The 72089-nt window shown below is 46.8% G+C and overlaps 2 protein-coding genes and 2 pseudogenes across 2 annotated transcripts in view; 1 reads left to right on the top strand and 3 right to left on the bottom strand.

Moving 5' to 3' along the window:
* Positions 1–7182: 7182 nt before the first annotated feature.
* On the bottom strand, positions 7183–8260 carry LOC115327676 (annotated as a pseudogene).
* A 17054-nt stretch (positions 8261–25314) lies between these two features.
* On the bottom strand, positions 25315–26475 carry LOC121835711 (the record flags this gene model as incomplete). Its single annotated transcript, XM_042290160.1, has 1 exon — positions 25315–26475. A coding segment is annotated over exon 1 (1161 nt), but the record flags the coding sequence as incomplete, so codon positions are not given.
* An 8715-nt stretch (positions 26476–35190) lies between these two features.
* Positions 35191–37086, bottom strand: LOC121837618 (annotated as a pseudogene).
* Positions 37087–61117: 24031 nt separating this feature from the next.
* LOC121835705 (putative ferric-chelate reductase 1) overlaps positions 61118–72089 on the top strand; it is a 14572-nt gene continuing 3600 nt past the window's right edge. The window contains exons 1-3 of the mRNA XM_042290155.1: positions 61118–61202; positions 63193–63407; positions 65919–66132. Of these exons, the coding sequence (XP_042146089.1) occupies positions 61186–61202; positions 63193–63407; positions 65919–66132 (446 nt within the window). The 5' untranslated portion in view covers positions 61118–61185. The remainder of the gene's footprint in view (positions 61203–63192; positions 63408–65918; positions 66133–72089) is intronic.

The following is a 72089-nucleotide window of genomic DNA, read 5'->3' as shown; positions in this document are numbered from 1 at the left end:
TTGCTGCTGCGCCTATAAACTCCTAATCATCATCAACCCCTGGATGTCTTGCATCCAGACCTCCGGTCCATGGCGCTCCTGAAGCAGCTGAAGCAGAAGCTGGCTGCTGACCGAGGGTGCCGTCCTGGGCCTTTGCCGGAACCGGGAGCGTCGGTCTACGCCAGGAACTTCCGTCCTGGCCCACCCTGGTCTGCCGGACATGTGGTTTCACCAGCGAGTGCCTCGTCGCTGCTCGTCCGCATGCCCGACGGGACCACCTGGCACCGGCACCCCGAATATGTCAGGCCTCGCTCCGGAATCTGGCTTGCACCCTCGGCCGTTGCTTCAGAGGACCAGCCCGCAGGGGGACCAACGACAGCACCAGTCGCGGCCAGTGGAGCGCCACCCACCACGGAGGCGACAAGCGTCTCCAGTCCTGCGGCACCAGGTGGACCGGTGCCACACCCAAATCCGGTCCCTGCAGCTCTACCGGGTGGAGCGCGGCCGGTTCAGGCAGCGCCCGGCGTTGCCACACCTGGCCCGTCGACACCAGCGACCAGGCGGAGTGCACGGCAGCGAAGGCCACCTGACCGCTACTCGCCGGGCTAACCTTCGCCGTCGACCGTCCAGGACTTGACACGACCAGACGCCTAGTTGGTGTCGGCCGTGTGTGTTTATTCATTTATTTTCTTTTCAGGAAAAACAAACGGGGGGGGGGGGGGGGGGGGAGTGTAACAAGTATGTAGCGCCCCCTCCAGCCCGCCCATCTGCGGCCGCCTGGCTCGACGGGCAACATTGATCACCGCGCCGAATAAACGCCGTTGAGCGCACGCCGCTCCGGTCAGTCATTGTTCACCCTCACAACCAGGCTAGCCGCGTGTCGTCTCTTCTCGGCGTGTGCTTCAGCCCCCTTCGTCCACCTTCTAGAGGGATCGTGACAGAAAGTGCTAGAAAGTGCGGTCGGAAAGAACTTCAAGGCCAAAAAGATGGCCTCAGGTGACCTACTCGTAGAAATTGAATCCAGACAGCAGAGTACTGCACTCCTTGCTTTGAATTCTGTGTCTGCTCACAAAGTGACTGTTTCACCCCATCGTACACTCGATACTATTCAGGGCGTTATCTCCGAAGATGACCTGATTGAGGCCTCTGACACTGAAATACTTGAAGGGCTCTCTGACCAAGGAGTTGTAGCTGCGAGGCGCATCTCCTTGCGTCGGGACAGTCAAGAGCGGAAAACTAAACACATAGTTTTAACCTTTGAATCTACCACACTTCCCGAGGCTGTTAGGGCTGGCTATCTCCACTGCAGGGTTAGGCCCTATGTGCTTAATCCTCCAAGATGTTTTAAATGCCAGAGGTTTGGCCACGGCTCTCAGAACTGCCGTGGTAAGGCCACTTGTGCCAAGTGTGGGAAAAATGACCATTCTGCAGACTCCTGCTCCAACGAAGCCCAATGTGTCAACTGTAGTGATCCATACCCAGCGTATTCTCGCTCATGCAAGACATGGAAAGAAGAGAAAGAAGTGCTTACCTTGAAGGTCAAAGAAAACCTCTCTTACCCGGAAGCGCGCCGTCGCTTTGCGTTCTTGCGCAAGAGTGGCTATGCGCAGGTGGTGCAGCGGGGACCTGCACCACTGAAGGTCGCAGTGGCAACCCAGACGTCCTTTCTTGACTATGGGAAGCCACGGCAGTCCCCCACACCCCAGCTGAAAATTCAGCTTCCGGGGCATGCAATCTCGGCTGGGCGGTCTACGGACCCTCCCAGCAAGAGCGCGAACCCTCGCACTCCAACAGGGCAACAGCCTGTATCTTCTCAGGCTGTTTCCCAAACCCAGGATGGGCCGGTGGCTGCCGCAACCGTCCCTCCTCTGCGATCTCCTTCCAGGGAGAAGGGTCGACACTCTCGCCCACACTCCCTGGAGAGAGCACCATCGAGGGAGCGGCATGGCTCTCGTGCCGCACCTGCAGCGCCTAAGGTAGGGTGACCACCCGTCCCGCGACTCGCGGGACTGTCCCTCATTGAGGGCCCGTGTCCCGCGTCCTGCAAGAAATTCCCAAATCTTCAAAATGTCCCGCATTTCATACTGTCGTAAACTTCACTCTGCAACTCATGGTGCTGCTGAACAACGGGGCACGGGGAAGCGCGGGGGTCGTTGGTATCGTCTGAATCGCAATGGTACGCTCTATCGAAACATTGCGGTAAGCGACCGTCCTTCTTGCAGTAAAACCGACGCGCATGCTCTGTTGGGCCTCTCCCCATGGTGGCTAACTATGGTAAGAAAACTTTCTCACCAAAAGTTTCGATATAAGATACTGCAATTATTTTCAAATCGCTCTGTCAATGCGAAAAGGTTGCCGCTGATTTTTTTTTAGTGAAGACAGCTACACAAGGCAAAAAGCCTGCAACTCACAACAATCGAAAAAGAACATAATGTTAAAAATTTGTGCAGGACCATGCTGATTAAAGATTAAGCGTTGACAGGAAACAATAAGCCTATAAAGATTTATTGTTTCTTATTTCCATTTGATGCATTGAGTTCTTCTACAGTCGATTTTTATGTTTTCGAATTTGACACATCTAATAACACATGTGGCATTAAAAAATATATCACTGGGAGTGCAAAATATTTAAGCTTAAATGCTGAAATGCAATTAGCAGGTGTATAAACAGCACAGGACATTAAATTTGTTACCGAAGTCTTGGTTCGTCCTGTGTGTGTTAAAAAATACCCTCCCCCTCCCCCCCCCCCTTCCTGTCCCGCATTTCGCTAGCAGAAAGGTGGTCACCCTAGCCTAAGGGTCAGGAACGGGTAGACTTGGGCGACGCTTCGCCCAGCACCTCCTCTGCCCCTTTGGCTGGGTCCGGTCGCGGGCGGAGCATGGCGCCCCGAACCTGAAGAAACCTGCAGGAAAATCCTCGACTCAGAAAACTGAGGCCATGGATGAGTGTGAAGTCTCCACTTCTGCGTCTGACCAAGACGACATGGAGTGGCAGACTACTAAGAGTAAACACAAAAGCAAAAAACCGGTGATCCTGCCAACGTGATGTACAATCTTTATTGCCCTGCGCGACTCGACAGAGTTGACGTTTTTACTTTTACTTGTACCTTACTACTTTTACTGATTTACTAATTTTTAACTTAGTTTTAGAATAATGGCTACGTTTACTTTTATGCAGTGGAATTGCCGCGGCCTTTTACGGAATATTGACGATGCTAACTTTTTTATGGACGACCTCCGTCCCATAGCTCTCTTTTTACAAGAGACGCACCTTAATGATCATCATGTGTCTATTTTACGTCGTCATCAAGTTTTTAGAAAAGATCGTTCCACATCAAACTCATCTGGTGGAGAAGCGGTAATCGTCCAAAGTGGTGTTGCTTGTTCTCAGATTCCTCTTTCTACACCCCTTGAGGCTGTAGCTGTACGTCTCCTCTTGGAGCGCTTCATCACCATTGTTTCCATCTATATTCCACCAAATGTTCCACTGCATATTCATGATCTCCATGATTTAGTTACTCAGCTCCCTCACCCCTTTTTACTTTTAGGAGGTTTTAAGGCCCACCATCCCTTGTGGGGTGGCACACGCCAGCACTCGCGTGGTGGGGTCATTGAACGGTTCTTACTGTCATCTAGTCTCAGTCTTTTGAACAGCAGAGAGCCTACCTTTTTAGCGCAGCTCACAGCTCATTTACATCCATTGATCTTTCCATTTCATCTCCATCCTTTGTGTCTTCTTTCACATGGAGCGTTTTAAATAATCCTTTTGGAAGCGACCACTTTTTGGTTGCTCTGGAGAGCGTGAAATCTATTCCCAGTCTCATGAAACGGACTCCACGTTGGAAGCTCGAAAAAGCAGACTGGGCTCTTTTTAGCCAAAAATCCGAGCTTGTTCCCTCTATGTTCTCTTCATTAACTCATGACGATGCCACAGCCTATATCACAAAGCATATAATTGGTGCTACTCTTTGCTCCATCCCTCAAACTTCTTCGATCATCCCCAAGAAATGTAAGCCATGGTGGTATGAGGAATGTTCCACCACAAAGAATAACCAAGATAAGGCTTGGGGTGTCTTTCGTAGATACCCGACATCTGTGAACTTGATTGAATTCAAGAGGCGCAGAGCTTGTGCCCGCTGGACTCGGAAGCAGGCTAAAGGAAAGTCTCCATCAGCAGCTATGTTCCAGCAAAGAAAGTGTGGAACCGACTTCACAAGGTGGAGGGGAAATACCGTTGTTTTACAATCCCCCTTTTACCTTCTTCTGGAGCCTCATTGTTAGACCAGGCTAATGTGTTGGGCACTCACTCTGCTGCTGTTTCAAACTCCGCACATTACTCTCCAGCATTCCTGAAGCGCAAGGCAAGCATGGAAAAGACAAGGCTCTGCTTCACAGGGGGAGCGTCTGCACCTTACAATCAGCCATTTACAATGGTTGAGCTCGAAGTGGCTCACAACTCCCGCAAGAATTCTGCCCCCGGTCCCGATGGAATTCACTACGACATGATCCGACTCTTATCTAGAGAGTCACTCAGTGCTCTTATCACGTACACATCGCGACACTGTTAGCGCGAACACGACATCGGCGCATTTTCGCATTTTACTTCTAAATATTATTAGGGACCACGAAATTTTATCACTTACATTATAGAACTAAATAAGCTCGTTCCGTAGCAATAATAACTTGGATGACATCCCTTGGTTTAAAAGAGAAAAACTTGAAAAACCGGCGATGGCTTGTTCGCACTAACAGTGTCGCGCTCTGTACTTCAGTGGCCTGTGGTGTGATGCCTACTTCCCTGTTGAATGGAAGCGGGCTGAAGTTATACCGCTGTTGAAACCTGGCAAGGACCCTTCCCTTCCTGCAAGTTACTGACCAATAGCGTTGTCAAGTTGTCTGAGGAAAACGTTTGAAAGATTAATTAACAGGCGTCTTGTTTATTTTATCAAGCAGCATAATATCTTGTGCGGCTTGAGACCGTTGTGCGCGAGGCATTCGTCGACAGGCAGCATTGTGTATGTTTTCTTCGATTGCCAAGATGCCATACACCACTTGGAAGTATGGCATCTTGCAGAACCTTTTTATGCACGGAATACGCGGTAGAATGCTTCAGTGTATAAAGAGCTTTTTATGTAAATGCACTTTTCGAGTTCGGTTGGGAACAACTTTATCAGACTGGTTTGTTCAGGAGAATGGTGTTCCTCAGGGTGGAGTCCTAAGCGTCACACCCTTTGTAATAAAAATTAACTCTCTTAGTAAAGTCATTCCTCCTTTAGTATCTTACTCGCTATATGTCGATGACATTCAGATATCTGTAGTGTCATGTAATATGTCTAGTTGTGAGCGGCCGCTACAACTGGCCATAAATAAAATGACTACATGGGCTGATGAGAATGGTTTTAGGTTCTCCCCAGAGAAAACTGTTTGTGTCCCTTTTTCTTTAAGGCGTGACCTCTGTTTAGATCCTACACTTCTTTTAAATGGAAACAACATTGCTGTCAAAACGGAGTACAAGTTTCTAGGAGTTACTTTCGACCGTAAACTTACCTTTGTTTCGCATCTCAAACAGCTTAAGCAAAAAACTCTGCAGGCATCGAACATACTCAAAGTTCTTTCGCACAAGTCGTGGGGCTCGGATAAGAAATGTTTCCTTCGTCTATATTCTTCTCTCATTCGATCCCGCCTTGACTATGGCTCAATTGTCTACGCCTCTGCGAGACCGTCTGCTTTAAAAATGCTCGATCCAGTACATCACCTTGCGCTGCGTTTGGCGTCTGGTGCTTTTCGCACCTCCCCCGTGCTTAGCTTGTATGTTGACTGTCATGAAATGTCGCTTGAAAAAAGGCGACAGCTGCTTAGCCTCACCTATGTTTACAAAATTTGTCGGACCCCAGCTCCCCCACTTATAGTTGTATTCAAAACTCTAGGTTTTCTCGCCTCTTTAACCATAAGCTAACTGTTGTGCGGCCTTTGAGCCTTCGTGTCGAGAGTCTTCGCTCCCCCCTCTATCTGACTCGTGATTTTAACCTCTTGAATAGTTTATACCATGCTGCCCCATGGAATGTCAAACCCATTTTTTGTGAATGGTGCTTCACAAAATTCAGGAAGCAAAGAGTCTCGCCTTTAATTTTACAACAGGAATTCTTTGCATTGGAGGAAAAATACAAAGATTATAATCATTTTTACACTGATGGTGCAAAGTCAATGTATGTTGGTGCGGCTCTATACCCTTCTCGTTTTTCCAAAGTCGCTCGTCTAAACACTCTTGCCAGTATTTTTACTGCCGAGCTATTTGGCGTCATGATGGCACTTGACCATATAGTTCAGAGTAAAATAAAGAAAGCCATCATTTTTGTAGATTCCCAGAGTGTTGTTCGGGCTCTATGTTCTGTTTTATCAACAAAGAATCGGCTGACCCTGACTGTGCATGTTAAGGTGCAGCAGGGCCTACAGGATGGGCACGACATTAGATTTTGCTGGATTCCTAGCCATGTGGGCATTGCAGGCAACGAGGCTGCAGATAAACTGGCCGTCTCTTCGCAAAATCTTCCCGTGTCACATGTCCGCATCCCCCACCAAGACTTCAAAATGCCTACAAGACTTGCATTGCAGTCTTGCAATCGTGGCAGTCCGAGTGGGATGTAGAGGTTAACAATAAGCTTCACACCATCAAGCCAGACCTTGGTACCTGGGAAACATCTTACTATAAAAATAGATTCCACGAGGTCCTCATATGCCGCCTGAGAATCGGCCACACCTACGTCACTCATAGCTACCTGCTTACCGGTGAAGAGCCCCCATCCTGTGAGCGCTGCGGTGAACCTTTGACTGTTCTTCATATTTTATTTCTTTGTCCTGGTCTTTGGCAGCAGCTCAAATTCTTTTTTCCTGATCTTTTCAAGTATCGCATTCCATTTCACCCAGCCTTGCTACTTGGTGAGCGGCCACTGATCTCATTCAAACGTCTTTTTGATTTCCTTGAAAATACCGGATTTTTAAACAAACTATAGAACTGTTTTACTCCCCATAGTTTAATTCTACTCACCCTTTGTTATTGACCTACCTTGTTTGGCGCAGTATGGCCATTGATGCTCTTGCGCCATTAAAACCCTAAACAACAACAACTAACCCAATATGGCGCCATGCTTTGCCACGTTGCGACTCATCGGGCAGTGTAGTAGAGGCTTCGAGCAGCCAGCATCACTACAGAATTCTCTCTGGTGCAAAAATGGGTGCTGTCAGATTCGTCAACCCAGCTGCTATCATCATAATGTCATCAAGGAGTGGCACCATGTTCCACGTGACTTGGGTGCTCAATATCTTAAATATCTTAATCATTTGTATTGCGCATTCTACATGCACTCTTGCAGATAATTTTTTTTATGTTTCAGAGCATCTGCCAGGCTCATTTGTTTCCGATTGTTTTTGAATGGCTGACGGATCACCTTAATAATCAGTCTATCTTCGCAGGCCGAGTCGACTAGGAATCTTCTGTCAATTATCGCAGTATCAATGACCGGAAGGAGCAAATCTATGACTCCACTCTCTTCTAAAATTGCTTATCTGAAGCTCTTCCGCCATAGCCTTCACTGATGTGAGGAATTAGCCCACCAGGCATCACACTTACTATTTACCTGCACGTAAACCCTTTCTTATAATATGAGCATGTGTGCAATGCACATTTCAGGCACTTCGGCTTTGCAACAGCAACCTCCGTGCAGTCCAGCACAAGGCGACTGGTAGCCCGCAAAGTGTTTTGGCATGGTGTTCATTGTCTCACATTTTGATGGTAGCACAACCACTGACAACATAATATTGCCGAGGATTGGAGTCATCGCCACAAGTATGTCAGGGCACATGCTGACAGAGCAGCCAAACAGTTTTCTCAGAAAAGTTGTCGATGTGTTGTGTCTGCAATCTTCATCATTGTTAATATGATGCGCTCCCTCAATGAGAGTTGATGTCTTGCGGAGTCAAAGTGTTCCGCAGTTCTTCTGAAATGAGATTTTAGAGAGCATTGATGATCTGTGCTGACAGAATGTCGACGAACCCGGTGCTAAAATCTCCAGAGCGAACCTCCACCGTTTTGTTCACAAAATCTGCATAGGACAATGTTTGCAACCACATCTGTTTATCTTGATCTGGACGGCTGCGTGCTGCACGGCTGTCCAGCCGAACGAGACCAGTAGACATGCCGCCTCCACCTTACTTGTTGTAGACAGGCAGCAATATAATGTAAGCACTTCTTTTTGTTGACCCCCAGAGTGTTGAAAGTAAACATTTCGGTGGACATCCACCTAGTTAGGAATGGCATTTAGTGTAAAAGCAAAAATGACAATTAATGTAAATTCAAAAAATGTAAAAGACATACATAGTTGCACAATTTTCCTTTCCTCCTACTTCTCTAAATATTCGAGTCTACCAGTAATATATATATATTTTTGCTTTGCCCATCTCGGCACACGTGTTGCGTAATTCTTATAAAAAATGGTACTTTGGCAGACATTCGGTCACAGAGCTTTGTGGTGCAAATGGCACAACTCTTCCATCGATGTATCTACTATATTTATCATTACCACTAATGGAATATAATTTTCAGTTTGGTATTCCTCTAACAGAATGATGCATCCTGCCAATACAGCAGAGTCTCAATGATACAAATCTTGCGGGATTGCAGAAAATATTCATATAATCCGAAATGCATATGAACGAAAAACAAGTCACATAAGTACATGAGAGCAAAGCGGGGGCTACTTGCCATTTATTGGTCAGACTCCCGGCCAAAGAAGTCAGCAATGTTCTGAGTCTTCTTTTTTTCAATAACACCCAGGAGACAGTTTTAGAATGTGTAAAAACGTTCCAAAATTCCTTCGCCAAATCCATGCATTTTCTTTTGGGATCCTCGTCCACTTTCCTCAGAACTTTCGGCTTCTATTTCAAGGACAGCGATTTTCTCTTGCGAGACATGGTAAATCAAGTCTCAACTCACGCTGGACAGACGAGGCAGGATGAGGGATATTCAACCGGCGGACTCTTCCAATTAGGGAGGCTCAAGTGAGGGTGGGTGCAACTCGTAGATCGGGGATCACGGGACATGGACGCCATTTAATTGCTAAATTTTGCTGGGAGTCTATGGGGCAAAGGGTCGTTTTCTTTCATAACTCAGGTCATAGAGGCCCATTAACGTGCTTGAATAATTTACAAAAGGTATAAATGATTACTTTTCCATAGCCACCAGTTTTGTTGCGATAGGTTAAGTATTTTTTTAACGCGAAAAGTGGTAAATTCCGGCATCTTGGACGTTGCTGCTTGTCTGGCAACCCTGCTTTCTCCTCTCGACGTTTGCAATTCTCGGAGCGAGACGGAAGCGAGAGAGGCTGCGCCAAGGCGTTCGTTGCTTGCAATGGGAGGCGAGAGGAGGAAAGGCGCATGGAGCGACAGAGTTGCAACAGAGCGGGCGCCTGCTCTCGTGCAGGCAACATTGGCGCATATCCTTCCTCAAATCCTCTCCCTCAGGCGCCGTTAAATTGCAAACGCTCTCCAGGTTTCGAGTTGCGCCCACGCCACTGATCTCTATTGTAGTAGGCTGGATCGCGGACCGCGGCCTCGGCAGCTGGGGCCGTGTGTCGCCACCAGCGTCCATTGATTGACACCAGCCAATGCATGGGACTCTATGGGAAGAACGCGAAAAAGTGACGTTTTCCCCTGTTTCTAAGCTGTTGTCGGCACTGAAACTTTTTGGATGCTTTTTGATAAGCCCGTCAATTAGCTTGCGTACAAACATTAAAACTGACAGCCCTCGCAGTTCTTACAAATAAATATTTTGTAGTCGAGAGACACTCCGCTGTAGTGCAGCTCAATGAGGCGAGAGTTACCCAGAGTTACCGCGGAGTCGGTGGCGGTTTCGTTGAGCTGGGTTTAGCAGACGACGAGCTCGAAGGCTTTGCTACGCGAAATTCGCTCACTCCCGGAAAGCCGCTGTCGATATGGAACTTCTTTGTCATTCATCAACTTCTGGGCTTCCCCGAGGACGGTCTTAATGACGGCAAGTTCCTTTATTTACTCCACTGCGAGAGCAAGCTTTCCATCTCAGCAGTAGGTGCTCCGGTACGTTTGATTCTTTTATTCGGCGACCGGACGTTTGACAAATACCGATTTGATCTTCAAACACCCGACATAAGGATCGCAGCGCACCATAAAATACTCGCCTCCGAGCACAGCGTACATGCTTCAATATGCTTACTTTTGTGCGTTTCTCCCATAGACTTGCGTGTATTGCCTGGTGTCAAGCAATGGCCGCCGGTGCCGACACCACTGATCTCTATGTCTATTTGCTGGATCGCGTTTGACCAGCTCCGCCTATGGACCGAAATGCGGTCACTGGCGGCCATCTTTAGGTAGAGTTATATCATCTCTAGCCGTCATAGTAATATGGCGGACAGCGCAATGGCGGCCGGGTGCCATAAAATAGCCGTGGATCTAGTACACTGTATCGTGGGAGATAATTCGTGCTTGATTCAAGTTGTTCGACGACGCAGATTCTTGAAACTTGGCGTGAACAGTAGCCTCATCTTTGAGGGCCCCGAGAAAGTTCTACGAAAGCGCAGCACCGGGGGAAAGCAGCGCAGCTCGCATCGAAAGCAGACTCCGTAACGGCGTCTGAGATCAGTGGCGTCTGCTTTCGATGCTTCCTTCGATGCGACTTTCGATGCGAGCTGTGCTGCTTTTCCCCCGGTGCTGCGATTTCGTGAAACTTTCACCGGGTCCTCAGAGATCGCGTTACCGTTCACGCTGGGTTTCAAAAACATGTTTCGTCAAACAATTTCAATCAAGCACGAAATATCATCCACCCTATTTTGACGGCAGCCTGCCACCACACCTGCCAAAACGCTGTCTGCCATGGATGGATTACAGTGGCTGCAGGAGCTGTACCTTGGCTAGAGGTAATATAACTCTACCTAAAGATGGCCGCCAGTGACCGCATTTGCAGAGCGGGCAAACGCGATCCAGCAATTGTCGTTGAGATCAGTGGCCGACACCGACGGGCTCCCGATCCGCGATCCAGCCTACTAAAATAGAGATCAGTGGCCCACGCTCACTAGAGCCTTCCTACTTCCAATTGCAGACGGCAGCGCCAAATCTCCCCTACCGGGCGTTGGGTTTCTCCAAAAGCAATTAGAAATAGACAAAACAATACCCACGCCGTCGTCACGGCAACCGCTTAGTTATGGGAGAGGGTGTGAGAAGTGTGGTCCCTCCTCTCCCTCTCTCTCACGCTCGGCGACAAAATGATGCGAGTTCGTTCGGAGTTCGGAGCAGCCTCCGAACTCCGAACGAATTTGCGTCCTATTGTCGCTGATGTTGAGAAAAAAGGGAACTGCTCCCATTGCCGCCGTCTCGTTCTTCTACAATACAATGTAATCTTTTTTAGAAAAAAAAAGTGTGTTTACCTTTTTTGCGAATGTCCGATTGCACTTGACTTTGCGTCGCTCGATTGAGATCAGCTTGGCAACAGTGCATGTTCAGTGACAGCCAGTCCTCATAAAATTGTCAATCAATGAATGCAAAGTACGCCCAGCCGCTGCTGTTCAGCGGCTTAAGATGGGCGCACATCGCCCGTCCGAGCACAAGTCCAAACTGCTTTTGCAACTTCTCTTTTTATTAGGCACGCTCTTTATACAGAGAAAAAAAAAGTTCACTGCACGGCACAACAAAGTAACAAAATCTACACGAAACTACTATTCAAGTATTCACAGACCTGCAATCACACATTTAACTTTGCGGTAGTTAGCGACAGTGATTCGATCGCCACGTTCTCTCGCGGGTTCCTTCTGCAGCGAGCTACTCCACGCACGAGCTACCGAGCTCCGGTGCTCTCACCGATACCGCCCACACCGCTCATTTTAAGATACATGCGCTGTCCCTTGTGACCTTCTACAATAACTCTACCATAAAGAAGCATGCACCAGCAAGTTTTCGGCAATCCGAAACTGTATAACCAAAAGTATAGCAGCCTGTCTTTACCTTTCGTCACTCGATCGGGAACCCAAAGAACTTGGCAGAGCTGTTGCCACTGGAATTAGAGCACCACTGAGTCAAGCAATAGACAAGGTTTCGTTTGCTCCGTGTACTGGTAGAAAAAATAGACCGATAACCAATAGGTCAACGCCACTGCCCGCTGCCGCAAACGAAAACCACCACCGCACCGCTGGCACAGGCGCCGTCGAGCAGCCGACGCATCCGCGAGCGCGGCAGCCGACGCGCAACTGTTCTCAACGGTCAAAATACAAAAAAAAACGACCGGCCAATGAGAGCAAAGTATGAGAGCGAAGCTTTAGCTAACCAAAATATTTGTTTCATCTTTCCAGGATAATTTTCGAAATCTGTAAGCAGCAACAATAATATGTATCTCATCCTATTAAATAAACTTTCCGGCGTAAACCGGAAGAATTAATAGAATACCATCGGATAAGAGATGGCGCTCAAATAGCTAACCGGAAGTCGCTCGAAGTGTCCGCCGGTTGCTATTACTGTCAGGGTTGCCAGGTTGGGCTATAAATAGTCAAATTGGGCTAGTTTTATTTGCAGTTAGCGGGGAAAAATGGTAGTTGGCTATTTGGCTAGTATTGGGCTTTTTCTAACCTCTGCATTGGGCTATTTCTGACCTGTGCATTGGGCAATTTCTGACCTGTGCTGGAACCAAAATGCCTGGAAGCACTTGGGTTTATAGGTTCGAATGTATTTTTAGAGCAAGTTGCGTGAACATTTGGCGCTTCAGTCCCTTAACCCTGATAAGTTTGCGACAGCAAACAAATTCGTCTTCTTTTTGCGCGCCTTGTGCAATTGTTTACCCCCGAATGGAAGCATGTGCTGTTATTCCCCCATCTCAACAAATGACAGCACCTGTTCACCGCATTCTTTAGGTTGTCTTTCTGACGTCGTCCGTGACGTCGTCCCAATACAGTGGAAGGTATGTTGTCATGCGCTTATACAAGCGTTTCAGGAAGTTCACCGAACGTGCAAGGGACGCCATTTGTGGGGCATTTGATGGAGAAAAATGTATTATGTGTCTTTTCTGCTCAAAATAAACGTTTTAAATGATAAGTTTTTTTTGGCTATTTTTGGGCTATTTTTCTGGATCGACATTTGGCTATTTTTGGGCTATTTTTCTGGATCGACATTTGGCTATTTTTGGGCTATATCTCGTAGACGTTTGGCGGGTTGGAGTCCAAACACCTGGCAACCCTGATTACTGTGCAACGATACTATTTATTACTATACGGCAGGATTTCCTTTAATGTGTCAGGACAAAAAATTATATATTATGGCTTTAAAACAGCGGCGACTAGTTTGGCTCTTTGCCGAGTTTTCCTTTGACGAGTTGCCCTATGACGAATTGGCCTGTTCGACGAATGGGCCACCGACAAGTTGGCCGTCGACGAGTCGGCTTTCGACGAGTTGGCCTAGACCCCCTGTGCACATACCTTCTGCAGCCTACATTTCGCACCGTCGAATTTGTTCTTCTTAGCAAGGCCTGCCGAGAAGAACAAATTTGATTGTGCATAGTGTATGCTGCAGAAGGTAGGGGCGCATGTGCAGGGCATGGAGCAATGGCGGCTGGCACGGTGCCGTATGACGTCACGTGCAAGGCACGTATTGGTAGAAGCCCCGTCACATGGCACTTGAAAGCCATGTAAGAGCACGGTCGGACGGCACTCTGCACACTGGTTTCCTCGCTAACCCGTTTTTCGCTCATGTGTACAGGATAATGCGGACCTACATTTTTGTGCGGTAGCTGATTTACTTTTCTTACCCTGTTACCTTAGAGGCCAATGGAGTATAGAAAGACAAAGTATAGTTGTGTAGTAGGCCTTCGATAAGAAACTGACCCAAACTGTATGGGTGCAGTTGGGTTGCATGTGCATCTACTACCGCAGACTGTGTATTGGGTTGACAAACATGATGCTGCACGCAATAGGGCTTATTAAAAAATGGTGATGTTATCTTCGTTGACAGGTTTTTTCATGAAGGGCCCTTGGATGCTTCGTCTACTGCAGAAGTTCGTCAGATCGTCTTCTGACCCCGTTTGTCAGATCGTCCTTTGATTTTGTCCGTTCCTAGGCCTGAAGGGACACGGTAATTATTCACATAGCAACGTCTCGCAAACGCTAGTTGATTGTCTCTGCTCGATCAGTTGAGCGTATGTGGCAGGCAGAAGCAGACCGCATACTAATTTCGACAGAGGCTAGGAATCCCAACCTCTCTCTCCCGCTCCTCCTCCCCCTCCTTTTAAGCTGGTTGGGATAACGCTCTCGCCCCTATAGCTTCACGTGTTCTGCGGGGTATCAGTTAGAGTATAGGTACAGGCAGATATCTTTGCCAAGGTGGGAAGGGGTTTTTGAAGATTTCACATCGTCTTATTTTGAAAGTCTGCTGGCCAAAGAAAGTATAGAAGGCTACAATTCATTTGAGCGACTATTAGAAGTTGCATGGCAGTATCACGGTCTAAAACAGATTACTGCTAAAAAAACTGCTTAATCATCATCTTGACAAAACATACTTGAACTCAACCAAGAGGGCCATGAAGGCATTGAGCATTGCAAGGCACGGGATCTAGGTGCGGTGTGGTAGTGTACCTTGAACAGTAAGCTCCAGGATCGACACTTTGACACAGTTTGCTCTGTGCAAGTTTATATAGCCGTTCTGATATAGGTCATATGGTATGGCTATCTCCCTGCTGTAGTGTTGTTTGTTACCCAGCAGGTACCTCTCTTAACAATACTAACATGATTCTAACACACTGTCATAAAGGGCACCGCCTCACTGTTACCCCTATTGAAAATTCCATCAAGATACGTAATTTGGGACACTGACTGCCAGTCAGCAGCCTTGGTGGAACGTGCCCTGATGGTTCATCAGATGATGTCTGACTGCCACTGCCAAGGGAATTTCATCAACAAGGGCAGCATTTTTATGAGTAAAGCTATACGCACTCATAAATATCGCCAAATGCCTCGACAAAACAAAATGTTCGTGAAAAAAACGAAAAAAAAACGCAGGTACACCGCGGATCGAACCCGCGTCCACTTGCGTACAAAGCGGACACCTTAACCCCCATGCCATACGATCTTTTTTTTTTCTTTATTGCCTGGTACATGAAATACACAAGAAATAGCCGTGAACGCGGACAAAACGAGTGATAAAAACTGCGTCAGAGTTTGGCTAGCATCTGAGGTTTAAAGTCTCTTCATAGTCACAAGCCCTTCAATGAGTGGTAGCCAGTCAGGAATACATTGCTGGACCTTGTGGGCCTCAACGAAACAAAGGACACTCTCACGAAAGTAGTCTTGTGCTTCGCGCACATCAATGTCAGCGTTACGCACGGCCATTCGTGCCCTCCAGATGCTGTGCAAACACAAGAGCATAACACAATCAAAAGGAACACCCCTTTCATTGTCGACCGATAAGAACCTAATCCCATAAGGGTCGAGGGGGAAGTCTTTTTTCAGGGTCCGCTGGAGGACGTCCCACAGAAATACTCCATCCCAACATTCTATGAAGACATGCTCCACTGTCTCCGGCCTCTTACAAAGAAAACAATGCGTACCCCACAGAACAAACAGGCCATTTTCTTCCATCCAAGTCTTTACCGTTAGTGTCCCGGTGTGAAGTTTAAAGAAAAAAGTCTTCACACCTGGAGGTACCACCATCCTTTTTACCCGCTTTAGTATATCCTGTCCTGGCCCGCTACAGTACAATGCTCTGTACATAGGCACAGGAAAAACGATATCCACGACATCTTTTTACAATTTTTTCCCGGGTCACCACGGTTAAATATTCGAATGAAAAACGCGCCGCTAAAAATTGGCTTCACGCCACTAACTCCTTAAAGTACCCATGAATTTCACCTGGCAAGCATGACGAAGACACAATAAATTCGGGCAATGCCCGCCCAAGTCTAACTTGACACACAGTTCGCAAAAAAGGATCACTAGTGTCTCGAAAAAAAATAAACCGATTTACAATTTGCCGCAGATACAGGTGCACCAAGCCTAGTCCTCCCTCACGTACGCGTCGAAACAGATTCATCCTGCTTGTGCGCTCCCATGAAGAGCCCCATATAAACACCGCAAACACCCGATGCAGTTTCTGCACATTCACTCTGGAGCAATGTAGTACTTGCAACACGTACCAGAGCTTACTAACAAAGAACTAATTACAAACCGTGGTCCGCGCAAAAATAGTAAACCGATTGCCCTTCCATTTTTCAGCTTTGTCCCGGAGCTCCACAACCTGATTACGCCAGTATGGTTCATTATCACGATAGTACTCGAGCGGCACACCCAAGTACTTCACAGAAGTGGTTACCCACTGTACATTCAAATAAACGCTTGGTGTTGCCGCCCACTCTCCATGCCAGAACCCTAGATATTTACCCCAATTTACAGCGCTTCACTTGGTGATACAAAAACTCTTGATTTGTTTTACCGCTGCAACAATGCTTTCTTGATTTGTACAAAACAAAGCGATATCATCCGCGTATGCAAGGACACGCACTTCGGATGCCTCTAGCTTAAAACCGCTTATTTTACTGTTTTGTAAGAATGCTCAAACGAAAGGATTCTATGTATATACAAAAAAAGTAGGGGGGAAAGGGGACAACCTTGGCGGACAGAGCGGTGTACCATGATAAGTTTCCCTACAGATTTATTGACTATTAGGCTAGTTGTACAGCCACTGTACGCCATGCGCACCCCCTCGCGTATAACTTTTACTACGTTAACATGATCGAGAATAGCTAATAGGACGTCGTGTGGTACCCGGTCAAAGGCTTTCTCGAGGTCCACTTGTAGCATGGCCACGCGGCTATGCGTGGCGTCGCAGCATTCCAGGACACTCCGCGCTGTGTGAATGTTAGTAAAAATTGTTCTACCTTTTATCCCACATGTCTGGTGAGGTACAATTATCCAGTGTTGTACGGAACGGCGTTCCTGGAACGCGTTCCTTTTAGGAGGAACGAAGGAACGCCGCCGTTCCATTTTGTATCGCTGGAACTGGAACGGGAACGCGTTACATTTTTACTGGAACGGAGAGAGTAACGGCGTTCCTTTTTTTCGTCCTGTGGGGTAATTTTTATTTTGTTTCGAACAGTTAAATTTTGAAAATACAAAAACAATATCTTTACGAAGTGCAGGATCTTGTTACCTTTTTGGCTACTAATCTTGTGAATTATTTTGTGTGGTCCTCGCTCGCTAACAGTTTCGTGTGCAGGAGAGCTGGTGGACATTGATTCTTTTTTGAGTGCCCGAAACTGCGGTTCAAAAAGCAAGGCTTTTACTCGTAGGAAAAGACAAAGAAAGAGGCTTGTTTCAAGCTCAGCTACTTTCTTTGGTTCCACGAATCCTCATACACCCAGAAATCTAAGGCCGACTACAGCCACTTGTGTACTTCCATAACGAGACCTACAGTTCCAACAAGATCACAGACTGCCAGAGATCGAACGCACCCTTGTATCCCGAACATTGGTCACTTAAGAGATACACAAAAGAAAATAGCCATTATTTCTTCTCTTGTCGCCCCCACCTTCAAAATGAACAACAAAGCCAACCTTACAAAGAAGTATTTGTACTTTTTAAGACTGACCTTCCAAAAACCCTACCCTCTCCTCGACTTGCTCGTCTTGCGGACGGCAACATCGAGAAGCAACTGTTGTGAAGTTCGAACAAGGGACTTTGCTCTATTGAAACGTGTGAGGTTGCTGTAAAACGCTCGTACAATGTTGGGTAAAAGTACATTCGGCTCGTCTGAATCGTCCACTACAAACATGAATATGGTTACATGCTGAGATTTTAACTTGAATATATCAACAAATGAAACCGTGCTTCCGCTTGTTTTCTTCTCCTCTTGCCCTTCCATAACGACATACAAACTCGTATGTTGACTACTAAAGGGATAGATAAAAAAAATCTGCTTGATTAAACTAAATATAGTAATTAGCAATATACGAATGTAACGCATATGTAACGATATGTTCCATTTTTTAAACTGTAACGGGAACGAGTTCCTTTTTCAAAGATGTAACTTGTAACGGGAACGCGTTCCAAAAGTCAGAAGGAACGAGGAACGAGCTTTCGTTCCTTTTTTTGAGGAACGTGTACAACACTGCAATTATCTTGGTTATAACGTTTTGCAATCTTCTGGCCAAGACCTTCACCAAAACTTTGTAGTCGACGTTGGTCAAACTTATGGGACGATACGATGTCACGAGCCTGAGTTTAGCTACATCTTCCGTCTTAGGGATGAGGATGGTGTGAGCCGTTATAAAGACGGCGGAAGAAAGCTAAGATCGAAGGCTTCGTTAAAAACGTCCGCTGAAAACGAAGACAGTGTATGATTGAACGCTTTATGAAAACCCGCACTTAGTCCGTCTAGGCCAGGGGATTTCCCCGGGTTCAAAGTGTCAATTGCCATTTTGACTTCCTCGTATGTAACAGGACCTTCTAGAACTGATTTTGTTTCATCATCTAGTCTAGGCATTAAGGACAAAAATTCACTTTTAAACCTTTCAACATTTACGGGGTTAGATGAAAACCAAGCGTTATAATACTCAAAAAATGCTCGCTCGATTTCCGCGTTGTCGCTTGTGACTGTACTGTCTTTTTCAATTTCTGCGATATCATTCCGTCGCGCGTACTTTTTTTCCATGCTTAAAGCTCGCTTAGTAGGCGTCTCCCCCGCTATCAATCTGTCGGCCCTTGCCCGCACAAGTGCCCCATGATAAAGTTCTTTATCTAGCTGCTCGAGTTTTTCTTTAAGAAATAAAATATCCTCCCTAAAGACCCCCGGCCTTTTGCACTCTTCTTTAACTAGCGTCTGCAAGTTTGAGCGCAGTCACTTTTCCATTTTTCGTTCTTCGTTTTTAATCGCACTAGCTCTTTCTATGGCCATTCTCTTGACATTCTGTTTAAAAATTTCCCATTGAATACCATACCCAGCTGATTTGTCGCCGGCTGTCATTTGCTCAACTGCAGCCTGAACTTGATTCATGAAAATTTCATCTTTCAGGAGCTTTGCGTTTAGTTTCCATAATTCCCAGGAAAACCCTTTTTTAAATTCATTTTTACTGCGAAGAAAAAATCTGACCAAACAATGGTCACTGAAAGAAACTGGGCTCACGCTATACTCAAAATATAAAGGAATCAACTCACTCGACACATACGCGCGATCTAAACGGGCGTGACTTGCCCCTTGAAAATGTGTAAACAAAAAATCGCGGTCGTTCCTTAGACATTCTCCTCCGTCATCTAGGCAGCGCTCGTTAATTATACTACAAAGGCTCTCGGTGCTGGAGTCACGATAGGGCGTCGAACTTGACTTATCGCCCGCGGAGCACACGCAGTTAAAATCGCTAAAAAAATGAGAAGGCGTTCACTTTTACAGTACTGAGGCCAGATTCACGAAACGATCTTACGCCAAAAATATGCGTAAGACAAAACTTCAGAACAAATTCGTATTCACGAAACTAAATTTTTGTAAGTTTTGCACAGGTTACGACGAAATCCTACGACAGCTCCGAAGCTGTCTTACGCACTTCTTACGATCAAATCAGCATGGCCGACAGCGTCGCTCAGTTACGTGGTCGCGACATCCAATGGACGTTTATTTTTCTACGTATGCTTCTCGCGCGTCCCGACTTCAAGCAGCAAGAAAAAAGTAAAAAGTACTTGAAACAGACCACGACGAACAAGAACGCTGGATCCACAAACACCCGGGAAAAGCTCCAACGGCCACGATTCCACCGACCCCATCGGTAGATAGGCCTAGCAGGCACTCCGACGCGGCGCAGGGAGCTCTGACGGTCTTTGGCCAAGAGCGTTTGCCCACGACCGGCTGGCGTGCTGAATGGAATATGCCCGCGCGACCCTTGTGTACCCTTCCCGTATTATAGTTTGATCGCTGACCTCAATTTTAGATTAAGAGGTCAATCTCTTCCTCTTGTCATCTCCTTGTTTTCCGAGGCAGCGGTGACGAACGCTGTCGTCGAAAAGGTACTCTCATCGATTTTGTCTCCATGTTCTGTGTGATATGGAGCTTAAATAAACGCCGTATGGATTACCTTCGCAACACGGTATGTACACTTTGTTATTAGTATGCCATTATTATTTTGACGCGACTGCACGTCACTGTCGAGCTATAACAGTTCGTGGGTCGCAATGCCGGTCCAACCTTTCTTTGCCGAGTGTCATGTCAGTGTCGAGTTGCAATCGTAAAAGATCGGTCCCGAAGCGCTTACTAACTCGCGGTCCAACAGCGCGAATCCAGCACTTCGATCAAACGCGCGCGTCCGCTCCGAGTATGAATATTTACGTGACTCTTGCGATCGACACTCTCGTAGTTCAAACGTATCGTTTTTAACGTCGGCTCTCTCCTGCATCTCCGAGGCCGCGAAAAACGCCGCGGTAATTTGTTTCGATCTACTACGTCGCTTTGCAAACGACTGACACGGGCCGCCTTTTACCAACGATGGCAGTTGTGTTGACTTCGTAGCGATCCAGTTCGTGGCAATCAACGGAGGCGGTTACGCATCCCGGCCTCGGCATTCGGGCGCGTTTAAATCGTGTTAGTGTCGACATAACACTGCACGGACACGAACCGCACGAACCGTAGACAAGTGGTGGCGGAAAAGACGCCCGTGCTTATTATTGAAAATCCACGTGCTCCGAACTGCTCTAAACCATGCCGAGCTCTCCGATTGGTTGTTCGAAATGCCGAGACGCCGTTGCCATAGCAACAGCATCGGTAAGTTCTAGTTTTTCCGTAGGAGAACGTAGCTTTCCTCCTCCCACTTAAGAACGCGTTCGTGAATACCGATTTCTCCTCTTCTTACGATGTTCTTAACTTACGAACTTCTTTGCTAAGTTGTCGTAAACTGAGACGCTCTTTGTGAATCTGGCCTCTGGTGAATAAAATCAAAGACAACCGCCGCTCTTCGACTTTGTTAGGAGCGTACACACAGGTAATTCTCCATTCAGATCCAGAAAACGAAAAATCGCACACAGCGAAAGGACCAGTCGTACAAGTGGTCACCTCCTCTACGGTCGCCTCTAGACTTTGGCGTACGAGCAGCATACAGCCCGCCGACGACCCGACCGCGTGACTAACGCATATGTTATAGCGATCCGTGAAAGGCCGCAGCATAAATTCGGTCCGTTCCTCACTCTCCACCTTGGTCTCCTGCACAGCGATGATGTTGAGGTCCTGCTCGACGACGAGGCGATAGAGCTGCCTCTGTCTCCTACGGTCCGCGAGCCCTCGGACGTTGAGGGTCGCTAGTCGTACAGGACATTCTAAGGAGTCCATGGGCTAGCGAGGACCAGACCAAGCGAAATGGCGCTTACCCCCAGCGGTCGCTGTCGCACAGGGCAGTCCTATCACACGTCGAGTCACTCCGGCCGCTTGTCGCTGTCCTGTGCCGGTGCTGACCGCGCTTGCCGTCTACGCCCTTCCAGCCGGCGACTAGAGCACTATATAGCTCCTACGGAGCAGAGTAGCGCAATCCTTTGAACCCCGTGTTTTGCCGACAACATGGCCGACAGAGCGGCTCGGCGCGAGTCACTTGGTACCCAGGGTTCCAGGAGGCGGCCCGCCCTATGGGAGAATACATGGAGATAGATACAACACGGCTGATTAAAAAATGAACGGCGAGTTCACACTTTTCAAAACTAGTCTGCCGTGAAGTTAGTAAAGCACTAAACACTTTATCAAAGTGTTAATAATATCGAATGCGTGTGCGAGTTTTGAGAAGGCAATTTCCAAGGCAATGGCGTTTGAAGCAGACGATTTTTGCTCGCAGCGGAGATGGGCTTTTCGGGTTGGCAGTAGCGGGTCACGTGAATGGTGTGACGTCGCCGTGTCGTCTGCTGCATGATGCCGCTCAAGCAATTTTTAAAAAAAAGTCAGGTCCTTGCGGGGCGCAAAACTTAGCGCAAATTATTCTAAAATGTTCCATTATTATGTAAAAAACAATTTCCACTCCGTACACCTCCACAATACTTAAGAAACAGCGATTGTCTCACGTTCTCCATGCATTTCTGACCGCAGTTGGAACCTCCGGGCGTTCGCCGCTAGTCGCCGAGAGGCGGCGTTCTAGATTGCGCTACTCTGCTCCGAAGGAGCTATATAGTGCTCTACCGGCGACCATCTTCCACTTGCGCTCGAGCCGGCGCAGCTGTAGTTCCTGCCCAGTCGTGTCCCCGACGTCTTCGAGCGGGCGCTTCGCTGAGCTCGCTTCGACACCCATCTCTGGCTCGGCGGTGACCTCGTCAGGAACCGGGGCCACTCATTTATTCATTCATTCATTTATTTTCACCTTAAGGGCCCGGTTAGGGCATTACATAAGGGGAGGGCAGTAGAACGAAGAATGCAATAGCAGACGCAGTAGTAGAATAATAACAGTAATTATAAACAAGAACATGAGAAATTATACATAATGGGCTAGTAGATTATCGTAAAACACTGTTCTATCAGAGGTGCTGACGATGGAGGATGGCAACTGGTTCCACTGTGTGATGGCATATGGGAGGAATGATTCGTTGAATGAGTTAGTTTTACCAGAAATACGTTTTATTGCACAAGAGTTGTTTAGGCGGGAGGATATTCTATCGGGGGGTGAGAGCAGGGCGTTTTTTAGTTCTGGGCAATGATAATAAATTTTATGAAGAAGGCATAAACGGGAGAGTTTCCTTCGAATGAGTAAGGGTATAAGCCCGAGTTGACTTTTTAGAGAAGAGACACTGGTGAAGTGGTCATACGATGATAAGATAAATCGGGCGGCTCGGTTTTGTACTGACTCCAGGTGATTGATTAGATAGACTTGGTGAGGACTCCAGATTGCAGATGCATATTCTAATTTGGGCCTTACATAAGTTTCATATGCCAACTTTCGGACTTGGGGAGGGGCGTCTCGCAGGTTACGTCTGATGAATCCGAGGGTTTGGAAAGCCTCTGCAGAAACGGCTTCGATGTGAGGTTTCCATGAGAGGTCAGGCGTTAGTCTAAGGCCAAGATATTTATACATTGAAACTGATTCGATCACGTCTTTGTCTATGGTATAATGGAATGGTAATTGAGTTTTCTTGCGGGTAAAATGGATTAGCTTACACTTAGATTTGTTAAGCGACATAAGCCATTTTCCGCACCAGTCGTTAATTTTCATTAGATCATTTTGAAGCAAAAGATTATCAGTGTCTGTTGAGATGGTGTTATAGATGACGCAATCATCGGCGGAAAGTCGTATTTTGCAGGAGATGTCATGTGGGAGGTCGTTAATAAAAATTAGAAAAAGCAGCGGGCCAAGGACGGAACCCTGAGGTACACCTGAAGCGACGTTTGTTAGCTTTGATTCATGCTCGTTAACAACCGTGTATTGCATACGAGACGCGAGAAAGCTGCTAATCCATGAATATACAAGGGGATCTAAGTTTAGGGATGATAGTTTAGAAAGCAGACGTTGATGGGAACACGGTCAAATGCCTTCGAAAAGTCGAGAAATATGGCGTCGGTTTGTATATGGCGTTCTAGGTTAGTCTGCAGTTCGTGAACAAATTCACATAGTTGGGTCTCGCAGGAGAACCCCCTACGAAAGCCGTGCTGGTGCCTGAAGAAAAAATTATTTGACGTTAGGTGAGTCATGATGTTAGAATACAAGATGTGCTCAAAAAGTTTTGACGCAATGCAGGTTAGAGAGATGGAACGATAGTTCGAGGCAGAAGATCGAGTTCCCTGTTTGTGGACTGGGGCGATCCTCCCAATCTTCCAGTCGGAAGGAAGACAACTCTCGGAAAAAGATTGATTAAAGATGAGGCTGAGAATTTCACCGGAAACGTTGGCTGTATTTTTTAAGATCTTTGCATTAATATTGTCTGGGCCTGCTGAGGAAGTGAGCGGTAGTTTTTCTATTTGCTTAACAAAACCGGATGAGTTAACAGTAATCAACGACATGGGATCATAACACTCTTCAGGGACAGTTGGAACATTTTGTGGGGATTCAGTGGTAAACACAGAAGAAAAGTAATCATTAAGCACTACAGGGCACTCCCTCTCCGGTACAGGCTCACCAGCAGTATCCTTCAGATTGATATTTACGTGGCCACTTTTAGGTGACATAAGCTTCCAGAATTTTTTTGGATTATTTTACAAGATTGCGGGCAAGTCCTGGTAAAAAAATTTAATTTTAGATAGCTTAATGGTTTTGGTATAGTTTTTGAGCGTAGTGTAATAAGCGTCCCAGGCAACAGATAAGTTAGTTCGTTTTGCCCTTGCAAACAGTCGTTTTTTCCTATTGCACAATGACCGGAGCGCTTTATTATACCATGGATTCGAAGAGTCCGTCCTAATGCGTAAAGTAGGGACGTATAATCTAACCAGATCACTTATTTTATTCTTGTAAAGTACCCAGTTTTCCTCGACAGATCTTATCGAGAATTCAGATACGTACAAGCTATAAAAATTTGATAAATCATTGTTCATTGCTACGTAATCGGCTTTATTATAATCGTGAATAATTTTACAGATTGGGTTTTTGACGAATACCGGGAACGACAGGTCAACGTGAAGGATACTATGGTCGCTCAAACCGTTACAATGACTTACTGTTTTTACAATGTCCGGTGATGTAGTTAAAATGAGGTCGAGAATGTTACCAGAGCGTGTCGGTTGGTTAACCACCTGCGTCAGATTGAAGGTTTGACACATGTCAAGAAATTCTGTCGATGTGCGTGACCCATCAGATAATACATTGACCCAATCGATTAGTGGAAGATTAAAATCACCAAAAAGCAACAAGTCAGCTTTTGGGAAACGGTTTTTAATATCAACTAATATGGAGTAAAGAGTGATGGTGAACGATGAATCACAGTCAGGTGGTCTGTAACATACAGCCATAACGATTTTATTGGATGGCGTGCAAACACATACCGCAGAAAATTCGATGCTTCTATTTGAAATCGTAACATCAAAACAAGAAATACTTTTTTTTATAGCTATAAGTACACCACCCCCTCTTCAAAAGGCTCTGTCATGGCGAAAAATGTTCCAGTCATCGTTATGGGGGAATACTTCTTTGTCATCAATACTAGGATGAAGCCATGTTTCTGTTAGGACTACGATATCGGATTCACTGTCCGCCATGACGGCACAAAGATCATCGCGCTTCGGTATGACACTTCGAATGTTGGTAAAAAGAACAGAATGTAGTTGGTTTTTATTTCGCGGTTCAATGTGGCGGGAACTGACTATCTTTCCCTTAGCTTTTTGCATTGTTTGCTATGCATTTAGCTCGACAACAGACTGTGAATCTTGATCAAAGAAATTGCGTTTGTTACCGATGTGTAATTTATCAAAGTGCACCTTAAAAGATACGTTAAGGCTCTTTCCGTACTCAAAAAGTTTGGCTCGAGATTGCCGCACTGAAGCGGAAAAATCGTCGCGGACAGAAAAATTGCTTCCTTTCAGCTTAAACCCGGAAGCCAATATACTCTCTTTGTCCTTAAAACGAGAAAATTTGACGATTATAGGTCTGTTCTTGCCATCATCAAATTTACCTAAGCGGTGCGACCGTTCTAGATTGGAGGGGTCCAGCTGGATGCCCAGTTTTTCTGAGCAGAAAGCAAGTACAATTTTTTCTGATTGACTCCAAGTTTCGTTCAGAGCGTCAGGGCAGCCAAAAAATAACAGATTACACCGTCGAAGTCGGTTTTGGTGGTCATCACATTGTTTTTGAATGTTAGCTATCTCAGCCGACATGCCGGCCTTTGGTGCAGCGCCTGACACAGCTTTTGCCTTGGCCAGTTCCGCCTCAATAGCAGTTACTCTCGCTGACAGCTGACCTACCAAAGCACTCGTACTTTTTTGTTCATTTTGGAGAGCCATAACCTTAGCCAGCATGTCGCCCTGAGTAGCCTCAATTCGCTGAACAGTAGATAGAATATTAGCAATAGCTTCGGTATTTGGGCCTGGGTTTGATTCAACGTCTCCCGACATTACCAAAAACATTTGCGAGAGCGAAGCAATGTAACAGCACTCGATACAAAAGCGGGAAAGCAATCTTAAGTAGTGGCGAAAGTCGTCGTTATGGCACGACACCATAATCAAACAGTGGTCGCTAGTGCGAAAACATCGTGCATTGTCGAGGTAACTAACCTGAAGAAACAGAAGGGTGTGCGTCATTGCTTGCTCGACGGTGACGTGCCCCAACTGGCCGGTCAGCGAGAGCTCCTTTTGTAGGCACTGTTCAGCCGGGGCTGTCCCCGGTTGCCAGGTGAAGTGCGGTGATGTGTCCAGATTTGGCGAGGTACACGGTGCAGGTGCTGGTGTCGGTCCGTGCTTCGGGAAACAAATCCCCCACTCGTTGTCGCTGCCATCGGACTCTTCTGCTACGAACGTCGGTGGAAGAACCAGCGCCAGGAGCATCTGAAGAAACAGAAGGGTGTGCGTCATTGCTTGCTCGACGGTGACGTGCCCCAGCCATGTCGCTTATCGTTGAGGTCTCCGACTGGAGCTCGACTTCAGGAGGTGTGTCCGAAGCCGCGGTAGCCGGCGGCTTTGGCGGCGAGCCGCTCTCCCCTACGGGGACAGTGCCAGGGGCGTTGTCCTTCTTGACGTCCTCATTCGGGGCTCCCGCTGGTGCCGCCGCATACTCCGCCTCTTCATCGTCCATGACGTGGTCTGCGTTTCTTCGTTTGTCCCTCGACCAGCGGCCCGGGCGTACGAGCGGACGCAGTCGTCCCGCTCGTGGCCGAAGGCAAGGCACTCAGAGCACCTGGGAGCCCGGCAGTCCCGACGGATGTGCCCCGTCATGCGACACCGGAGGCAGAGGGGTGGCCGCCCAGGCACAACAACGAGCACCATGCCGCCGCCGAGCCGAAGTTGGTGCGGCAGGCGGTCGAGGGTGACGCCCTCTCTGAGAACGACGCGGACGATGCGTGTGGTGGACTTGACGCCATCGAACCCCGGCACCTTCCAACGCTCGTGCGCTACTTCTTTCACCTTGCCGTACTCGGCGAAGGCTCGGTGGATGGCTTCGTTCGTGACTCCAAACGAGACACAATGCAGCTTCACCCTCAGCTCTTGTCTGTAAGGGTCGACGACGAGGCACTTCCTTCCCTCGACGGCGAGCCGCCCCGCCTCGAGGAGCTTCTTCTTGGCCTCGTCGGTCCTCGGGTCGAGCAGCCAAACGTGGGACATCTGGTAGGCCCCCATCTTGACCACCTCCCCGGGGACACCTGCGTCGCCAAGTGGTTTCCGGAAGTCCTCGATGCGATACGGGCGACAGGCCACGTCGCCGTGCAGCACGACGGCGTGCCTCATCGCCTCCCCTGAAGGCAGCTGAGGCAAAACAATCCTGTAGTCTTCGTTTCCGTTCGCGAACGAATCACCGCGGCCGGCGAGGGCCGTTATCGCTGCTCCTTGGGAGGCCATGATTCAGCGCCCGATGCACTCGGCAACCGGAAGAAGAATCCCCCTATGCCATGCAATCGCTTAGGAAAAGTCGATTTGACCATTCGTTTTATACGAGTTTAGCAGAGTGTGTATAGCCATTTCCGTCCGAAGTGCACTCCGGAGTGCGTATAGCTTTACTCTTTATATAAAGCTCAAATTCCGAGGTGGCAATCTTGGATGGCTATGAAACGGTTCACAAGCCGAGGTGGCCATCTTGCATGGCTGTGAAACGGTTCACAAATCCTTAAAATGAATGTAATTCATGACATCAAAAATCAGGAAACGTGTGTACCCGTCCTTTGTTTTTTCTCCTTTTTGAAACTTTTTCGGGCAAAAGGGACATCCTTTTGCAAACGGAACCACATGCACCGTAAGCATGTTTCAAAGAAACGCCCTCGATGTCTGAACCTTTCGGGACGACCGTATACACTTTAATTCACAAAACCTATGCGACTTCGTTGAAGCTAGAGAGCAAGCATGCATGCTACGACAGACAGCCCTGGCTTCCACGGACGAACGCGAGCAGCAGACATATCTGAACTACGCTCGCGGATGCTTTTTGTCTGCACTCTTAATGAAACAATAATAATGAGGTGCGACGCAACGGTAAGGCCAATAGCTCATGCCAGATAGAAAGGTATAAACTTTCTAGGCCAAACCTCTCGGGCCGAGTCAGGAGCATTTTAGTGTTGCAGCGCGAGATTCTGACAATGAGCGCATCGCTCTAAAGAATGCTTCGGCTGCATATGCAATTAAGCCTTCAGCATGTTATGCAAAGCACTCGTACATCCCTCGCCGTACTTCAGTTCTACTCACCTGCCATGTAGAGTACTTTCGCGTCGTAGAACGATCCTTTTGTTCGCGCGTCTCCGGCCCAGTAGACCTGGTACACCTTGTCGTCTTCAACTACACCGCTAAAGTCCCTCACGTCGCTGGAACTCACAACAGGCTGGGTCTTGTCGAGTAGAAATTCTACTAAAACATAAGACATTGTAGAGCCCGGGCAGGATCGACAGGTTGGAGCAAGCGGGCAAACAAAACGAGTCGAGAGCGATCGTTCATGGAAGCTCGGCGAAGCCTCTATGGGCGAAGCGAAAGTGGCGTGTTCGGCGTTTCGGCGGGCTTCTGATCAAGGTTGTCGGTCGGTTGTGTGTCGTATCTCTATCATCAGCGGTTTTATGGGCTCACGTCCCGAAATCGTTTTCTCGTGCATAGATTATTTTTCGTATTCATAGATTTGACGAAATAGTGGTATCCGAACGAACTTTACGTCCTTTGACCGTACGTCTGTCTGCACGTCAAAGCTTTTTGATGTACAGTCAGATACAATCGATGTACCATCAGAATCGCCACCAAGACATCTTGATGGCATTTCACGGCGGCCGACTGCCACCAGGAAACCATCAGAAAGCCGACAAGCGGAGTCTGACTGGAGTTTGACTGTCGGTCAGAGTAACTTGTTGGCCAATCAGACATGCTTGACGTACAGTCAGGCACAGTCAGCGGTCCAGTAGAAAACACTAACTGCCAAACAGGGTTACATTGATGGATTTTTATTTCGGGACGTTTGTATATAAGACGTGAATTAAGGCTGCCACGGGTCTTTGCCCATCCGGCCCAGCTGAGTTCTGTGTGGGCTCGGTCTCTATACGTGCCCCTGGAGTCTGGGTTTTCGAAAGAATACAAATGCCACTGGTAAACCACAAGACCCAGACTGTGAATCTCGGCACCACCGAAGATTTCTTCATTTCGACGGCTTTGGTACAATTATCCTATTGGATCGGTAGGTTCATTTATCTGCACATTTTTAATTATTCATAGGAGATTATTCACCCTGTCCAACAACCTCCCGACCCTCAAAGAAAAGGAAATATTTGTGGCGGATACTCGCAAGTACTTGCTCTCTAGTAGTTATTTTAACCCGAAGAACATAACCTCGTTCAAAATGTCCTATATCATTTCATTTGTTTCAACAGTTAGATGTGGAAGTCCGTGCTTTGATCAAAGCTGTCATGCACACATTTGCACGGTGCTTGCACCTATTAGGATAAAATCCTTATGCTTGTAGTTTCCACTTCACATGCACTTACGATATATAAACTTTAATTTTGAAATACTATCTATGTTTTATTGAGTACCTGATTTCAGCATGTTGCTGGCACTGTCATTAAAGTGTGAAAAATAAGTTGCTAATACATTAGCTTTTTCTTAAGGCTTGTGAAGTAAACATTTGCCTCACTGATGGTGCAGATGACTACACATGTAGAACTTGAACCATTACCTAGCCTTTTTCTGTAGAAAGTGTTTTGTGATTGATCTTGTATGTTAATTTTAGAGTAGCCAACTGATTGGTTAACACATTTTTAAGATTAAATTTCTTTTATTCAGGTATGCTGGAAACAAGACGTGCCTGAGGGACATCGGGGTACGTTTTAACGCGTATAGCTTTACTCTTTATATAAAGCTCAAATTCCGAGGTGGCAATCTTGGATGGCTATGAAACGGTTCACAAGCCGAGGTGGCCATCTTGCATGGCTGTGAAACGGTTCACAAATCCTTAAAATGAATGTAATTCATGACATCAAAAATCAGGAAACGTGTGTACCCGTCCTTTGTTTTTTCTCCTTTTTGAAACTTTTTCGGGCAAAAGGGACATCCTTTTGCAAACGGAACAACATGCACCGTAAGCATGTTTCAAAGAAACGCCCTCGATGTCTGAACCTTTCGGGACGACCGTATACACTTTAATTCACAAAACCTATGCGACTTCGTTGAAGCTAAAGAGCAAGCATGCATGCTACGACAGACAGCCCTGGCTTCCACGGACGAACGCGAGCAGCAGACATATCTGAACTACGCTCGCGGATGCTTTTTGTCTGCACTCTTCATGAAACAATAATAATGAGGTGCGACGCAGCGGTAAGGCCAATAGCTCATGCCAGATAGAAAGGTATAAACTTTCTAGCCCAAACCTCTCGGACCGAGTCAGGAGCATTTTAGTGTTGCAGCGCGAGATTCTGACAATGAGCGCATCGCTCTAAAGAATGCTTCGGCTGCATATGCAATTAAGCCTTCAGCATGTTATGCAAAGCACTCGTACATCCCTCGCCGTACTTCAGTTCTACTCACCTGCCATGTAGAGTACTTTCCCGTCGTAGAACGATCCTTTTGTTCGCGCGTCTCCGGCCCAGTAGACCTGGTACACCTTGTCGTCTTCAACTACACCGCTAAAGTCCCTCACGTCGCTGGAACTCACAACAGGCTGGGTCTTGTCGAGTAGAAATTCTACTCAAACATAAGACATTGTAGAGCCCGGGCAGGATCGACAGGTTGGAGCAAGCGGGCAAACAAAACGAGTCGAGAGCGATCGTTCATGGATGCTCGGCGAAGCCTCTATGGGCGAAGCGAAAGTGGCGTGTTCGGCGTTTCGGCGGGCTTCTGATCAAGGTTGTCGGTCGGTTGTGTGTCGTATCTCTATCATCAGCGGTTTTATGGGCTCACGTCCCGAAATCGTTTTCTCGTGCATAGATTATTTTTCGTATTCATAGATTTGACGAAATAGTGGTATCCGAACGAACTTTACGTCCTTTGACCGTACGTCTGTCTGCACGTCAAAGCTTTTTGATGTACAGTCAGATACAATCGATGTACCATCAGAATCGCCACCAAGACATCTTGATGGCATTTCACGGCGGCCGACTGCCACCAGGAAACCATCAGAAAGCCGACAAGCGGAGTCTGACTGGAGTTTGACTGTCGGTCAGAGTAACTTGTTGGCCAATCAGACATGCTTGACGTACAGTCAGGCACAGTCAGCGGTCCAGTAGAAAACACTAACTGCCAAACAGGGTTACATTGATGGATTTTTATTTCGGGACGTTTATATATAAGACGTGAATTAAGGCTGCCACGGGTCTTTGCCCATCCGGCCCAGCTGAGTTCTGTCTGGGCTCGGTCTCTATACGTGCCCCTGGAGTCTGGGTTTTCGAAAGAATACAAATGCCACTGGTAAACCACAAGACCCAGACTGTGAATCTCGGCACCACCGAAGATTTCTTCATTTCGACGGCTTTGGTACAATTATCCTATTGGATCGGTAGGTTCATTTATCTGCACATTTTTAATTATTCATAGGAGATTATTCACCCTGTCCAACAACCTCCCGACGCTCAAAGAAAAGGAAATATTTGTGGCGGATACTCGCAAGTACTTGCTCTCTAGTAGTTATTTTAACCCGAAGAACATAACCTCGTTCAAAATGCCCTATATCATTTCATTTGTTTCAACAGTTAGATGTGGAAGTCCGTGCTTTGATCAAAGCTGTCATGCACACATTTGCACGGTGCTTGCACCTATTAGGATAAAATCCTTATGCTTGTAGTTTCCACTTCACATGCACTTACGATATATAAACTTTAATTTTGCAATACTATCTATGTTTTATTGAGTACCTGATTTCAGCATGTTGCTGGCACTGTCATTAAAGTGTGAAAAATAAGTTGCTAATACATTAGCTTTTGCTTAAGGCTTATGAAGTAAACATTTGCCTCACTGATGGTGCAGATGACTACACATGTAGAACTTGAACCATTACCTAGCCTTTTTCTGTAGAAAGTGTTTTGTGATTGATCTTGTATGTTAATTTTAGAGTAGCCAACTGATTGGTTAACACATTTTTAAGATTAAATTTCTTTTATTCAGGTATGCTGGAAAAAAGACGTGCCTGAGGGACATCGGGGTACGTTTTAACGCAAGCGACTCAGCTGAGTTCGTGATGGTGCAACGAGTCATGGATTTCCTCTGTGGCGTTGCTCCTGAGGTAATCAAGTTTCCTCGGGACAAAGAGGCCCTGGCTGCTGAGTTTGAGGAGGTAAGGTTGACTAATGGAACTAAGGGGAGAAAATACTAAACTAGGATATTCCTTGAAAGGCTGGGAAGGGTAGCAGAAGTTCTGTAGCGACTGCTAATCCTCTAGGGAAATATCTGCTACCACTGTGAAGCTCCCTGGACGTTTATTTAAAATTTTTTCCGACTTGCTTCTACAAGTTTGATGCTTCTTAATTTTGAGAATGTGTATTGTCAAGTTAATCTAATATTTGTATGTAAAGAGGAAACATAAATAAAACCATTGCTGATACAATCCGTGATACATTTAGGAGGATGGGATAAACTCGAGCTTGAAGATGTGCTGCGGCCTGTTACTGTCGCACTCTCAGACTCGCATGGCCCACGGTATTCTCACCTTTTCAGTTTGAAGCTCTTTACCATGCTTTACCACAAGATTACACAATGCTCTGATGTTCTCATAAAAATATTTGAAGGGGTCGTAAAATATTTCTTGGAAATTCTGGTTTACATGTGTTTTTGGAATTGGAGTCTTTTTTTATATAACCCAAATGCATTCAGTGGATCTATCTACTAGCGTAAAAAAGATAATTTCAGTATTCCGGAGACGTTCCCTCTCAGTTTTTCATATTTGTCACTATACCGTGTGTTAGGTTAAGAAACTCTTTTCACCTGCAGAGCACAGTTGGTCGGTGATATTGTTGTCGTAGCTGTTTCTGGGAACCCATAGCTTTAACGAGCCGCTAATATAGGCAACCAGTAGGAAATTTGTGGTGTCTGCGAAAGATAGTGACGTAGACACGGCTTAAAGGGCAACTGCGTTTCATTTTCGACATTGAGAAATCTCGAATTCATCCTCCCCCAAAAGATGTAAGAAAACCAGCTCAAATAATAAACGTAAGTTGTCAGGACATTACTGCTCGAGTAATCCCGGTGGGTTAGCTCCATCGACTGCACTACTCACCGAGCCCCCGTGCACTGCGGGAAAACACGAGCTTGGTGGAAATTGCTTTCCCGCAGTAGACAGGTGCTCATTGTGAAGCACACTCAACGTGGCTAGGCCGCCGTGATCAACAAATAGTATGAATTAGTGAAAACGCGGTTTCAGTTAAGCAATTTATAAGTGCATTGAAAACATAGCAGGGCGACCAAATTTTTTTAATTCGTTTGAATTAATCGGAGGTATGAAATATCCGAATTTGAATTATCGCGGGTCCACTGTACTCCAAACTAAATGCCACGGCTTGGCCGCTAGACCTACGGGTTCCCAGAAGCAGCTACGACTACAATATCACCGACCGGCCGCGCTCTGCAGGTGAGACGGTCTCGTAGTATAATGACACTTTCGTAGATCCCTTCTGCTCTTCCGTAAAGTTCAAATAAACTTTGTATGAATGACCTTTGCATCATGCGGTACGTGCAATTTACGTTTTAAGATTCCAAATTAACGGTAGTGCCTTTAGCAAGGGTTGAGCTAGAGCATCTCTCCAGAACTATGCAACGCTGCTCATTGCTTTATTTGCCGAACGCCGCGTCAGCACTGAATTGCGATTGTCTATTGTCGCCTCACAATCTGCAAAAGCGAATGGTAAAGACTGGTTTTGAAGCAAGCGGTTATCAAGAAAAAGTCGCACCGGCGTCGTCGGATGTAATAGACAGCGGTGCCGGCAAAGCGGAGCAGGTGAAGCACTCTTGCAGACGACATTTGCACCCTGCCGCCCGCGTGTCCGCTACATGACGTCAATGTAGCACATGCTTCACAATGGCGATAACAGCACAGGAGCAATGCAGTTGTAAATCTTAATTCATTATTTTTTGAAGAGTAAATCAGGATTTAAGTCTGTTAGGTATTGTGATTTATCGTTGCTCGTGCTGCCTAAGAGTCGAAAAGACTGTCTGAAAAACAAATTTTAAATGCGATTCAATATTTTGTTGCAACACTTAGGAGTTGACATTTTTGTGGGCAAATGAATATATAAAAATTAAGGTCAGGGATATGCATTTTCTTTTCATTACTCCTTCAAAAAATAATTGGAGCCGCACTTTGTGCACTTATGGTTTGGCATCATGTTTATTCTAGTCAATGTTTTTATTGCAGATAGCTGGATTTGCAGGAGTCATTGGTTGCATAGACGGATCTTACATAGACACGAAATGCCCCGCAAACAAAGTGAAGTCTACGTATATTAACCGATATGATCAGATGTCTGTGACTCTTCAGGCAGTCTGTGATACCCGCTACAGGTTTTTAGACGTGTTTGCTGGCCCTTCAAGGAAAATGCACGACGCCCGAATATTTCGCTTGTCGTTTCTGTCCGACGAACTGCCGCAACTCTGCGAGACCAGGAAGTACCACCTGCACGGGGATGCTGCATATCCCACAAGAGAGTACGTTATGACTCCGTACAAGGACTATGGCAGCATGACCCCCGAGCAGGTAGCGTACAATAGCCGTCACACCGCTACACGGGTCCGAATCGAAAATTCGTTCGGAATTCTGAAGCAAAGATTCCGGCAACTCCGATACTTGGAGTTTCGCAAAGTCGACAAGATCAGCAAGTTCATTATGGCATGCTGTGTAGTCCATAACCTCTGTGTCGACAACGGGGACTCTCCCTTCGAGCGGGAGAGTGAAACTGACAGGATGAAGAGGCTGCGGGAGGAAGCCGAGAGGCAGCGGCTGCCAGTAGGGGTTGATGTGCGGGATGCGGCGCTGCGCCAGCTTGGTAGCATAAAGCGAAACAGCCTTGCCCAGGCACTTCTGTGAAGCGTGTATTTTTGTGCTATTGTTGGTGATCGTTAGCAATGCTACATTAAAATTTATTTGTACCTTGCAGTTGCCTTAACGAGTTTTTATTTTGTCTGACTTCAGTGATCCACGTGAGCGGGCTCCTCGCTGCACTCCAGCAGCCTGTTGATTGCTGCGATGTGTTCTCGATGGGCACTCAGCAGTTCCTGGTGGCGCTGTTCTTTTCTTGCTTCTCTTGCTGCTGCCACCTTTTCTCTTTCGTCTTTCTTCATTTCTTTTTCCTTCTGGAGCTCTGCCATCTTTTCAAAAAATACATTCATATGCCTCATTCTGTTGGTACTTGGTCGAAGTGACCGATCTGCTGCATTTTGTCGTTTCTCACTGGCCCTTGCAGGAGCTTCCTCCCTGTGGCTGGAAGTTGATGGTGTGGATCCTGAGGGCTCATCGGGTCCCACCGATGCAACATGTGCGCTGGTCGTAGCACCAACAGCCGCCCTCTCTTTTTAGATGACGCTCCTTACCCCTCTCATCACCTCGGGCTCCACACTGTCGTCAAAACCTGCGATTGCAGCAAACTCTTGCTCGTACTGAACGGCGCACCTTGTGGAGCCGGACTTTCTATTTTTTCGACTTGGTTCTTCTTTGTCCTCATTAGCGTCTTGAACCGTGTCTCGCATTGGGTGCCTGTCCTCGTTGTCCCAAGCAGCTCCTTCATTTTCGATGCAATCATGTCGTACATGGCCTTTTTTTGTACGAAACTTTTTCATGGGTCCGATTTGGTGGGTGTAGAGTGTGTGATATTCCAAGAGCACCTTCGTCTCACCCTTATCCAAAAATTTCCTGAAAAAAAGACAATAATTAGACATATGGTTTGCTGTGTATTGATTGTACTGTGCAGGCAAATGAAGGCTTCCAAAATGTGCTGTAGTGGTGCAATGATGAAGTGATTTCTAAACGCATTTAGCCTGAAAAATTTCAGTACCTCAAAATAGAGTCTCTATTGCTCCATCGAAACTTGTTTTGTAGAATCACTCTTCCAGGGCAACTTTTCATGGACACACATTTCGTCAACACTGCAATGTTTTGTGGGAAGTTGTTTCTTACACACATGGTCATGCAAAGTTTTTTTGGCAATACATTTAAAAAAAAATCTAATCTGGAAGTCTAAAGTCTAGCATATGACTCACTGAAGTGTGTTTACTTCCCCCCTCCCCCTCCTCTCTCTCCTCCCCTGTAATCTAGGTGAGAAGCAAAAACAATTGTTGCGAAAACTTCAGGGTTGTGGTCAACGAAACGTTGGAAAGTGCGTCGACGAAATGAAGACGTTTTGATGAAACGTCGTATGTCGACGGAACAATTTGCCGATAAAACATCATGTGACAAACTGATTGCCATCGGGCAAAATAACCAGACATGCACTTACCAGCGTTTGATAAACTCTGGTCCGCTGTCCCATTGGACTCCACCTGGGACTCGAGCAGAGGCTGCAACATTGGGGATAGGGCTGCATGAAAAGAAAGGAAGTTTTAGTACAAACTAGCTATGAACCAGTTCAATAGAGATTTGCAAATGCTGCTCTCATGAATGCCAGTGTCAGTGTACACACATTGGCTGTTTTATAAATGTTGAGGTATTAGCAACAGTTTTAGGAACCGTTTCGCCAGCCCAGTAAGACTCCCGACCTGGGGCTCTAATCTGGACATTTGGCGAAAAAGTCGGCGAGGAATTCGACCGCCGTAATTGACAAAAGCCAAGATCGAGCGTGGCGTCGGCCAATCGCGGCCATCGGGTTCCTCGCCGACTTTATCGCCAAGTGTCCAGCCCCCCCCCCCCCCCCCCCCCCCCGTTTTTCACCTACAACGCGTACAACTACTACTAACTACTAAAGCCCCTGGTCTCTAGCATGCACTGGCAGGAGTGAAATTAGAGCCATTAGTTTCCATAGCGCGCGAGCCTCTACATGCGTAAACGCACCTGGCCACCTTATTCCCTGAAATAACGAGACATTCGGGCATTACGCGCAACGTGGTTAAAAGACAAGTAGGGACAATTACGGTCCGTATTAGTTTCCTTTCCGCGCCTTATACACAAAAGTATGGTTTTCGGGGAATGATGAAACATGTGGCCATCTGTTTCGAAAGTAGCTGTTAATTTTTTGTTTGCGATGCAACAGATTGGGGAAAACAAACTTCGTAGCGCTTTCTTCAATGTTTCAAGTTCGCGGTGCCTTACGTGCGTGTTCAGATATTCCACCCCCAACATTTTAATTACTGCACACAGCTGGGGATAACAGAATGTAATTTTGCACTTCACATTACTCACGTGGCGTCGATCCATGAATGAGGGAAAGCAACAGGCTGTCGAAGTCGGAATCACTTCCCATCCTGACAGTATCCGAAGGGAAAAGGAAAAGACGTGAGCCAGTCGTTCAAAGTGGCGGCGGGCGATGGCGCTCCAGACGGCATTTCTGTCACTTCCGCTTCCGCTGAATCGAGAGCGCTCCGAGACCAACACTCGCAATCGGCTGAGAAGGATTCAGCGCGTCTCCGAGCCAGAGGCGAGAGCGCTCGACCGAATCGAGGTCAGAGGAGAGGAACGACCACGCGAATTCACCATATGTCTATTCGCTCGATCGCGTTTGACCAGCTCCGCCTATGGACGGGAATGCGGCCATAGTCGGCCATCTTTTTGTTAGAGTTATATTATCTCTAGCCATCATAGTAATATGGCGGACAGCGCTATGGCAGCAGGCTGCCATAAAATAGCCGTGGATCTAGTACACCGTACCATGGGTGATATTTCGTGCTTGATTGAAGTTGTTCGACAAAGCAGATTCTTGAAGCCCGGTGTGAACGGTAGCCCCATCTTTGAGGATCCGGCGAAAGTTCTACGAAAGCGCAGCACCAAGGGAAAGCAGCGCAGCTCGCATCGAAAGCAGAAGCCGTACCGGCGTCTGCTTTCGATGCTTCTATCGATCCGACTTTCAATGCGTGCTGTGCTGCTTTTTCCCAGTGCTGCGATTTGGTGAAACTTTCACCGGGTCCTCAAAGATCGAGCTACCGTTCACGCCGGGTTTCAACAATATGTTTCGTCAAACAATTTCAATCAATAACAAAATCTAAACCACCACTATTTTTGCTACAATGCTCTCTGCCATGTATGGATGGTAGTGGCTGCATCAGCTGTACATTGGCTAGAGGTAATATAACTATACCAAAACAATGGCCGCCAGTGGCCGCATTCGTGGATCAAACAAACGCGATCCAGCAAATAGACATAGAGATCAGTGACTAGACCTGAGAGCTACGCCAAGCGCCGCTCGCTCCCGCAGGCCTCCATCGGCCACGCCACACCGTGGCGTAGCTCCTGATGGGCCCGTGACGTGGGACATTCCAACAAAGCTCGGACCTGAACTACCAGGTGGTATTAGGAAATTGTTTTATTTGTTTTAATATTGCTTTTCTTGCATTTACAGACGAGAGACTGCTGTTTGTGAGCTGCTGTAATGAAGCAGACCATGCCTACACAAAGAAATAGGCGCTAAAACAGAACGAAAAACTACTACACTCCCATCCTTTATATTTTTTTAACATTAGCTATAGGGAGACTACAATAATAAAAATAACCAGAACACGACACTTATCTTCCAATACACACAAGTAGTCAACGAAAAATGATATTGGAAAAACTTCATATCAGAGGAAAGTTAGTCATATTTGAGATAGTTGGAGTCAGAGGAAAATCTCGTTTTAACGGCTGCTGCTGAGGTCACAGGCATTCATGATAAAAATGTTTTCTTAGAAGAAAAAACCGAAAGAGAAACAATCAATTTCACAGCACTGCGATTCACCGAAAGCACCCGTCTTGAACGGAGGAGATGCTAGCTCCTCCGCGTACGAGCCGTCTATGAAGCTTCGTGTCGCGTGCTGGTGCACGCTGTTTCTTCGACATAGGGTTTCGAGCAAGGAGGCCAATGAAGACAGCGGCCGTCTTGTAAACACCAACTTCATGGGAGGCCAGAGCTGGGTGGCCACCTTGCGCGCTGACTGTATTCCATTCATCCCTAAGCTGAGACTGCGGTGAAAGCTACGTCCTCAATGGACCAGTCATACATCCCTCTTTCGCCACGTGATCACGCTCCCGCTCATTCCCACAGACCGAGGACTGGGTCAGGTGATGGAGGCGGCTGATTGGTTCGGCGGGCACGTAGTTTCCACTGCAGTCTCAGCCCAGAGATATGTATAGAGAGAGTTTAGTCAATGGGAGGCACGGGCAGAGCCTTGGCGTGCACCAGAAGCAGAAAGTGGGCTTGACATTCTCTCTTGGCCGACCAGAAGCCTTAAAGAATCCCTAGCAGTAGTAGTGAGAACCTGTTTTAACCATAGGTATATGTTGGTATATGGTTTTAATAAGCACGTAAGTGTGAAGTGTAGTGACCCTTCATGGTCGAAAATAGGGTGCATGTGATGTTACGATCCTGATCATGCAGAAAGATGTAAGAAACAAATGCGCGGCTCAACTCTGTTCTGCTCGGGGAGAGTGTGACCGCTTGGACGGTAGATTCCCAGCCCTCGGCTCACGGATTATGTCGATCGTTCCGCCAGTCGCACTCTTCCACCATAATTTTGGATGACTGTGATTGAAACATCACGTGCACCACATTTTCAGTCACCGAGAGTTACTCCGACGCACTTATTAAGTTTGTTTCTCACAACCACCGCCAGGGTATTATTTCCAGCCTCCGATTGGCCACATTCGAATTTGTGAAAACGCCCTAGAACACGCCCGGCCCGCTTTCGGCCAATCGCGCCTCCTCATTTGTCTCCTATACTTCCCAACGAATGGCCAAACTTTCCACATATATGGCTCTGTCTCAGCTTAGGGATGAACGGAGTATAGGGCAGCATGTCTCAATGCAATGGAATTTTGTAAAGTCCAAAACCGGGTACCGCAGAGCGACCGGCCAAGGGGAAGGGATCAGAAGGTTTGAAAGGCCACGTCTTGCAGGGCAGACTAGTAAATTGAACGATCACGAGCGCTGGAACACTGTGAAGAACATCAGGGGCTTATTTACTGTACTTAAAGAACTGAAGAAACACAAGTGTTGGAACACTGCAAAGAACCTCAGAAGCTTATATACTGCCCTAGAAAAAAACTGAACGAGCACGAGCGCAAGAACGTTGTGAAAAACCGCAGTGGCTCTTTGTGCCGAGAAAAGAGTTAAACAGTCGAAAAAACGGGATGGGCCGACAGGCTCGGCCGACGCACCAAAACATAGCGGTAGCTGACGCACCAAAATGTAGTGATTCTCTGGAGGAGAGACGACGATGCGTGTGGTTCGACGATCCGGCTGCTACTTGGCAGCAGGAGACATCCAGGAAGGGCCGGTAGAGCGGCAGCGCTATCGGGTGCCCTGACGGGTGACGAGGCAGAGGTGATTGACTTTTAGGTTTAATAAATCAGAGCAGAACATCAAAACTGAAGAACGAAAACGGCGAAAGAGGCGCAAGTTCGGGCTCGCGCTGGCGCTTGTAAAAGCACAAATAGCGCCCGTGCCGACGCAACAATCTACTGGGTGATATCAAGGAGCGGCCAGGCTCTTTAAATCGACCTCAAAATTCGGTTTCTTAACCTATCGCGTTCCGATTTTGTACAGCGTTGACCACAGATGGTGCATTTTTTCTACAAAATTCGCAAAAAGCGAGCTTACCTGGGGAAAAAGTAAGAAAAAACAAAAAAGGCTTAGCTCCTATGGAAACGCAGCGAAGACACCGGTCTTCAAAACCACAGGGCGCGCGCCCGATGGTTTGAAGACCGGTGGCTTCGCTGCGTTTTCATAGGAGTTAAGCCTTTTTTTTTTTTTTTGTTACGTGCTCCTCAGGTAAGCTCGCTTTTTTCGGAGTTTATAGAAAAAATACACCTCCTGTGGCCAACGCTGTATAAAATCGGAACGCGATAGGTTAAGAAACCGAATTTTGAGGTCGATTTAAAGAGCCTGGCCGCTCCTTGAATCACCCAATAGTAAAGGCCAATTACTACGCTGCCACTGAATTTCCACCTACTACTGAATTGGAAAGTTCGCACACTTCGTAAGTACAGCCAGGAGATCACAACGGCGACGGGTGCAACTCAGAAATTCAACCAATCCGAGATTGATGAAAACAGTATGGGCGACACAGTCACATACCTCTGAGCATGTTTACCCTGCCAATCCTCGATCTCTGTGTTCAATGGTTCAACACGATCAGATATGCAACTAATCATTTTTTTAAATATTATTTGGAATAAAATACGGCAAAAAGATATACTCGCCTCAGTTCGGCAAACACCCACGTCGTTCGTTGTTGTTATGATGCCACTGCTAGTGCATCATACCAAAGTCCACAGCTGTCGAGACCAGTGTTGCTGCTCGCGCTGACAAAATGTTTATTCCACAAATTTACGCGAATTGCACAACAGATGTGATCTTGGCGGATCTTAAAGTATCAGGAAAGCTAAGGAAGAATATAATTTATAGTCTTTCTGTAGTTATTTAAGTTACTAATATCATTTACGACTTCCTGCACGTGAATATCGGATTCGAAAGTGACCACCCCCTGTCGTCACCTGCAGAAAGGTGGTCATTCCACAGCGGTTTGGGGTCGTCAAATTAGCCAAAGGCTAGTAACTCGCCTTTGGGGTAGTCAAAGCCTCCAAAGCGCCATTTGACTACTCAGGGTAGTAATTGTTTCTTAGAGTGTACATCAGAGCAGATTATTGCGTTTTGAGCGGGAAGCCCTCTCGCGGCTTTCGAAAAGTCACAATGCCCTGGAACGGCGCTCAAATACGCACCGCCGGAGGACACCTCATCACTTAGGTTGGGACGTGCACTGCTCGCGTCGAAATTCATGGGGAGACCTATCCAGTCAAGTCGTCTGTGTGAAAGACATCATCCTTGGCATGGAAATCCTGTGGAGTACGGCGCCGTGATCGACCTTCCCACGTAACACGAGAAGGTTCTGAAAACATTCCGGGAATGTTCAAAAGAACATAGGCAACATCATCAGAGTGTTGCAAATTTACGTAAGAACATTCTGTCAAAGTTGTCAGAATGTGGCGCAGGCACTTATCGCTGCATTCGGGGAATGTTTTCTAAAGAACATTCTTAGAACGACATAAAACATTACCAGGACATTCAATCAACATTCAAATAGCATAACAAGGTTCTAAGAACGTTCTCGGGAGACCCAAAAAACTTGTGCGACTTTCTTGAAATGTTGCAAATTTGTGCAGGGACATCCTTTCAAACTCCTCGAGATGTGGCGTGGGTACCTTGCTACATTCAGGGAACATTCAATGAGGACTATTTACAAAGATTTCACAATTACGGCTTGCTTAGGCTACAGTCCCAATGAGCCGCACTACATGTATGAATATAACAAAGTTCCTCACAGGACGATATATTTTAATCGAAACCGATTTTTAGAAGGCGCAAGCACACGCTAGCCGCTTTTCCAGCGCACCAGCCTGAGTACGTACTAAACCCCAGATACTAAAAATCTGGTCCATTCAATACTGCCCCTCCTCATACGCAGCGAGTGCCAAGTTCATTATCAAGTTTTGAAAACCATTGCTTTTTTCCTACAGCTTGTATCAAATTCCTCGGGAGACTCATATAAGATAAAACTGATCCCTTGTTCCTAGGTTTCCATAAACTCCACTTAATTTGCACAATTTAGGCACAAAGTGGCATATAGTGGATGATGTTCTGAACCACAGGTTGCGCGAGAGCTCTGTAAAGTTGGCTTCACCTGCGAATTTTTGGGGAATTTGTTGTGTCGCTACTCTACATAATCATCATCATGATGTGAACATGTGATTGAAAGATGATGAGCGCGTGATTAAAGGCCGTTTGAGTTGGAACGTTGCCGTGTTCGCACGCATTTCTTTACTTGCCGATACAACAGAATTTTGTGTATCGGCAAGTAAAGCCGAAGCAAGAAGTTTTGTTCAAGTTGCAAGCTTGGAAGAACCTCCCTTGCAAGAGGCAGTCATGGAATACCTCGGAGTTTATGCAGAAACACCTCATTCATCCACCGGTTCCACGCCAGCCTACCTCCTGCATAGTCGGAATGTTAGGAAAAAGGTAAATGCTACAGGCTTGGTTCCTTGTCCAGTCATCGGACAATCCGCGGAGGCCAAGCAGGAGCTCAGAGATCAGGTGGAGAGACTTTAAGTGAAAATGAAAAACAAGAAAACGGGACGGGCGACGGGTAGCCGGACGCGTGGATCCCGCTGACTCCTTCGAGAATGATGGCCCCGTCAAAGAATGCACGCGCTAGCGAGAACAAGCTCCTAACTTCGCTTGTGCGAGCTAAACCGTCAATCTGGGACCAGAGATCTATGAACGCGGACCTCCGCTGGAGTGCTTGGAAGTTGGATCTCCTGGGCGGAGCCGAACGGATCGTCGTGTCGCATGCAAGGTCGGAAGCGTGTGTCTCAAACTGTCGCGTGCGGCGATTCGGAGCGGCAATCGGACTGTCGGATCGGACGTCGGATCGGACGTCGGATCGGACGTTTCTGCCGTCCTTGTGTCTCGCGCTTAAGGGTGGCTACTAGCAGATCAAAGTCGACGAACGAGACCGAGAAAAAACTAACGCAGTTCGCACCCTGCACGGCGGCGGCAACTTTCCAGCGTGTCATGGACACCATACTGGCGGCCCTAAAATGGCAGAGCTGTCTCGTTTACCTCGACGACGTCGTGATATTCTTGGCCAACTTCGACGAGCACTTTCGACGCCTTCGGGCCGTTCTTGAGGTAATCAGAACTACAGGACTCACCCTCAAGCCGACGAGGTGCCGGTTCGCCTACGGCGAATTGAAGTTCCTGGGCCACGTAGTGAGCAACGAAGGCGTTCGTCCTGACCCCGAGAAGAGTCGCGCGTAGCGGCATTTCCACCGCCCACCGACATGAAGGCAGTCCGAAGATTCCTGGGACTTTGCGCGTACTACCGGCAATTCGTTCGGGATTTCGCCAAGCTTTCTGCGTCGCTCACGCACGTCACGAAAGACGCCGTGAACTTGAAATGGAGTGGAGAACAAGAACAGACATTCGACGAGCTAAAGCGACGGCTCCAGTCACCACCGATTCTCGGCCACTTCGACCAATCAGCCAAAACCGAAGTTCACATGGACGCCAGCAATACACGACTCAGAGCGGTACTGGTTCAACGACAAGAGGGTGCAGAGCGCGTGATCGCACACGCTAGTCGGACGCTGTCGAAAGCGGAACGCAATTACTCGATGACCGAAACGGAATGTCAGGCCGTCGTCTTGGCCGTCACAAAATTCCGCCCTTACTTGTTCGAAAGTCATTTTCGAGTGGCCGCCGACCACCACTCGCTGTGCTGGTTAGCGAGTCTGAAGGACCCATTGGACCGCCTTGCTCAATGGAGCCTATGACTGCAAGAGTACGACGTCACCGTGGTCTACAAGTCAGGCCGAGAACATAGCGACGCCGACTGCCTGTCCAGAGTCCCCGATGAGTCAGCTACCGGCTGTGCTAAAGACGACGACGACGACGATCACGCTGCCTCTTGACATAGGCCCAAAAGCACTTAGGCTGCTTGAGGACCAAGGCCGCAGTGTCAGACTTACCTTGAAGAGGCCAAACGCCTCCAGAAGGATATTAAAAGGCAAGTCCACATAGCCCACCAGGCATATGGACTTGCCTTTTCATATCCTACTGGGAGCGTTTTGCCTCTTCAAGGTAAGTCTGAGAGTTCTTCTTTTTGGCTTTCGCAAACATCATCCGCTTTTGTCTTGAGAGATTGATTTTCTACTTTGTTCTCATCCGCTTCTGCCTCGAGAGATTGATTATCTCCTTTATTATCTAAGGGGTTTTTCACTTTTGGTGTGAGCGGGTCCGGGAGACGCATTCTATCTCTATGGCCGACATAAAGTCTAGCCAAGCCTCATTCATGTCGTTAGTTGTGGCTTTCTTGAGAATCATGGACCACGGGTCAAGGTGTAAGAGGTTCTGCAGCTGCGAGCTGTCCGTTTTATTGTATTGGTGCACAAGTCGAGCATAGGGTCCGTGCGGTGGGAGTGACGTATAAGTTCACAGAAGGATAGCCTTGTGGTCGTATGTTGGGAGATTCTCCATGACACCGCACTCCACTACTAGAGAAGAGTTCTGTGAAAATATCAAGTCAAGGTACGACATCATTCCGGACGGTGACGTGAATGTGGGCTCAAGGCATACCTGGGTTAAGCCAGCAGATTCAACCAACTCGAGTAAGCAGTTCGATGTCCCGTCTAGGGCGACCGGTCTGACGGGGTTGGTCCAGTTCACATGCACGTTAAAGTCACCCATTGAGTAGACGTTGGCGTTTGCCGCGCGGTCATCAGAAACAAGGTCGAGGGATCTCCTAGAGCACCGTAAGCTGCATCGCGCGTGTCGGGGGGATGGGGGGGGGGGGGGGGGGGGGGGCAGTGAACAGTTGAGACCGGAAACCGGTCACGTCCGTGTTTGATCTCTACAAAGACTGCCTTGAGTGTGTCACCCTCAAAGTCGCTTCGTCGACGGCACGGGAGATGAGCAGGGACTAGCACCATGACAACACCCCTCGGGATCCGAACCGATCCCTGGGGAAAATATGGACCGGGTAGTGTCCGCGATTTGTCCGTCACTTGTGGATGAGCCCAACCAGGTCTCGCACAATGAGAACACGGTATTTGGATAGGTATCAAGCAGAGCATTGAAATCCGGGAGCTTTTTTCTGATCGAGCGGAGATTTGCAGACTAGAAGTTTAGATTGCGGGAGCGTCTCGGCTGAGAAGATCGGGATTGCTGCGTCGATGGGCTGGGATCGGGTGAGCGTTGCGGAGCGACATGAACGGGGCGAGCGTTTAGTGTATCCATGAAATAATCATCATTGATTTGAGGGAGCCGGCAAGCACCGCATTCCCATTGGTCGCTGCGCATCGTGGGTCGACGGCACGAAGGTGGCGTGACCTGTTCGCACTTCCTCTGAAACCACTTTTGGCACGCCTCGCAGCGCAGCGCACCCACACCTCTGCACAACTGACGACAGCAGCGTTGGCAGTGGCACGGTCCAGGGTTTTGGGGAGACATCGCCGGAACAGAGCAGCAGTGCGACGAGTATCGTCCGGGTCTTTCGTAGTTCATTAGGCCTAGCACTCCAAGCGGTTGACGACGACGGCGACGACGTGACGTACGGTAAACGTGCGGCCGAATGGTGGTTTTCAGACAGGGACGGGCAGTTTTCCAGAATCTTACAGCGAATGACGATCGCGAGGGCCGCCAGTAGCGAGGCCGGAACCGTGGACGTAGCGTGTTAGACATGGCGTGTACGCGGCAGCTGCAGCGATTAACCCATACCGTCGTGATAGTGACAGCGAAAGCGCAATACGACATCCAGGATCCCTCGCAGACGTAGAAGTGAACACGGCAGATGAAGATCGAGCGTGAAAGACATCCATAGCAAGCAAGCACTACGACGTTACGTTGGCTATTGGATTTCGCCCGACGCTTCGCCTAATGATTGCCATAAAACGTCTAGTTTTCGTCAGAAATCGAACATATATAAAATTAGTGTGCGCAAATTTCTATCCCTGTTTTCTGTTATATTTTGTTGTCCCAGCAGACAACACAAAATAGTGTTTCATCGCGTTAAAATTGTTTATTAATGCCATGGTTGACGCAAACGTTCTCTGTGTGCCCGTGGCGAAACCTGCAATCGCAACAATCCTAACGTAAATGTCATTTTGAGCTGCCGTCTGGCTAATCCCAACGTAAATGTCATTTGAAAATTTGAATGTCATTTGGCGTAAATGTTACTTTAGGTGTTGTTTGACAGGCGTATTAGATGCTGATGCGCCATAAACCCCAATGAATTTTTAATTAATTAATTAATTAATTAATCAAAAGTATCTCGGACTAAGCAGATAACTGATCACAATGTCAATAAACATAATAATTCAGTTGGTTGAATATTAGATCAAAGTAATCAAAAGCGTCATCACAATGTCAATTAGGCTGAATTACGGTCTATGTCAAAAATAACTTGAAGTAATTAAAAGAGTAATATTAATTTGAATAGAACTCACTAGATCGATTGGTAGTAGTTACTCAAAGTAATCAAGAGATTCACTAAATATTGAATTAGGCCGCATTAAAGTTCATTGAGTCAATAGTTACACAAATTAAAGTAACCGTCACGTCAATTGAGCTCATAATTAACCATTTCGTTGAATATTAGCTCAAAGTAACCAAAAGATTAATCACAATGTCAACTAAACCGAATTAAGGTACGTTGGGTCAGTAGTAACTCGAAGTAGCCCAGAGTAATATAAGTTAATTCAGCTCATAATCGATCAATTGGTTGTATGAAAACTGGAAGTAATAAAAAGCCACCAAAATGACACTTAGACTGAATTGAGGTCCATTAATAGTAAATGGTAAACCATTAATAGTAAACCATTAATAGTAAACCATAAATAGTAACTCAAAGTAATCAAAAGAATAATCATAATGCCCAATCAAGCTCATAATTATTTAATTAAAGTTCATTGTGTCAAAAGTAACTCGAAGTACCGTAATTAAAATACTGGGTGTTTCAAGGAGCGGCCAGGCTCTTTAAATCGACCGCAAAATTCGGTTTCTTAACCTATCGCGCTACGACTTTGTACAGCGTTGCCCACAAATGGTGCTCTTTTTTTCTTTTTTGAAAATTTGCAAAGAGCGAACTTACCTGAGGAAAAAGTAAAGAAAGAAAAAGGCTTAGCTCCTATGGAAACGCAGCGAAGCCACCGGTCTTCAAGCAATACGGCGCCGTTTCGCACGGGAGACAAGAGATGGCGCAAGCGGTCGCGACGCCAACTGCCGCCAACGAACGAGCAGACGGTGCCGAGAGCCGGTGTCTTTAGCAGACGATCTTTTCGACTCAAAAGAGGCGCGCGTTCCGCAGGTGGTGACAGTCGCAGAAACAAAAACAGGTACAGTAACAACAAGGAACTGCGAAGCAGACGACATTTGTACCGCGATAAACACAGTCAAAATATCCCGACAAACCATTTTTTAATCGATTATCTGTCCATTCAATATGTTTTATTCGTAAGGATGATAAAATAATGTATTGGCAACTGATATCAAAAAAGCTCGCGCCGCTTTTGAGTCGAAAGGATCGCCTGCTAAAGACGCCGGCTCTCGACGCCGTATGTTCGTTCATTGGCGGCGTTCGTTGCGCCATCTCTTGTCTGCCGTGCGAAACGGCGCCGTACTGTTTGAAGACCGGTGGCTTCGCTGATTTCCATAGGAGCTAAGCCCTTGTCTTTCTATACTTTTTCCTCAGGTAAGTTTGCTCTTTACAAATTTTACACTCACAAAAAAAGCACCATCTGCCGGCAACGCTGCACAAAGTCGTAGCGCGATAGGTTAAGAAACCGAATTTCGCGGTCGATTTAAAGGACCTGGCCGCTCCTTGAAACACCCAGTAGTAATACTAATTTGGTTAGAGATAATAGATCAACTGGTAGTATAGTGGCTAGAAGTAATCAAGAAATTGACCAAATTGTCAATTAGGCCGAAGAAACGTTAATTTAGGGAATCAAATGAGCAACCATCATGTCAACTAAGTTTATAAAAAAAAACAAAAAACATTTCGTTGAATATTAGTTTAAAGTAACCAAAAGATTCATCCCAATGTCGACTTAACCTAAATAACAATTGGGTTAATAGTAACTCGGAGTATTCAAAAGAATAATATGAATGTTAATTTAGCCCATAAAAAATTGCTTGGTGGTAATAAAGAAGTCCCCGAATATACCAGCGATGCCGAATTAAATTCCATTGGGTCAATAGTAACTAAAAGTAATCCAAAAAGTAATCATAATGTCAATTCAGCTCATAATAAATCACATTATTGAATACTAACTCAAACTAATTAAGGGTCATCAAAATATCAGTGAGGCAGAATTATAGTTCATTTGAGAACAATAAAGGAGAATATAGTCGAAGGAGTAAGAATAATGTTAATTGAGCTAATAATAGATCAATTAGTGATATATTAACTCAGGGTAATCAATAGAATTGTTAATATGTCAGTTTGGCTGAAATAAAGGTTGGTGAGTTAATAGTAACTCGAACTAATTAAAATAGTAATCATAACGTCAATTGAGCTCATAACAAAGTACATGGTTGGTTAGCTCAAAATAATCAAAAGGCATCAAGATGTCTGTTAGGCCGAATTAAAGTCCAAAAGAGTAATCATAATTTGACTTGAACTTATAATAAATATGCTAGTGGATTATTTGTTCAAAGTAATCACAAGAAGGGTCATGATGTCAATTTGGCCGAATCAAACTTCATAGGGTGAATAGTAAGTCAAAGTAATCGAAAGAATGATCATGATGGTGTCTGAGCTGACAAGAAATTGCTTGTTTGGATAAGAAATTCAAAATGGTAAATAGTGAGGAATATATTCGACAAATTTAAAGTCAAACGGGTCACTAGTAACTCAAAGTAATCAAGATTCAATAATACGGATATAAACTTAGTTTTGGGTCTAATATTTCAGATGAAGATAAAAATTAACCACTACGTTAATTGTGTTGATTTAATGTCAATTGTATGATCTATAACACGGAGTAATCAAACTGTCAAATGAGCTTCTACCAATTTATATTATTCCTCAAAGTAATCGACAGAGTAATAAAAAAAATGCTTGTTAAACTTTAATTATAAAAATGGAGTTATTAATAGATTGAAATAATTATAGGTGGAACTCATACGTCAACTAACCTGTAACTAATATCAGTGTGTCAATATTAGCGCGAAGTAATTAAGAGTAATCACAAATTTCAGTTGTACTTATATCATCTGCATTTTATCAATGAAAAGTCGAGTAGTAAAAAAGAGTGAACAAAACGTCTATTCAGTGAGCTAAAAGAAATGCGAGTGTGCCACAATAACTCGGGGTTACGCAAAGAGTAAACAACATATCCATTAGGCCTCCTCAGTCGTGAAACTGGTAACACCAAGTAATGAAGATAGTGATGAAATTATCAGTTTTTATCAACAAAATGTGATTGTGTAAACAATTACTCTTTAAGTTGTCAAAGTTGTAAGCATAACACGACACTAAAGACAAGAGGTGCACGTACATAATGTGGATTAAATTGGCGACTCCAGGGTTAAATTGGGTAGCGCTAGGGTTAAATTAGATGGCGCTTGAATTAAATTGGGTGGCACTTGGATGAATTTGGCCGTCGCTTAGATTAAATTGAGCGGGAAAACCTCTAGTAGTGTTCACTTTGAGGCTTTAGTCAGTCTATAAAAAAAAATGTAGGTGTCCTTTACACAATGCTTCTGGCGCACTATAGCCCCGATGCTGCTGCGCCGAAAAAAACCTTGAAACTAACCCTATTTACTCTCATCTCGGTAATAAGTTTTTAGATTCCGATTCTTTCATTTCACCTTCACAATATGGTTTTCACAAATCACTGTCCTGCGAAACTCAATTGAGTGCCTTTGATTAATCAATTTTGCTACAACATATTAGGCTGCACTATTGTTTACTTTCTAGCAGTAGTGTATCGTTGACCCTTGAATCTTTATTTCTGTGCGACCTCTTTATGTTGTCTTTACCCACACCCCCTGTAGTGTCCTCTGGGTTCTAAAGATATTAAAATGAAAAATAAATTGTGCAATTTCTTTGGACAGACTCTTTTTATCAAGCTCGGCAAGCAGCCGTTGGCTTAGCCAGTACCCATGTGGGTCACTGGGGGCGATATTTCTTCGGCGCATTCAGGGTGGTAGATTTAAACGGACGAGAGTCTGAATTAAAGGCGAGGTGCATAAACTGACACAAAGAAAGTGACGCAATAAGGCCTATGAATTGCATTTGCAACGAACTGCAGCCTTCCTACCTTCCACCAAATGGCGAAAAAAAGGACATCTGTGTGTATCTGTATTTTTCAATAGAATTTTTTTACCATTTTTGTGGCGGAGGCTTTCGGTTTGGAGAAGCTCGTTTTAGCGAGCGCCGTTTTACCGACCCCAGTTTATTGAATCCCTTATAAAGAACCCAGTTTATAGAAAACGGCGATGTGCCTGCTTTTAGCGAATTCGGCCACTGCGAAGCGCCGTGTGCGGGTAAGTCAGGTGAGTTAACATTTTTGTAATGAGCCGCCGCAGGCTGCCGCCGGCGAAGCGGTGGGAGTGCAGCGGGGGGCCTGGGTTAACACGCGCACCAGTGATACACGCGAGAAGTTGGTAGACCTTTTTTTTTTTAAAAGCGTCCCTTTTCGATAAACGGCGTTCCTCTAAACTCAGGCTCTGGTTTCTCTAAACCATACTTCGATAAAACGTGACCATTCTCTAAAACGTGCTTCGATGAAGTGGCATTTGATCAACCGTAGTAAACCCTTTTTGTGAAAGTATTTTGGGGATATCCAGTTACAGGAAAAACAAATGTACAGCTCCCGTCAAAGTAAAATGGAGCGCCGGATCGGCGACCGAACTGCATCGCCGCGCTATCTAGCAGCGCCGGCTGGAACTGATAGGCTATATCTGCGCATGCGAACCTGGCTTCCGCTGGGGCCTCCGTTTTCTTCTTCCCACCCGCGCGTTACCGGTGGTTCAAGCGGCGCAACGCTTTTCCTAAAATCGACGCCTGATAGCACAAGGAGCGGTGCTCATCGACCAACACTCGCCCCTCTCTCCCACTTGCCTTCAGTGTTATCTCCCCGTATGAGCCCGAGCCGAACACCTAGCGGTGTTTATCGGTACTGCGTTTGGCAGCTCGAGACGCCGATAATGCGAGGATCAAACGAGAAAGACGGAGGATACCGCGAACGGCACGCGCGCATGCGCAGACGGCACCTATCAGTTGCAGCCGGCGCTGCTATAGGTAGCGCGGCGATGCAGTTCGGTCGCCGCTCCGGCGCTCCGTTTTACTTTGACGTGAAAAAAAAGTATTTTTTAAACAGCCTAATTGGGACAAGCATGTCACAAAACAAATGTTCCGCGAAAAAATGTTTTTGTTTTTATCAATATTTATGCCACAGGACGTAATTTAGTAGAGTCAGAACCTCTCCACATTTGAAACTCCCGCTCTTTCGACCCCCGCGGAAGAGGAGTACGCCCCGCCCCTCGCTCTCCTTGCGTTGCGGAGTTGAACGACGCAGCGTCTCGACTTCCGGTAAGATCTGGCAACAACGCACAGCGGCGGTATTAGAGAGTTTTAGTAATACGTGTAGGAGCAAACGCAGACCCCATACGTTAACGTTAACGTTGCGTTCTCCACACTGCGCATGCGCCATACGTACGTATACTGCGGCGACCCTTGCGTACGTACGCTCGCTATCGATTTTTGCGAAGGTACGTAGCGGTCCCCTGCGTGCCATCTCGTTGCTCTCGTCGCGCACGGGAGAGCGCGAGACTAGTCCAGTTTGAAAAATGGCGGCGGTGAGGCAAACCAGCGGAAGTGCTACGCGCATTGTACGGGTTCGCTTTACCATTGAAGATGACATCAACCTCCTCAAAGAAGTCAACGCGACGAACCCTTTCGAGCACCCACAAAGATGGGTGTCGATAGCCAAGAACGTTGGCGACGCCGTCGAACCCAAAAAGGTGTTTACCGTGCGGTCGGTACAAAAAAAAAAAAAAAAAGACAAAACACGTACTATCGGAAACAATATGAGCGTGAACGCGCCTCCGCGGGTCGCCGCTACCTGAGGCGCCGCCCTGCGGCGCCGTTGTGAAGTTTTGCGCATGCGTGTAGAAATCCTGTCGCTGTTCTCGCTTTGACTGTCAACCCCCGTCTGTCGTCTGCTATGCGCGCGCTGGCGGCCGCTCGTGCTGTCGTCTGCTATGCGACTCCTGTGTGCGCTGGCGACCGCTCACGCTGTCGTCTCCTATGCGACTCGTGTTCGCGCTGGTGTCCGCTTTTCGTCGTCTGCCGCACAACATTGCGTGCTCAGGCGGACACACGCGCTTTCTACGCGAATTGTGTTTGCCCTGGACAGCTTTAATAATGTTGATTTGCACGAAAGTTCAATGGAACAGAATGCTTTTATTCTTTGAGCACGTGGCCCTAACACATGAAAACATTTGTTATGAAGTCGTCCAAGAGCTCGACAGGCTTATTAGTAGAGTGCTCATACTGCGTCCTTTTTGAACACAACCAAAACTGGTTACCAAAAAAAAAAAAAAAAGAGAGAATTATCGAGGATTCACACTGCCCTTTCTGCATAGAACCAACAATGGCTTTTACAAAAATGTCGGTAGGAGGTTGCATTTTTGCTTCTCTCGGCAATCAAATTAAACAGAACCATAAAAATAAAATAACAACAAAGCATTAGTACGATGTCACCTCGCCTCGAGCATCGACGACGGCTCTCATCCTGGAAGGAAGGGAGCTGAACAGAGCAGAAACGAAATTCCGCTCGTTCCGCAGCTTTTCCCATTCTTCCAGGACGAAGCGCCACAATTCGTCAGCTGTAGCCCTGTGAAGAGGACGCCGCGCCATGGCTGCCTCCATGCACGCCCAGACATTCTCTATAATGTTGAGGTCTGCCCCCTTGGGGGGCCAGGGCAGCTCGATGGCGCAGCGTTCCTCATGGAGGCGACGAACCATCCCAGAGGTGTGAACGGGCGACAGGTCGTGCTGGTAGGTGAAGTCGCCATCGGGAAAGGGACCGTCCAGGACGTAGGGGAGCATGACGTAGTCGATTACTTCGCAGTAAATCTGCGACGTCAAGCTCCCCTCAATCCTGAAGAGTGACCCAAGCCCATCCTTGGAGAGCGCCCCCCAGACGTTGACCATGGTCCTACCACTGGCTGCGACATGTTGGATGAACTGAGGGTCATAGCTGCGTAGGAAAAAAATATTTAACAGTTTCACTTTTATAAAACTGATTGCGCATTACAGAAGACTGCTTCCAATAAAAAAAATGTCAGTGTTTCATACCGATGGCAGTCGGGCCGCCACACTCGCAGCCTCTGGTCCCACATGGTCGTAAATGTTGATTCGTCAGAAAAGACGACAGTCCTCCACTGGTCGACTGTCCACTCTTGGTGGTCTTGTGCAAACCGATACCGTTGAGCCTTGTTTGTGTCGGTGAGCAGAGGCTTCTGGGCCGACATTCGGCTCTTCGACCCCGCCTCAGCAAACCTTCGTCGGATCGTCATTTCGCTGACGTCAAGATCGAAGGCTTCCTTGATGTGTCGTGCCGACTGGAACGGGTCCAGTGATATTGCCGCGACGATATGCTGGTCGTCTTCGGCTGTTCTGGCGCGTGGTCGACGCGGGTGGGGTGCACCTTTAATCCTTCTCTTGTCGTCCATATATCCTTGTATTATCCGGTTCACCGTTTTCAGCGGTCTTCGAGCCATGCTGGATATAGCCCTCTGAGACTAGCCTAGGAGGGAGAGCTCAGCTATGTTGATCCGTTCGCCGTCAGGAACTCTAGCCATTTTTCACTCAACTGAATGTTTTCCTGGCTCAACGTAGTTGAACGCTAAGCTTTGCAGATATTTTGTCTTTATTCCATTTGTCTGTTGTCGCTGTATCTCGACCCAATGAAAGAAGCCTGCTACTTATCACGTATCAAATGTGGGCATTGCGTTATCGCACAGGAAACTCGTGAATCATGTTAAGTCGTTTGTCTGAGTTGTGACGGAAATACACGAGTCGCATAGCAGACGACAGCGCGAGCGGCCGCCAGCGCGCGCATAGCAGACGACAGACGGGGGTTGACAGTCAAAGCGAGAACAGCGACAGGATTCCTACACGCATGCGCAAAACTTCACAACGGCGCCGCAGGGCAGCGCCTCAGGTAGCGGCGACACGCGGAGGCGCGTTCACGCTCATAGTAGGGAATTAGGGAGTTTTCGTAGACCGCGCTGCCCCCTCCGCTAAGCGATCCGCAACGAAGAAGTTGCTACTGCGCCTGCGCGCCGATAGCCTTGACTGTGGAGTTCCCGCTATCGTAGCGTGTTGCGGAGGGCCTTGCGGGACGGCCAAAACGACCTACGAAAACTCCCTATTGTAGTAGACCGTTTCCGCAGCCCGCTAAGCACCCGGATAGCGCTCCGTAATCCGCCACGAAACCTTGAACTATGCAGAGAAGGCTGGCGGCGCGCCTGCGCAGCTGCGGCGTTTCCTTCGGGGATAACGTAGCGGAGGAGAAAAACGATCTACTACAACTCCCTATTAGGGAGTTTTCGTAGACCGCGTTGGCCCCCTCCGCTAAGCGTTCCGCAACGAAGAAGTTGCTACTGCGCCTGCGCGCCGATAGCCTTGACTGTGGAGTTCCCGCTATCGTAGCGGATTGCGGAGGGCTTTGCGGGACGGCGAAAACGATCTACGAAAACCCCCTATTGTTTCCAATAGTACACAACAGCACACGGAAACACGCACTTCCGTAACAAAGCGAGGAGAATCGGGGCTCTGGATTGGCTTGACCGAATACCCGCCTTGGATTGTTTGAAGCAGTTTACAGGAGCACATCTAGATGGCGCTACAAGTCTTTACGTATGCGTTCTTCTTCCGCTGCACTAAAGGGCCATACGCACATTCGCGTTTGAACGCGTTTGAGTGCGTTGCGGAGCCCTTGCGGCCAGGCGCGGTCGCTTGCGGAGCGACGCGCGCCTTCTCGCAACGCTCGGTAGCACAACGCAAGCGAGTAGAGACTCGTTCAACTTTCCGAAGCGTTGCGGTGCGTTCGGGTGCGTTCGACCAATCAGAAGCCGAAAGAGGAGAGGGGGTGACGTGTTCGCTCGCCCCACCGGGCCGACTCGGCGAGACGTATCCGGTTCGCCGGTCGCAGTTCTTGCTTTTTCGTTTTGGGGAGCGGTGGGGACTGTATTTTCCAAGGCTGCGATGGTTCAAGCTAGGGTGCCTACATGTTTCCGCCGCTCCAGCGGAAACATGTAGGCACCCTAGTTCAAGCTTGACAAAACGTCGGGGAAGCCGGCGAGATTCTCCCAAGATCGAACACTTCGACGCTGTCGCCATGCGCCGCCATGTTGCCTTGGATTTCGCTTACTATTGGTGAGCCACTAGCGACGACAGCTTGTTCTTATTGGCTCTTGACTGCGGCTGACTGCGTGTCAACGCAACTGTGCGTACAAGTTTGGCGCAAGCGGTCTTCGCAACGCAACGCGTCCGCTTGCCGCTACGGAACGCACCGCGCTCAAACGCGAATGTGCGTATGGGCCTTAAAAGTGCGTATTCGACGCGCTCCGTAACGTTCCGTCGACGCAACGTTAAAGCGGGAGACACATCTACGACGAAACCTTCCGATCCGACGTGCGGACTGCCGGAATGACCTTGGGGGGGAGAGGGTTTTCGTAGCATCGGAGAGCGTTGAAAACCCTCGCCTCCGACCGTCGTATTGCGCGGTCGGACGTCGGATCGGACGGTTTCGTCGTACATGTGTTTCGCGCTTTACGCTAACGTAGGGAGTTTGCATTTGCCCCTATACGTATTACTAAAACTCTCTATTGTTTTGGTTTGACGCGGTTTGCGAGCACATGTAGCGAAGACTTGACCGGAGAAGTGCCCCCGTGATGTTCCCGAAAAATGGAAAGTATCATTCGTAATCGTCGTGCGTGCTTTGAAAGCGAAGGGAGTCACAGAATCCACGAGTGCGCAACCACAAGCCAAGGTTCACGACAGCGCTGCGTTGGTTTCGGCGATCTCGTTCTGTTTGGTGCAACACGGCGATGCGACAAAGAGTTGAAACGTTCGTGGTGTGTGTAATCCGGTGCTAACACGGAGCGCAAATTGGTTGTTGTGGGGTTGACGTTTAACCAGTTCAGTTTTGTCGTCATCAGCTGATCCAGTCAAACTGGTCCGGTAGGACGCAGCGAATGTTTTTAAAACTAATCTGCCTCGTTCTGTTTCGAAATGTGGAAGTTTCCCGACGCATACCGTGAGTAAACAGGTGCGGGCGTTTTCAACAAAATTACGTCGTTTTAATTGAACAATAGACTCCGAATTGTTGTCCTAAATCTGCCCTAAATCTGCCGTTTTTATGCTTCGTGTTGGACTGCGTTTGCACAGCGACGTGTTGCATCGTGCGGTGTGAATAAATTTGGGCACAATTTCGTACCTGCCTACAGATGCATGAACTGAGACCACTTTTTTACGTAGTGAACATAGTGCTTTTTTATTTCGTGTCTAGTCGCGGACGTTAGGTGCACACGGGGCGAATCTCGACGGCCTCCAGAGCGATATGACGAGAACGTAACTGGACACGTTTGTCGCTACGCGAACGCCCGATTGCCTCCAGCCGATAGCATTCCTTTCGGGGCAAAATGGCTGCTGGAAGGCTCGCTGTCGGGATCCCTCATCTGACATCCCCGAAAAGTCGGTATTTGCACGCGCAAGCAAACAAACAAACAAACAAAAAAGCACGCTAAGCCAGCAAAGAGGAAAACGAAAGAACCGCGCTATGAAAGTCAAAACCCCGCGTCGCTTCCTATCACTAACACCTGCGACAGCTGCTAAACACACACCACTTCACTTCAAGAAGTCTCACTCAAGCACCTGGGTCAGCACGAAACACTTATCATTTCGGCGAAACGATTAGTCGAGGTAGGCGAGACAGGCGGGAGCAGAGACTTCGGCGGTCATGAAAGAATGGCGAAGTTTTTGTTTGTTATGGTGTGAATCCAAACGGAAGTGTCCGTCCTGTAAACATTTTGTAAAGATTAGTAACTCTCATCACATGGGTTATTCTTTAAACGTAAAAATATGCCTTTCAAAAGAAAATTGCAACATATAACAAAGGTTTAACAACCAAAATCTAAGCTGTCAATCAAACTCTTAACCAATGAGAAGTATAGCAGCCGATTCGTATATCAACGTCACAGAATACCGACTTCGTGGCGCGCGATTCAAAACGGACGAAATAGCCCCAAACTAAAATCGGTCTCACGCAATAAATATTGCTGTAAAAATTTTGTTCTCGCGGAAAAATTGTTTTTTGACATGCTTGACCCAATTAGGCTGCATAAAAAAAACTTTTTTTCTTTGCAGTTACCCTTTAATATTTGTATTATGGCCTTTTACACACTACTCTCAGTATTTCTATTTCGGAATACTTCTTGGAGTCGTTCTGTTCAGCTCTGCACTCCATTCTCACGAAAGGGGGCTAAGCGGTAACTTCAATCCCTCACAAGGCTTATTTAACTTGTTTGTATTTTCTTCTCGAGCGAAACGTGCAACACAGAGCGGTTTTCTTTGTCTTTTTTTGTGAATGTCGGCTTTAAATTTTGTTTAGAAAACCGGAATATCTCGCCAACTTGGCCGATTCACAAACGACATTCAAGTGACTTAACGAAGAACGGCGCCGTGTATGGTATTTGCAACTTTAACGACCTATAGGGTGCTCACTTGTTCCTATCAAAATGGCTGTCATAAGGATGATCGTCGCGGAAGTGAGGAATGATTCCTGAATTATTCTAACTTGTAGTGTTTCCCTTGCTGCTCCCCGCCCTGGAAAATGACACAACGCACTGGTTCAACGAAACGCAGTCATGTATTGAGTGTCATCGCCGCTCGCCGCTACCCCAAAAAGATCCGAACATCGCGCCGTTGCTGGCGGGATGCCGACGCTCCTCTTTTTTAAGTTTGCGCGGCCCGGCCGACGGGAAGACCCGACTTCCCTGGCCTTGCGCCAAGATGGCAGAGAAGGGTTTTTCCATAGCTGCGAAAACAGCCGACAAACTCGAAATCTCTGTAAAATGTCGCCCTCGGAGCAACCGCATTAAAAATTTAGGAACACAAACGTACCCTTTGTTCACAAGAACTCACCTGCATCGAATGACATTTCTGCGACTGAATTTGGAATTCGGGCCCTTGGCATTTGGCAATACTACCTGTTTCACGACAAATCTTGCAAAAACGTATCGCTTCAATTTACGTCAATTTTTTTAAATCATTAAACACCGGTGGAGGTAGTCGGCGGTAAGGACGGAAGCTCCGGCAGCTCTGCCCCCTTTTATGAAACCTACAAGTTTGTAGATTTCTTTGTTATAACAAACCCTTCCTCATTCTAAGAAGCAGACATAGTATGCTCCAAACTGGAGACCGGAACAGTGGCTTTTGTCGTGACTCAGAGGTGCAACGGCCCCATGTTTAGAACAAACTTTCACGAGATTTACAGTAAACCTATGTGTCAATACTCAAAGATTTCAAAGGAAACAGAAGGTTCAACTTCTCAGGTCCACGGAACCTATGCTCTCACAAATTTCTTTCACAAATCCCCAATTTCATTTGATTTTATTGCTTTTTATTTTATTATCCTGACCTCGAAATTCTGCGTTTTTTCGGATAAATCCTAATTGACGAAAATTTTACCGGGGAGTGTTTGTCGGATTTATCTGAGAACCCTGCAATTAGTCAACTATCTTTTGAGCTACAAGCTCGCCTGAAATTTGCTCCTCGGCGTGCAACTCGCGAAGGCTGTATACTATCGCATCAATTGCAAACCCTGCCACTGGCCAACTGCAATGCAGCCGATAATGCTTGCCAACTCCGATATCTCTCTGACACTGCGCCAGAATGAGGGAGATGATCTTTGACGCAACATACTTTTTTCCGCTGTGTTATCGTGTGAATCCTGGAAGTAGAACAATCTACAAAGAAAGCACTCAAGGCCCAGCGAAATTGGCCTAAGCCTGCCTGCTCATTGACCGTCGATCGAGGTCGCTGGGCATGTAAAAAAAAAAGAGGGAAAAGAAGAAATAAAAAATATGATTTAAAAAGCGTGTACAGGTTGGTTTTGCCAAATATTTTAAAATCTCACATTTTAAAACGGAAGAAAAAATATGGAAGATTTGAATTTTTAAAAAAGTGCGCAAAACGTAAGAGAGCAAAAAGGGAAAACTTCTAAACTTTTTATTTACCCGATATTAAAACAGACTCGAACCTAACATCTCGTAAGGATATATAGGTATCTACATATGTATGTGTACATGAATATTTAAACTATATAATGGTGCTTGCCTTTAATTCAAAAATTTATTTAAAAAAAAATCCCTGAAATGTACGCTAATGCGGTCTGTACAGCTGAGTTATACGGCAAGAGGGATATAATATAGTACTAGTACACTTTTTGTGTGCTAGGAATATATATTGGTCATTCGTACATACAGTACAAATTACCGCTTTACTACAAATATAATATAGGGGCTAATCCCCAGGTTATGTAAGTTCTTTAACTAAGTAGCAGCTAAAACTTGAAAGACAACGCGGTTTTCTACAAAGAGCGCGTCGTCACACCTTTCCATTTCTTTTGAGCCATGGTTGACGTGCAGGAATTAAACAAAAAACGCACTTATGCCATGAAGTGTGCGCAACCAAATAATTTAGATGGCTTGCGACAGTGTGCACACAGCTACAAAATATAAAAAGGCTCCTTGCAGAAACATGGTGCAACCAAAAAGATAATCTCCTGCTCATACTAAAGTAACCGGCCCAAATCTAGGTTGGAACAAAGAAATACCTTATCAATCATACGATTAAAGAGGTCTGGCTACCCCTTGACGTAACTCACTAAGAACCTGATTAGGCTATAAATCTGAACATAAAAGGCAACGACTGCAAGCTTAGTGCTAGGTCCCGCTGCAACCTGGCTCTCATTCGAGTTTGCCGCCTCGTCTTTGCGGACAGGTAAGGTCGCCTTGGAAGCTAGCTTCCCAAGTGATTATATACGAAGGCTGTTTGTTTTTCAAACTCCGATTTACTGGGTATAAACGAACTCCTCTTTAAGCGGCGCGCTTCGCTTTCCACTGTTTTGTCCGCAAGCGGACACCCTCAGCTTTTCACTGTCATGTGGGTACTAATGCTAACGCATGAAAAAGTCGGCTAACTTAGATCCATGCTAGTAGCCTTGGTGTGCGAGATGCAGATTATTTAGGCTATGCCATCATCCATCGAGTGATAAAGAGTGTTCAAATGGTATTAAGACAGAATGTTTTTTATCACCATATTTTCAGAGTTCGGTTGTAACCGCCCGCTCTAACAGATCTGTAACAGATGTAACATCCGGCTGGAACAGTTTTCACACACGCCATCTCAGGGCGTGTCAGAACTGGAATGAGAGCGGATCTTCGGTAGGTGGTGCCGTTCAGACGCACTTCTCTTCTTCCCTAAAAGGCCTATTCCCAATTTGAGCTTCACTCCTTCTTACCTGTCCAAAATTGCATAAAGGTTTAAGAGCTGGAAACTGGCGAAGTTCTAAGTCACTCAGCACTCCGGCGTTTGATCTTACTTGGTTATCAGACCCCCTTTGCAGACAGGGACGCTCAGCTTTAAAGCCTGCTTCATATATAATCCCTTCATACAATTAAAGTCTTAAGCTACGATTATTTCTCACCAAATCCGTCCCTCTAACGTTTGAAGTGAAACTCAAGACAAGATTGGAGCTCAAGTGGTTTGGGATCACTTCACACTATGGGAGGCCCTAATTGACTCCCACTTTTTTTTTTGCTTCGGCTCACAGGGTTAGGAAAATATGAGCGAAATATAGTGCGCGCGTTAAGAAAAATTATGCGCAACATTTTTCATTTTGCTTCTAAAAAAATAAGTGCTGTGCACACAGAGAAGAAAAATCTATCAGAGTCTAGCAGAGCACATGTTCTTCAGAGGTTCGAGGTTTATTTCGACGAAATGAAAGTTTTTGGAGATCAGCCAGAAAACGAAGTGAAGTGGTACTAGTATAGGCAGAGTATTTAGAGTGAATGTATCTTAGTGCACTGTTTACAATTTTTTCTAGTTCGTTAGAGAGATAATTTTGAAATGGTGACCAAATCAATAATGCGTATTCTAGCTGGGACCAAACCATAATTGTTTAGGCGAGCCTTTTGACTTTGGGCTAACAGAGTTTAAGGTTACGACTTAAGTATCCAAGTGTGCGGTTAGCTTTTAAAACAATCTTGTTAACGTGGTTGTTTCATGAGAGATCGCTGGTGTGGTGAAGTCCCAGGCACTTATACGATGTGCAGTGACCAACGCATTTCATACCTAGGGGTTAAGAAAAATTAGACCAGCTGGTTCGACGAGGGAATGTTAGTGACTTGTACTTTTCTATGTTTAGACTCATCTGCAAATTGTTACGCCACTGTTCATCTATAATCAGGTCATCTTGAAGTGTGTTATGGTCACCTGGCTCTTTAGATGACGCAGTCGTCTGCGAAGAGACGCACGGGGGAGGATAGAAAGTTTGTTAAGTCATTGATGTATGTTAAGAATATTACTAATTTGGTTAAAAGTAACGCCAGCCTATCGGCTGTCAAAAATGAGAAGCCATATACGCCACAATTCACATGTATGCCCATTCTCCAACACGCAAGGTGGCGTGAGCGTGAGCCAGCAGTATACATAAAGGCAGGATCTGTGGCATAATCAGGACAAGAGGAGGTGACGCATGCGCATTGTCAAATGCAGCGATATTTTACCTTCCCATCCACGTCAATGACAGGCCACAACAGGACGTTCGAGATGTTAAAACCTGCCTCTTCGGACGTTGTTGAAAACGAACGTATTGTTTTCCCATATCATCTGTCGAGTGTACATAGGTGCTTCTGTTTTTCGCTCGTTTGTGCATCGCGCATTTATGAACAAAGCACTCATTCTTGGTCGGTTTTGAGGTCTAGGAACAGTGTATGAAATAACAAAAGAAGGAACAGTGTACCATATTAAGGAGCCATAAATTCAACGTAAAAAATGTTATATCTTTGTCGTCAATAAGTGTACACTGCGCAACACCCCTAGCGCAAAGACGACATCGACTAGTCATTTGTTTCTTAAAAACAATCCAAAACAGCTTTGACCCACAAAGTTTACCGCTTATATTGGTGTTCGATGTTAGCACGTCCTTCTTCACTGATAGGTTTATTGGAGCTTTCAAATTTAAAGAAAAACCTTAAAACAAAATGGATCTTTGTTCGCACAACCACCGTCGTGTTACGCAGAATTTCATTTACATGTACGACGTCAGGTTAAAACTAAGTACTACCTTACCTGTCATATCTGAACGAACGTCAGTTGCATTAGTTTTGTATTTTCCCATCTTCCAATAAAAGCGTTTCTCTTGCATTGCAGAAACATGATGGCACTGAAGGTGGCGATGTCGATGGTCTTGGTCTTCTTGTTTGCTGGAATCTGCGTGGGACACCCGGACGGAGCTGACGACGAGGCTTGCGCACACCTTTTTCCGTATCACGGATACATTGCCAAGAGCGCCGCTGAGGGTCGCGCCGAGGGCTACCGTCTCGTCCAAAACAAAAAAGACTACAAGCCCGGCGACGTCATCACAGGTGCGCGTTCACAATTAAGTCTCTAGGTCAAATAAATAAAAAACAAACGAAAAACGAAGGAGTTTTCGAATATGGTAGGGGCCTCTAAAAACATCATGCCGCTGTGTGAATACTTTCACGAATGTACACTGAGGTGTCTATGAAGAACTAAGGAATATCCCATTCTACGCTTTTGGCTAAATAAATTATATACAGGATATTAAAAGTGGTTTTGCGACCGTATTAACTGCCACTGCTATAGTTATTAACTTTCACTGCTAGCAATACATGTTTTGTTGGTTTTTAGGAAAGAAATGAGATTTTTACAGTCCTGAGTGTACATGCAGGGGACTGCAGACGTCAACGTATGCTGCTATTTCCACAAATTGATGATTTTCAGCCGATGACGGACTGCAGCAGCCAATTGAAATAATGAGCACTTCTCCTTCCCAAGTATAATACACGTTCGTAGCACTAAACGGTAAAAGAATAAAAAGGAAACTGGATTTTATTTTTTGTAAAGCTCTGCGCACTTTAACAAGTAACTAAATTTCAACATTTACTCAATCATTAGTTGGTGTTTATGCAAGTCGAAGGAAGAATGTTAGCGTCATCACGAATTGAATCTGCGTCCACAGCGACGGATATAGGAAGCACTGGAAATAGAAGAAGCCAGTTCATTGCATCGTACTATGCGTGGCTGGTAGTTGAGCGTGCAACGAGAGTTGTAGACATTAATGTTCTTCCAGGAAAGAAGCCAATTCTCTCAACGTGACTTCAAAGGCTAATAAGAAATGTTCGCACTGTCATTATTATTAGGCAGGTGAATGCCCTATAAAAGAAAGCTGGATATTCGAGGTGCAAACATGTCCAGCGTATCCTAAAGTGATTACCTTTAGAGTTAATCTGTTGTTTGACATATACTTAATCCAAACAACTGAAATCTTGAATTTTGACTACAAACTAAAGAAGATAAACTTAAAAATAATAAAGTGGAATAAAGCGCGTACACTTTAAAAATAAGTCCGGTATTGAAAGGTTTTTCGACGCCCCAAAAACCGCCTAAATGTGCCAATGACTTTCAGACTGTGACCAGATTATAAAGGAACACGTTTCTCAAAACAAATAAATTTTCGTGATAATAAAATAATTGACGTGTGGTGCTGCTGACACTCGAGAGATGCGGAAGGTATACTTGAAGCCGAGAGGAACTTCGAACATAATTTTATGGCTTTTGTACTCCGAGATTTTCTTCTATAGACCTTTCCAGCGGCAGTCTCGAACGAAGCGATGTACAGCGCGCGTCCCTGGTTTTCAGAGGGTACGTCAGTTTTGTCCGACTGCGCTGAGCTGTGGGTTTTCGCGTCAGTGGGTTGTGGCAGCCTGTGTGGGCGCACTTCGGGACCCTAGGGGACGCTAAATTGCCGCGTTGTATTTTTTTTTTTTATTTTCTGTTCTATGGCGAATGGAATTTTTTTTTTTTTAAAGAATGCATTGTACTATTTTTGAGAACAAAAACAAAGAGATGAAAGCTGTTTTGGTGAGTCTTTGCGCGACAGAACAAATGTAACTGGAATGTTTGTTTGATATTAGGTGGACCTTTTTACGGCACAATACTTTCAGACGTCTGAATCTACAAAGGTCTTAACTGTCGAAAATATTTCACAACACTGGATATCCGAACTGCATGGATATTCCCCGCTCACAACATGAAATTCAACGAGTCTCATCAATCGAACAACATATGCTGTACGCATCGCATGGTGCCGCGCTATCAGAACATGATTTGAGAAAGGTCTCGAATAACACAGCATATCCAATATACAGTGTCGACGATAGTCACTTGACGACGATCGGACGGAATCCAGTGTTTTGGGGCACATGAAGAAGAGAGTTTGCTGTTTTTCACAGCTTCAAAGCAAATGAACGAACCTGATTATTCCGTCCCCACACGTGGAACCCAACCCTATCAGCTATTTTTCGCGAAGACACGGAACACAACCGGGAAGGCTTTTCGGAGATTATCTCAGCAGAAATAATCCTCGAAGAACTTCGAACGGCCGGCGTCGCTGAAAATTTGACGTTCGCTTTCTTCGCTCGTTTCCTGCGAAGGCCGAGCAGGCTACGAGCCCTCGTGTTCCCTGGTCCCCACTGTAAAAGATAACAAAAAAAGGGTAAGCATCCTGAAGAGGCAAATAAAGTAAAAACTTACAAGAAAAAGCGGCGAACCCCGAATGCACAATACAGGTGGGGAGTACCGATGAACGGGTTTCCGCAGCTCAGGCAGGTGACAAAAAATTCTGGCTGATGGCGGTCGCTCGAATCGCGAAATGGCGGTGGCCAGAGAGCTCTTTTTGTAAAGGTCTATACGTGTGTTCTCAATCGCGGGCTTCTTTGTACTATAAATTAAAACCGACCCGGATGCTCTGGCTCGGCAAGACTCTGCGCTACAACCATTACCGTACACTGTGCAATCTGAAGTGTTTTCAAAGGCACATCAGTGTGAGGGTTAAGCATGCTTTTCGTGTGCAGTGACGCTGTCCTCGGAGGCTTCTCCTTTCATGGGGTTTCTCATCAAGGCCTTCGACGAGAACGAGATGGACGTGGGCTCCTTCAGGAGTACCGGACCGGACTCGAGGGCATTCAGCCACTGCTCTGGAATCACGCACACCTCGAAGAACCTGAAGAAGAAGGTCGTGGCGCAGTGGCTGGCTCCAGAGGACAGGTCCGGCAAAGTCCACTTCAAGTAAGTTCGCCTGATATATGTTTGAGCAAGCTGGAAAATAAACGTAGCCGCAGTATTTCAATCGACACCGCCATTTTTGCTGTCCTGTTTCACATTTGCTTACACCGAATGAATGGTTAGAAAAAAAAGGCACTCACTACGGTGAGGGGGCCCGTCACTTTAGTGCAGCCGGCAAGAGTGAGGGGGCCCGTCCTGTGTTGTATGTGGTGGGAACAGTGAGAATTAATAACTTGCATTTTTCAAGCACATTAACCCTCGCCTGGGGGTCCTGTCCCTGTCCCTGTCCCTCCCTGTCCCTGCCCTTTCACGTATTTATAGCGTCTGTGACCTAAGTACGAAATAAAAATTAAAAAAAATGTATGGTCCAGAACGCGATTGGAACCGCCGACCCCCAGCCCGTGAAGCCGACGATTTTTTATTGCCGGTTTGGACATGTACAATACAAAAGGATCACACTGTTAAATTCCCTTAATAAAGATCACTTATGTGGCATCGTAAAATTTAAAATTCTTTCAAGGTCTCAAGTACGTCTAGAATTGACACCCAATCAGGCGCACAAGCCAAAAAGGCGTATACAGATTTTAGTCTGCAGATAGAGTCTATGAAATACATACACACGTATCGGGCATCAACGTCGGCATGACTACTGCCATTCTACTTCTCCATATCGCCTGCAGGCCCAGGAGCATGACTAGATCGACAGGGTTTTCCACTTGTTTCTCCACACGAAGAAACCTAATGCCGTATGGGGTTTAAGGCAAGTCTTTTTTAATAGTTCGATGGAGGAAGTCCCAGAAAAGGAAAGCGTCCTAGCAGTTGAAAAAATACATGTTCGCTAGTTTCAGGCTTTTTGCACAAAAAACAATCAACGCCCCACGGTACGTAAATTTTTTCCCCTCAAGCCAAGTTTTGACAGGGAGTGTATGGCTTGGGGCCAACACATCCATCGTGCCATTACATCCACCACGCCATAACATCCATCGAGCAACTTCGTCCAAAAGCGTGTCATTACATCCATCATGCACGCAAGTTTATTTCTTCGTTTAACTATGCTGTTTGATGGTTCACATCATATTGAAGAGTCATACGCGAAATTAAATGTACTAAACCGAGTAAAAGGACCCTCTGTGCGTCATGCACTTTCCGCGGCCTTCGGCGTCTCCAAAGTCGAACACGCATCGTCGTCTCGTTGTTTGTTTTTTCCACACTGATAAAATTTTAGTTACTGCTTATTTCACCGTCAAAATCCACTAAGTATTAACATTATTATATAGTTACGACGGTGCACAGAGTCACATCTTTTATATCGCTTGAGAAAACAAATCTGAATGTTTTATATAATTGAATTGCGATACAGTAACGTTCTGGGGCTTATGGTTTTCTTCCTGTGGCTCCCAAACCAATGCGGAAAGCAAGTCGTCTGCTTCTCTTGCAGGCGTTGCGGTGACGTCAAAAAGACACGGAGCTTTGATTGCTCTGATTGAAGGATAGTTGGTACACCTCAAAGCAAGCTGCCTTTAGGTCTACCAACTATCCGTCATCCAGAAACAGTCAGAGCTCGGCGTTCTGACGCAACCACAACCACCGCACCACCACAACCCCTGCAAAAGAAGCAGACAAACTTGCCCTCCGCATAAGAATGTGAATGACGCAAAAAGCCCAATGGCGGCCATCTTGGCTTCTATGGATGTACTAGCACGATGGATGTAATGGCACGCTAGGCGTCGTAACAGGATAGATGAGCAATTGCATTCATTGAACAACAACGTCCATCGAGCAACTAGATCCAACGTGTAACTACATCCATCGTTCAGCTACATCCATACACATGTCAACGCATCCAACGCATCCAACGCGCTAGTACATCCACCGTGCCATTACATCCATCGATGTATGTAATGGCTCGATGGATGTACTGGCTCGATGGATGTGTTAGCACGTAATCGGAGTGTATTGGTGTGTAACTAGAAAAAAATGTTTTAATAGAAAGGGCAACGTCATCTTTTTGACTCTAGATAACACATTACGCTTTGGGCCTCCATGAAACATGGAACAATACAACGGTTCAGGAAGAACACTTTCAATAAGGTAACGAGTTAAACGCTTGCGTGTCACTATCGACAAGAGCGCCACGAGGCACTTTCGGAATGGGCGATCCATTGGACATCTGTATCAGTTGCTGTTGCCCCGTCACCGTAATGCCGTTTCTAAAGTGAGGGGCCCCGTCACCGTAGTCAGTTCCTAGAAAATAAATTATGAGCCATTCCACTCCGTGAAATCTGATGACCAGCGAAGCTGCTTAGCACACGACACAGACGTGACAACATTTTGAACAAAGGCACGAGCACATTTATGCACGATCTTCATCGGTTGTGTTTGCCGCCCGCTGCCGCCGCTTCCATTCTCGTTGCCGTTCCCGCGGTTGCTCTTCGTAGACGCATTGATCTTCAGGAGTGCCTACTATACGCGGCCTCCCCATTACGACCAGAAAAGTGAAATTGAAATGAAGAACGGTGTAGTGTTTGTATTCCGATAGCAATCAGCTATGTCATCGCCACGTGTCTAAGCTAGGGCGCCGCCCCCCTTCCCTCTCGTCCGCTAGTCAGCCGTTGTCGGATCTGCAGAGAGCATTACGAGAGCATCTTTCGCCCAGACCATCAGTTATCGCGGAAAGAGCAAAGTTTCACCGAAAAACACTACAAACGGCAACTTGTCTGTCTGGTTGCTTATATACATTCGCGTGGACGACTATCGCCGCCCCGAGGAGCCGGATGAAACTAGACACGCTCGAAGGGACTGGCACCCAGAAGAAAGCAGACAGTGCGACGGGACAGCCTCCCCGCGAACGTGGAAGGAAGCTAGGCACGCGAACGCTTGGAACGACGATAAAGAGAGAACGTTGCCAGTTTTTGTTGACGCATATAAAAAATCCACGGAACCCTAACCAACTACAGCTCCGCTGTAAAAAATAGTTCGTTAGTTATGACAATCATACCGAGTTCTGCGAAAACTTTCAAAAAGTCTTAAAACTGGTTGGAAAAATAAAACTCTTCAGAAACAAACTCCCAGCCATAGCAGACGCCAGAAATTCCAGAAAACACACTAATTGGCAAACTATTTACCTAACATTTACTAGTTTACTTTTAGGTTAAAGCAAATTAAAATATAGTTCAAATAGAAATAAAAATTTAGAAATAAAAAAATGACAACATTTGTAAAATTAAGGAGAATTTCAAGAACGTAGTAAGCATGGAAGTGCTCTAAAATGAACACCAGCACAGCAGGTGCAGGACCGGCGACGAGTTAACGCGGACGATAATATTACTCGCGTTTTCGAATCGACGGCATTGTGCTTGCTGTCTGAGTGGTTACTTCAGCGCATCCCTGCATTCCCCGCGTTCTTGGAATCTTCCTAAAACTGACTGATTCAGGGGTTTTCAACATGGCTCCAATAAGAAACTCAGCAAGTTTCTTATGGGAGCCATGTGTTTATTTTCACCACTTAAAAAAAGTGGGCCGAAATCGCTGCTGCCGCCGCGCTGATTCTCCAAGAAAGGCGTTAGCATTTTGCGCAGCGGTTTTTATAACAAGGCATGACGAATGCAGCCTCTCAGCATTTTCCGCGGGGTGAGCGTTCCCGAACCTTCTCTCCGTAGAACAGGTCATCGGGTCACTTTGCGTGTGCATGCAGGGCGTGCTTGCGATGCGCGGAAAACGACAGAGCCATTTCTTTGTTGTGCATTTGGTGTGTATAAAGGGGTGACGAAATCGTGCGCTTACGGCCGGGTGACTTGGTAAGACGACTGCGCGTCAAGAACGGCGTGGCAGGCCGAAGAACGAAACCGAAGCCCCTGTGCGTCCACGGGTCTTCAAAGTCAAAACCAGGAGATTCCAGGGCGTCCAAAGCGCGCACCCGCACGACGTCCGCGTGAAGTAACAGCCAGCAACCGTGGTGAAGGGGGGGAGAGCGAGTCAAGGGCGCACTTGGACCACAGGTGGGGCGCCGTCAGGTGCCGTGTGCGGGTGGCCCAAGGTAGAGTAACTGCATAGGATCTGCTTGCAGAGCCAGAGTATCACGTTCCTTTTCCTTTCGCCGTCAACTCTCTATTGGCGGAGAAGCGGTCGCGTGCGCCAAGCTGGATCCAAATTTCATGCCGGAAAGAGATCTTGCAGGCGCCGAGTTCCGGGCGGAGGTAGTTTCTCGGTTTTAGTTTGCGATGTATACACCCTACACTAAAATTGAAAGAAGCAGGAAGGTACCTTGACCATTGAACACTATGTGTAGCCACTGGGTGCAGTATACTCGCGTTGTTTTATAACGCAGGCGATGTTTTAAAACATGTTTCCTAAGTCTGTGAAGCAGAGGACACGGCCGGAACATCAGGGCATCAGTGATACCCGACCGGAACATCAGGGCACCTCGGACCAGATAAAAACGCGCGGCTATGGCTTGCGAAGTGCGGACGTTTTCATCGGCCACTACGTTCTATCGAAAGCATAGAAAAAAACGTTCAACTTTTCCACTCTCGTGAAGAAGGAAGACCAGCGGAGCTGTACTCGATGCGCTGCCGCAACGCGCACGCGCCCGTTTCCCGCTTCTTCTAGTCTGACACGCCGCCGATCGTGAATACGTCTTCGGCGACCCAGAGTCGGTCGCACACGGCGCACGTGACACTAAACGGGTAATCCACGAACTCCCTTCGGAACATCGCCGTCGCGCCGGGGAACTGTTCAGCCGGCGTCGAGTGCAGTCGTCGCCGAGCCTCGATCTTGCGCTTGGCCTCCGTGGCACGATCGTCGTCCGTGACGTTGGCCCGCCGGCGCCCATTATATCGCAGGTTCTGTTATCGGCGGCGCCTTTCTAGGCAAGCGATGTGCTCTTTTTTGGCAAGGGAATCTGAAGTGCTCGACGCAGTGGAAGTCGAGGCGACAGCGTATTTGTGGCGTTTACGGACCCATTCGCGCTCCTGCGTACGTCGCCGCTCCTTTCGCAGCCAGTCTTCTTTCCCCGAAAGGGGGCGCGGCCGACCCATCTTCAGTCCAAGCCGAAACTGATAAGAGCGTAGGAAACAGCGCACAAAACAGCCGAGGATGAAGAAACACACGTGACGAGCGCTGCGCTCTTTACGCGTGCTTCTTCTTTGTCGTCGTCTGTTTTTCGCGCTGTTTTCATACGATGAACTCCCACCAACGCGCCGCCCAACTATCCATTCTTCTATGATAGCTGGAAAGGTTGGCGCCATCTACGAGCGGCGGTGGGAGCCGTACTGGCTGTGTGCTTGCCGCCGTCGCTTATAGATGGCAGTAGCTGTCCAGAGGCTTCTTTGTCGACTACTGTTTTGTACCGGACAGGATCCTCGAGAACCTAGCCCTTAACAGCTCAGCTGTAAAAAAAAAAAAAAATAATGAGACAGCGGGCACACGCAAGGCGTGTCGACGCACTATATCTTCTGTGCTCCCCAAGCCACCTCACAACCACGCCATCCGCGCCTCCGGGGTGTCTGCAGAAGCGACGGTCGCTTCCCGCAGTGCCGCATGGTTCCAGCACGGCCGCCCTGTGAGCACCATTGCCAGTGCTCTGTTCTGATCCGCAAGCGGAGCATATACAGTTAATCTAGCCCAAGGCAGAGCCATATATAGGGGAGAGTTTGGCCTGCTGGTGTGGCCTCGTAGACAGCTCGTCAACTATCTCACTGACACGCCACGGAGCGCGCCATGGCCATGCCCATTTCGCCATCTTCGAGCCCAACCGACGCCTCAATCCTGTGCCCATATGCTTGGCTCTTTCTTTCCGTACGCGCCGCGTCACCATCCAGTTCATACGCTTCGCCGACGTGCGTCGCGTCGCGCAAATTACGCTCGAGTAAATTTCGCAATTTTCTGTTCTGTTTGACGCCTCTTGTTATTTCGGCAGTGCGCAACGATGAAATATTGTAACTGGAAGAAGGGGGCTTTAC

The sequence above is a fragment of the Ixodes scapularis genome, unplaced genomic scaffold (genome assembly GCF_016920785.2).
Source record: "Ixodes scapularis isolate PalLabHiFi unplaced genomic scaffold, ASM1692078v2 PGA_scaffold0__279_contigs__length_252992795, whole genome shotgun sequence".
Taxonomy (NCBI): Eukaryota; Metazoa; Arthropoda; class Arachnida; order Ixodida; family Ixodidae; genus Ixodes; species Ixodes scapularis.
This window is presented reverse-complemented; position numbering and strand designations above follow the sequence as displayed.